The sequence below is a fragment of the Sarcophilus harrisii genome, chromosome X (assembly GCF_902635505.1).
Source record: "Sarcophilus harrisii chromosome X, mSarHar1.11, whole genome shotgun sequence".
NCBI lineage: Eukaryota > Metazoa > Chordata > Mammalia > Dasyuromorphia > Dasyuridae > Sarcophilus > Sarcophilus harrisii.
The window spans coordinates 79,416,072-79,484,658 of record NC_045432.1 but is presented as its reverse complement, the minus strand read 5'-3'; the positions used below and the strand labels follow the sequence as shown (position 1 = coordinate 79,484,658).

General features: G+C 51.7%; 4 protein-coding genes across 6 annotated transcripts in view; 1 reads left to right on the top strand and 3 right to left on the bottom strand.

Annotated features, from left to right (window-relative positions):
* The window catches only part of NHSL2 (NHS like 2), a 170,792-nt gene extending 162,686 nt beyond the window's left edge, over window positions 1-8,106 (bottom strand). The window contains exon 1 of the mRNA XM_031944618.1: window positions 7,512-8,106. Within this exon, the coding sequence (XP_031800478.1) occupies window positions 7,512-7,791 (280 nt within the window). The 5' untranslated portion in view covers window positions 7,792-8,106. The remainder of the gene's footprint in view (window positions 1-7,511) is intronic.
* A 12,840-nt stretch (window positions 8,107-20,946) lies between these two features.
* On the top strand, window positions 20,947-25,955 carry LOC105751098 (uncharacterized protein CXorf49). Of its 2 annotated transcripts, XM_031944525.1 has the most exons (7): window positions 20,947-21,067; window positions 21,633-22,700; window positions 23,206-23,359; window positions 23,717-23,778; window positions 24,272-24,317; window positions 24,756-24,797; window positions 24,917-25,955. In XM_031944525.1, the coding sequence occupies exons 1-7, from the start codon at window positions 21,065-21,067 to the stop codon at window positions 24,961-24,963; spliced, it is 1,422 nt and encodes a 473-aa protein (XP_031800385.1). In that variant the 5' UTR covers window positions 20,947-21,064; the 3' UTR covers window positions 24,964-25,955. The 2 variants fall into 2 exon arrangements, 1 of the variants encoding a protein (XP_031800385.1); XR_004230493.1 differs by having other exon boundaries at window positions 24,272-24,797; window positions 24,917-24,974.
* A 7,077-nt stretch (window positions 25,956-33,032) lies between these two features.
* Window positions 33,033-37,028, bottom strand: RPS4X (ribosomal protein S4 X-linked). The gene is made up of 7 exons (XM_031944501.1): window positions 36,740-37,028; window positions 36,402-36,479; window positions 34,998-35,178; window positions 34,763-34,860; window positions 34,073-34,244; window positions 33,498-33,655; window positions 33,033-33,194 (listed from the first exon to the last, which is right to left on the bottom strand). Exons 1-7 carry the CDS (start codon window positions 36,740-36,742, stop codon window positions 33,093-33,095), a joined length of 792 nt encoding a protein of 263 aa, XP_031800361.1. The 5' UTR covers window positions 36,743-37,028; the 3' UTR covers window positions 33,033-33,092.
* Window positions 37,029-37,942: 914 nt separating this feature from the next.
* Window positions 37,943-45,787, bottom strand: CITED1 (Cbp/p300 interacting transactivator with Glu/Asp rich carboxy-terminal domain 1). Of its 2 annotated transcripts, XR_004230496.1 has the most exons (3): window positions 42,767-45,787; window positions 39,048-39,126; window positions 38,572-38,621 (listed from the first exon to the last, which is right to left on the bottom strand). XR_004230496.1 is itself a non-coding variant. In XM_003775009.3 (2 exons), exon 2 carries the CDS (start codon window positions 38,489-38,491, stop codon window positions 38,078-38,080), a length of 414 nt encoding a protein of 137 aa, XP_003775057.1. In that variant the 5' UTR covers window positions 38,492-38,621; window positions 39,048-41,004; the 3' UTR covers window positions 37,943-38,077. The 2 variants fall into 2 exon arrangements, 1 of the variants encoding a protein (XP_003775057.1); XM_003775009.3 differs by lacking the exon at window positions 42,767-45,787 and having other exon boundaries at window positions 37,943-38,621; window positions 39,048-41,004.
* Window positions 45,788-68,587: the final 22,800 nt, after the last annotated feature.

Genomic DNA, 68,587 nt, shown 5'->3' with positions numbered 1-68,587 from the left:
CAAAGCATATTGATTCGGAAGAATAAATCATAGGACGATATCTAAAATGAATTAATAAAGAAGATCGGCACATAGCTACTGATATGTAGAGTCAATGGGAGAATCTTTAACAAGTGGGAGACAAAAGGGTAACAGGAGAGTTTCAGTATAGAATAAGGTAAGATATCTCAAGGGAGATCATCATTTTAGAAGTATAGTTGATCTCCCTTGAGATATATTACCTTATTCTACTATATTTCTAAAATGGCCTAGGTAAGGGACTTGAGAGTCAATGAAGTGTTCCCAGAAGACATGGACCCGCTCTGCTTCTGTGGCCAGAGAAGTCACCTCAATTGCTAGAATTTCAAATCATTTCATGAAGAAGAAAAAGTCTGAACTTGACTCTCTAAGCAACACAGACCCTCTGAAACGTGAGCAGAAGAGTGGCCGGGCTAAATTGGGCACATGGGGATTTTGTCTGGCTGGAAAACGAAGGGTGAACGTGAAAAGAGCTGATAAGAGGCAAGAGTTCATGTGGATAGAAAAAGAAACTAGGTGTGGATGGGAGAGAGGCTCTCCCCAACGATAAACACCATCAATGTGACTGCAAAGGAAGCTCTTGGATGAACTGAAGGCTTACGACATCTACGAGAGATGGACAAAGCACACCACTGAGGTCAAAGTGATCTTCCTGAAGTGCAGGGCCATGTCTATAAAGTTCTTTAGCTGACAATTAAAACCCTTTACAACCTGGCCACTTCCTATGGTTCAAGTCTTCTTATCCTTTAGTTCCCTTCACACATTCTACGGCCTCTCTGCTGTTCCTTGGATACACAACACTGCCTCTCCCAACTCAAAACCTTTTCTCTGTGTCCTCCACCTGTCTCCTGGTTTCCCCGATTTCCTCTCCAAATTAGCTCAAGTCCCACCTTCTGCAAGAGACCTTTGCCAATCACTCGCCATGTCTGCTATCTAGATCTTCTATTTCCTAGTTCTTTGCACGCTGTATTCCTATTAGAATGTGAGCTCATCAAGGGCAGAAATCGTGTTTTTGCTTTTCTGAGTGTCCCCCGTGTCTGGTACTTAATAAATACTTTTTGACTGACCAAATGAATGAGTAAATGAACGCTCCCAAATGTGACCAACGCTGACGACAGTGGCTTACTTTCCCAGTCAGGAAGAGGCAGGGAGAGGGGAAAGTAGTCTCTTATCCTCACTGCCAAGCTCTTCCCTATGACCTCTAACCTAACTCCATTTCTGGCCCACAACTATCAATAAACTCTTGATCCCCTATATACAGTTTCTACTGATAGAATATAGAAAATTCAACCATCATATCAAGTAAAAAGGAGAAAAACTGAGATAGGTGGATAGAGATTACGTCCACACTGCACCAGATTCAATCCCTTGCTGATTCCATTAATTTGGCAGACAAAATCACATTTATGAATGCGCTGACTTGGTCCTGATGTGGTCACAGCCTGAAAGAAGTCTTTCCAGGTCTGAGAGCAATGGTCCAGAGAATGCTGATACCTTCCCCCCCCCCCCCCCCCCCCGGTCGAATGGACAGGAAACCAACCAGCCCTAACTTCACTTTGCTTCTTTCCTTCCTATTTAGACACCCTGACGTTCGGAGGGTTTGAGTTACTCGTGTGTCTGAAGAGGAATGAGATTAAGTTTCTGGTTTCCCAAGTAGTCACTTTCCAGCAGACATTTTGGGACCCAAATTTCCAGGGAAGTTGTTCTCAACACATTAAAACACACCATGGAAGTGATCAGAGAGCTGATGGTTAAAAAAAACTTCTCCCTTCTCCCACTCCAGCAGCCCAGTGACCCTGAGGAAAAGCACAAAGCCAGGGCTTGCCTCTCCTAGGCCCACAAAGCTTCTTCTTCTCCCCCGGGCTTACTTGAGCAGGCCAAGCAAGGCCTCCTCCCTTCCTCCCCTAGGAAGGATTCTCCAGCTTCACTGGGTCAGGTTCAGACCCTGGGAAGCTGCGACCAATGGAAGCACATGGACTCATGGCAGGCTGCCCGCCGCCCGTTCTGTGATTGAAACATAAATAAACCAGCTGTCCTTCCTGGTTTGCAGCCAGAGGTGCCACAAAGCCAGAAAATAGAGAAAGAAACGGGGCCTGGAAACAAGGAGGGACTTTTTCCAGTCAGCCTTCATTGCCTGTAACCTTCCTCAAGAAAGAACGCAGCATCCTCCCCGAACCAAGGTTGCGATGTTCGGGTACGTCTCCCCTTCCGGTTCTATTAGACAATACAAGTGATCCACCCAAAGATCTCCTCGCTGGCAAAGGATTTCAGACATTAAGCTAACAGGCCTCCAACCCCCTTGTTTTCCAGAGGAGGAAACTGAGGCTCACTCAGAGGCAACATCATACAGGCATTTAAGCAACAGACTTAGGATTCAAATTCAGGACCTAAATCTCAGAGTGAGCAGAGTCCTTGGAAGCTTTTTCTATATCTATAGCACATCCAGATACCCTGAAGATGGGCGAGGACGGAGAACCCTCCGACCGGTAGCTCGCTCCACTGTCGCCAAGCATTGGCTCAGCAATGGGAAAACCAAGGAAGAGAGAGCGAAGACCTTCGCCTTTGTGTGCATCTCCACAGGACATCCCCGAATTCTTAGATCAGCTTGACACTTTAATAACTTCAGAAGCCGAAGTGCTCTGGACTTATAAAACACACTATTTGAAAGGTGAATTATTTATTTTTTTTTCATATTGATAAATTAAAATTCAACATTCCCATCGCCTTGTGCTAAATGTGATCCTCTCCTCAAATTGTCAAAAGAAAACTTTGCTCACTGAAAGTGTGCCAGCCCTTAAGATCATCCAAAGGGGAGGCTTTGATACACACAGCGTAGCCTCGGTCCGATCCCCGAGAAAAAGACTAATGGAGATAAATGAGGGGACCGAGGTGGCCAAGCAAGGTGGCCTCCTCCACTGCCGATCCACTGGCCCGAGAAAGGTCAGCCAGAAAATTCGATTTAAAATCGATGATCAAAGTTCACATAGCTAACAGAATTGCAAAAGGACTTAAAATAACTTTTAATGTCGGTTTCTTTAAATATGTAGTGGGCAGCTAGCTAGGTGGGGCAGTAGATAGAGTGCCAGGCCCGAAGGTAGGAAAATACTTCTTCCCGAGTTCAAATCCTGCTTTGGCACACATTTCCTAGCTATATGACCCTGGGCAAGTCACTTCACCCTGTTTGCCACAGCTTCTTCATAAAATGAGCTGGAAAAGGAAATGATAAAACACAAGCATTTTTGCAAAAAAAAAAAAAAAAACAAACTCAGAAGGAGTCAGAATGGGGATACTGAAAAGGGGACATGACTGAAAAATGACTAAACAACCCCAAGTGTATAGCACTTATCCTTCTGAAATTATGAAAATGTTAAACCACACTGGGACTTTGGGGACATCCTGTGTATGTATGTTGTTTCCTCTGATAGAATGGAAGCTCCTTGAGAGCAAGAACTTTCACTTTTAACTGTGTACTCCCAGTCCCTAGCACTGTGCAAGGCAAATAGCTGGTACTTAATAAGTGCTTGTTGATCAATAGGTAGGTCTAGTAGGTCCTTGGGTTTTGCACTTTTGTCATGAGATATTTAAAAACCGGATCTAGAACTGAGCCAACTCTTTCCTCCAAGGCAGAATCACGGTATCAATCATATGTGGATTGAATCTGCACAAGAGTGGTGGGATGTTCCATCATGGAGCAAGCTCTGAGACAGACAGCGAAGAGGGAGGCTACCTGACCATTTCTTTGGATGCCAAAGTGTAGACAGAGGTGTTCCCCCAGAGATCACCGTCCTTTCCCTGAACTGCCTTGTGCTTAACTCCTCTGTATTTATTCACTTTCTATTCCTGTGATATTCCTCTATGAATTTATTGTCTTTCCTAGTAGAAGGGAAGCTCACTGTGGGTAGGGACTGCTTCATTCTTTGTCCTTAGTCCCTAACATAATACCTGGTACACAAGAGGCATTTAATAAATGGTTGTTTGCTGAGTGAATGAGCAGGACCAGAAGATCATTATTTACTTCAACAACAATACTATATGAGGATCAATTCTGATGGACGTGGCCATCATCAACAATGAGATGAGCCAGATCAGTTCCAATAGAGCAGTAATGAATTGAACCAGCCACACCCAGGGAAAGAACTCTGGGAGATGACTAGGAACCACTACATAGAATTCCCAATCCCTCTAGTTTTGTCCCCCTGCATTTTTGATTGCCTTCACAGGCTAATGGTACACTCTTTCAGAGTCTGATTCTTTTTCTACAGCAAAACAACTGTTTGGACATGTATACTTATATTGTATTTGCCATATACTTTAACATATTTAACATGTATTGGTCTACCTGCCATCTGGGGAAGGGGGTGGGGGGAAGGAGGGAAAAAATTGGAACAAAAGGATTTGCAACTGTCAATGCTGAAAAATTACCTATGTATGTATTTGTAAATAAAAAGCTATTAAAATGCTTGTTGATCCATTCATGCTGACTCTAAGTTTGAGTCTTTCAGCTAAGCCAGGTCACCTCGCCAAAGCAGATCATGGCCTTGAATATGCCAAGTCACGCAGCCACCATCACCACCACAAAACCGGGATGGGGCCCAGATCGGGCACCCGCCACAACTAGCACTGGGAGAGATTTTGTAACCAAAGAATAGTGGAGATCCCGAGAGAGAGAAGATACCATTCGAGTGACAAAGAAAATCGGTGAAGACCCAAGTGGCTGAGAAATAACAAGTTCAGAAAGTATATCTTCATGAAATAGCCCTGATGGGTCTGCTGTCCAAAATACACAGGAGACAGCTGTCCACACCTTCTTGAAGCTGAGGAAACACCCCAACGTTCCATATCTGTGAATACAAAGTATACACCAGGCAAAAATAAAGTGGAGGATTCCTGGTAGCAGCCGGGGAGGATAAGGTTGGGGAGGTGGGGACACTTGAGCGGAGCTTTGAAGAAGGATTCTAAGAGGCTGAGGTGAGGAGAGAGCACTTCAGCCATGGCGGGGGGGGGGCACCCTATGCAAAGGCAAAGGGTGGGAGGTGGAATATCGTGTACAAGGAACAGCAAGTGAGCTGGGATGGTTGTAACACCGAGTGTGTAAAAGTGTGTAACAGCCCAGCAAGGAAGGCTTGGTGACCTCATTAGGTATATGCCCCAGAGAGGTCCAAAACTGAAAGGATCTGCATCGTCACTGATGTGTGTGTCAATACTTGTTGTTGCTGGAAACAAATTGGACATTTATCGACTGGAAGATACATTTTGGTAGATGAATTCAACTGAACTTCCTGTGCTGTTACAAATGGCAACTACGAAGACGCCAGGGCAACCTGGGAAGGACTGTGCATGAACTGCTGCAGAGTGAAGGGAACAGAAGCGAGAGGACAACTTCCAGGACGGCCACAGTGAAAGAAAGGAGACCAAACTAAGAGCCTTCGGAGTTCAGATCAAGCCAGAGACCAATGAGGACTCCATAAGAATGATGAAGAAGCATGGCGCCCTCCTCTCGGAAGAGAGAAAATGGACTAGCCAGGCAGACGGGGGCCACATCCTCAACTGGGTGGCCAATGAGTGTCTCAACTCTACTTCTCAGTTACTGGGGAGGTCTTCTAGTCAAAGTAGTGGGAAGTGATGGCAAATGGAAAGACAAGGGAAGGGAGAACAAGGGAAGGCCAAGGAGAGCGAGGGAAGGAAAAGCAAGGCAAGGGAAGGAAAGGCCATCAATATACAACATTAAAAAAAATATGCTGAAGAAAACCCAAAGAAACATGGGCACCAAATAAGGCACTTTCATTGCTTCCTTGATATACTTAATACACATTTTCAAAAACAATCTCTACGTCACAAAGTCAGCAGTTTCCTAAGCAATCCTCCTTTCTTTGTATTTATTGACGAGTATTCAGTTCACAACAAAATGGACTCTTTCAAAAGCTAAACTGAAACCAAAGTGGAAAGGCTTTTGCATCCGGACCAAAGGAGTTTATTTTGGAGGCAAGAGGGAGACAATGGAGTTTGGTGAGCAGGGGAACATGGAGGTCAGACCTCACAATGTGGAGAATGGATTGGAAAGCTTGGAGGCAGGAAAAATCAATCAGGAGCCTAGTGCAACAATCTAGAAGAGATGCAGTTAAGGAGCCGAAGGCACAGCGGCGGTCAAGTGCACTGGGGAGAAAGGGTGGAGGGCGAGGTATCACGGACACAGACTATGTAAGATCTGGCAACTGGTCCAATATGAGGGAGGCGCCGGAGGGAGGGATTGAGGATACCAGGTGGGTCACTGACTGCTGTACTTGACTGAACAGGGAAGTCAGGAAGAAGGACAGCTTCGGAGAGAAAGGCCCCGAGCCGTTTCCGAGACACTGGGGCCTATAGAAAATGGGAACTGTCCAACAACGATGTGGGCAAAGGGCGGCGGAGGTAGAACAAGGACACGGGGCCACCCGCGAACCTTCTTCCTTGTCCCGATTCTCCCTGGACCCCAAATTTGCCCGGGGGGGGCTCATCCCTGGCCCCCATTTCTGGTCTGCCTTGATCACTAGGGGTCTGGCTTTCTCCTTTTGTAAGGGATAAGAGTTCGCCTTCTGACTGTGAAGACGACTGCCTCCAGCACCCGGTTCAGCCAGTGAAAGTGCCGCGGGTCCTGAAATGCCCTGCTCAAGTCAATCCCCCGAAGGGAGCCGCTGCCCCGGGAGGGGGGAGAAGGAGGGCCGCTCGCAGCCCTCCCTTCGTCTTGTTCGGGCCTCTCGTCTAGGATGCTGCAGCAGGGACGCGTGCCCGGGCAACGGGGAGGACTCGGGGAGCTCGAGGGGCGCTGCCATTCTGGGCAAAGCGGCTGCGGGGGGGGCTGCCCTTCTTTGGGGGACTCGGATTCAGGGAGAGGGGTGCGCCGGCCCACGGGGTCCTTGCCGCTTCGGGGAGTTTCCCCCCCAAAGACTGGAGAGACCGACGAAAAGGGACCAACCCGGCTGGATTTTGTCCCGGGCATCGTGTCCCCAGAGCGCTGGCACAGGACGGGACGTTGAGGGCAAGAAAGCGGGGTCCCTGAGGAAGAAGAGCCTCCGGGTCTCCCATCCCCCCCCTCGTGCTCGCCGTGCCACAGAAAGGGAAACTGAGGTGTAGGGGCTGGGGAACCCAACTGCGTGTGCCGATCCCGAGAGCCGGGGGAAGAGGGAGGATTCGAAGCCATGTCCCCGGGGCTGGGGGAGGCGGCCTCACCGTCCAAACCTGAACGTCCGATCCGGTCCGACAGTAGCAGGCGGAACCCGAGAACCGCAAAGCAAAGCGGGGGTGGGGACCGTACGTGTGTGTGTGTGTGGGGGGGGGTCACGAGCTCCCCCGGGCCAGCCCACCGTGCGCCCTCCCCCCTCAGGGCACACAGCGCGCCCGTCCCGATGGAGACCCTGTCCCCCGCCGCGTCGGGCCGCGCGCTCGGGCCCGGGGCAGGGCTCCGGGCGGAGGAGGCCGCGAACCTCCGAGGGCTGGGCCGTCCGGGGCCCGCTTACCTGGCTCGGGGCCGGTGGCCTGGGCGGCGGAGCGCTGCAGACGGCGGTGCAGGCGGCCGGTGCGCTCTTGCAGGCGGCTCGTCCGGCGGCTCAAGGCCAGCAGGTGGCCCTCGAGCTCCTCGAGCAGGGCCAGGGAATGGCCGCACAGGTCGGCGAGCTGCCGGAGCAAGCTGAGGGTCGCCACGCCGCTCACGTCCCGCAGCTCGCTCAGCGGCAGGGGCAGCGCGGCCCGGGCCGGCCACAGGCGCGTCGGCACCACGCGCCGCTTGTAGAAGGGCATGGCTGGCCGCCGACGGTCGCGCCGCGCTCCGGGAGTTAAGGCAGGCGGATGCGCGGACGGAGCGCCGGGTGCCGGACCGGCGGGCAGCGCCGACGGGCAGCCGGACCTGGTGGCGCCGGCCTCCGCCCCCTAGCGGCCCGAGGCGCGGCTCTGGGCTAGCTGCGGGCTGGCCGCAGCCGCAGCATCCCGCACGCACGCCTCGCCGGTTGCGCTGGACGGCAGCGGGGGTCTCGAAGCTGTAGCTCCCGGTCCCGGACTAGCTCTGGCGCTGCCGCTGCCGCTGCCGTCCTACCAGCTGCTGCTCCTATTACTGCTGCTCCTCCCCCTTCAGCCCTGTCCCTCCCTCCCCCGCCCCTCCCTCTCGCTGGGCTCCTTCAGGATCCCTCCCTCCATACACACCCCTGCACCCCCGGCCCGCCTTCTTTTGCCTTCTTTTCCCAGGCAGAGGCAGAGATTCTCCGTTCTGGAGTTAGGAGAGGACGGGAGAGCAGGATAGGGCAGGAAGGGGAGGGGGAAACGGAAGGAGACAGAGGGGGGGGGGGGGGGGGAGACGGACACAGAGACACTGACGAGCACAGAGACGCACACCGACAGAGATCGGGGAGAGACAGAGACAGAAAGACAGACACAGAGGGAGACACAACTTTACACTGTAGAGACACAGAGAGAGACAGAGACAGACAGTCCGATCTAGCTGCGGCTTAGGGTAAACAGCGGAATTCCAGTCACTCACTAGATAAAAGTCTGTCTTCCTCCTCCTCCTCCTCTTCCTTCTCTCTTCCTCCTCCTCCTCCTCCTCCTCTTTCCTCCTCTTCCTCCTCTTCCTTCTTTCTTCCTCCTCCTCCTCCTTCCTCCTCCTCCGGGGGTGGGAGAGAAGGCAGGAGCCCCAGTTCCCCTGGGCAGAAGCTGGGGCTCCGGACTGGCTGGCCTCCTTAAAGGCTCCATCTACGCTTCCTGCCCTCTCCACCGCCCCCCCCCCCCATAACGGCCAAAGCAAACAAGCCAGGAGCCCCGAGCACCCTCCTGCCAGGGGCCGCTTGGTTCCGTGGGGGCAGCTGGCCCCGGGCCGTGTCGAAGGCCCAAGTCCCAGACCGCCAGAGACAAACATCCCGGATCTGGCTTTAGCCCCGACAGGGACCCTGAGAGGCGCCCGGGCTCCCGGCCTATAAGAACCTAATCGGAAGCGGCCCCCGGGCTGGGCGCGGGGCAGACGAGACCGAGTCCAGCTCCTTCACGGTACTGAGGGAGTTAAGCGACTCCCAAAGTCCCAGAACTCGTAAGGAGCCGACGAAAGGGGCTGCGGTAGCGGGCCAGTTCTACAAACGTCACGATCTCAGAGCTGCAGAGAGCGCCGGGGTCTCTCCCCTAAGTCTCACCGTGCAAAGGCGCAGATTTTGAACTCGGGTCTGACTGAAACGCACCCAGTCCCCGGCTCTAAGATTCCACGATTCTCTTAGTTGCCTCTTCCAGTGGGCGATGGTTCATGTGGATTCAGAGAAGGCGTCTCCGAACGTAGCCTATGACAGAAACCGACTTAAGTGCAGCCAGAGGGGGCTGAAGGCAGCTCCCACCGAGGAGATCCGATCGTTAATATTCATAGGACGAGAATCTCAGAACCTCAGAAGTCTGAGAACCTCAGAAATCGACCCATGCTGCAAATCAGGGCTTGAATGAGTGTGTCATTGATTTCTAGACTTAAGAAAATGATGGAAAAAATATTCATAATGCTGATTTCAACTTAAAAGTATATCTAGGAATGGACCTACCCCAGAAAGCCACTTGTTAAACATGTATTAACGCACCCTTGAGTACAGCCTTTAAAACACAACAAGGGATGAATATACTTTTTGGTGGGAGAGGGGCAAACCAGACCTGTGATTTTACCGGTGGAGGGACTGATTCTCTAAAGCCAACGGCCACCTTCTTGCCGGGGAGACTCTGAGCTTAGATTACCTGGCCAAGCTAATAAAGTCAGTCTACATATATGTGTAAATAGACTTAAATATGGGTCATTACTCTGCTAAAGTCAACTTTCCTATGACCGACATATGACTTTCAGAGACACTAGGAAGAGGAGCATCTCAAATAGCAAAGTACACAGCAGATGAGACGGGATCCACGTTAGAATCACATCCCAGGAGCCTAGAGTGACAAATTCATGGGCGTTCTGGCCCATCTCCTAACAGAGATCACCTGCAGTCCAAATCATAGGCTCCTTCCTAATATCTAACACATTTTGGCCGCCTCCCTCAGTCTGCTCCCACCTTGAGTTGTATTCATTGGAAGCCCCCTTTCCTAAGGAAAAGACTTGGATGTGTCAGTTTTCCTTTATCTTTCTCTTGTCTCTCTGAATTGTATTCCCTGGACCAGTCGCTTCCTCCCTTTGGTCAACAAAGGGCTCAAACTTTTTATCGGTTGTTCAGTTGGGTCCAACTGTAGCACCCCAGGACCTTCTCTCCTCCACTGGCTCCCGAAATCTGGCCGAGCTCATGCTCCTTGTTTCCATGACATCATCTTTGACCATCTTCTCCTTTTGCCTTTGATCTTTCCCACCATGGAGGTATTTTTCCAATGAGTCCTGTCTTCCCATGTGGTGACCAGAGTAGCGAAGCTTCAGCTTCAGTCTGTGACCTTCCAAGGGAACAGCCTGAATTCATTTCTCCAGGTTCTGACTGATTTGATCTCGTTGCTGTCCAAGGAACTCTCCAAAGTCTTTTCTTAGCTCCACAATTCAGGAGCAGGTCCAACTGTCCCAGAATCCATCGCTGCTGGAAAACCCATAGTTTGACCTTTGCTGGCAAAGTGAAGCCTCTGCTTTTCAGTCCTCCGGCCAGGTTTGCCAGAGCTTTCCTTCCGAGGAGTTTGCATCTTTTCATTTCATGGCTGCAGTTGCTGTCTGCAAGTGATCTTTGAGCCCAAGAAGATACAAGTGGACACTGCCTCCATTTCTTCCTCCTCTGTTTGCCAGGAAGTGATGGGACCAGTTGACAGGTCACTTCAAATGGACCGATAGAACTCAAGAGAGATGCTTGGGGGGTAAAGGCAATTCTAAGAAATGGCGGTCAAGGGTGATCAGGTGAGCCAAGAAAGAGGGTCACCCCCTTGCTATCTTCTTTGAATAAAGGGGATTCTCATGAATTCACTTTAACAAGATACAGGCAGGGATGAGACTCACCAATCCTGTCCTTCCCTTAAGAAAATGCCAGGCCAGAACGAGTCATCTATTTTTGGACATGGCTAGTGTGGACACTTTTAGCTTGATTTTGCAGATTTGTCACAAACCTTTTGCTTTTCTTCGCTAATTGATGGGTGTGTGGAAAAGGGGAGAAGGGTCTAACCGTTCTCCCCCCAAAGGAAGAGAGAACAGAAGGCAGGCTGGAAAGAATCACAGATAAGCAGGACAGCTGTGAAAGTTACGTGTTGAATTTTTAATACGGGGTGTCCCAAAAGTCTTAATGTGGGTTTTAAAAATGTAAATGATGATGGTCTAGCTAATGAAACTATATTATAAAGCAGCAGTCATCAAAACCACTTGGTACTGGCTAAGAAACAGAGTAGTTAATGAGTGGAATAGGTCAGATTCACAGGACAAAATAGTCAATGACTGTAGCAATCTAGTGTTCGACAAATCCAAAGACCCCAGCTTGAGGGGTAAGAAATCACTATCTGACAACAAATTCTGAGAAAATTGAAAATTAATATGGCAAGAAGTAGACACTGATCTGTAGCTAACGTCCTATACCAAGATAAGGTCAAAATGGGTTCATGATTTAGATATAAAGAGGGATATTATAAGTAAATTAGAAGAACAAAAGATAGCGTGTCCCTCAGATCTGTGAAGAAAAAGGAATTTGTGGCCAAAGAAGAACTGGAGTACATTATTGAATACAAAATGGATAATGTTGATTATATTGTTAAAAAGTAAAAGTAAAAGGTTTGCATAAACAAAACCAATGCAGACAAGATTAGAAGGGAAGCAATAAACTGGAGGAAAATGTTTACACTCAAGGATTCTGATAAAGACCTCTTTCTAAAACAAAGTTCTAAATTTCTAAATATGGAGAGAATTGACTCAGATTTTTAAGAATTCAAGCCAGTCTCCAATTGATAAATGGTCAGACGATAGGAACAATTTTCAGCTGAAGAAATTGAAACCATTTCTAGTCACATGAAAAGATGCTCCAAATCACTAGTGATCAGGGAAATGCAAATGAAGACAACTCTGAGGTATCACCACACACCTCTCAGATTGGCTAAGAAAGACGATGATAAATGTTGGCGAGGATGTGGGAAAACTGGGATATTAATATATTGGTAGAGTTGTGAGCGGATGCAACCATTCTGGAGAGCAATTTGGAACTATGCCCCAAAGGCTATCAAACTGTTTTGATCCAGCAGGGTTTCTATTGAGCTTGTGTCCCAGAGAGATCAGAAAGGAGGGAAAGGGACCCACATGGGCAAAAATGTCAGCCCTTTTTGTAGTGGCCAGAAACTGGAAACTGAGTGGCTGCCCATCCGTTGGGGAATGGCTGAATAAGTGATGGTATATGAATGTTATGGAATATTATTGTTCTGTAAGAAACGACCCAGGATGATTTCAGAGAAGCCTGGAGAGACTGACAGGAACTGATTTTAAGTGAAGCGAGCAGAACCAGGAGGTCATTATACATAGCAACATCAGGATTATACGATGATCCCTTCTGATGGACGTGGCCCTCTTCAACAAATGATTCAGGCCAGTTCCAATGGTCTGATGATGAAGAAAGCCATCTGCACCCAGAGGATTGTGGGAACTGAGTGTAGATCACAACATAGTATTTTCCTTCTTGTTGTTGTTTGCATTTTTTTTTCCTTTTTGATCTGATTTTCCTTGTGCAGAATGATATTTGTGGAAATATGTATAGAGGAATTGCACATGTTTAACATATATTGGATCACTTGCCGACTGAGGGAGAGGGTGGGAGGAAGGGAGAGAAAAAATTAGAATGCAGGATTTTGTAAGGGTAAATGCTGAAAATTATTCATGTATTTTGAAAACAAAAAGCTTTAATTTAAAAAATAGAAAAAAAAAAAGAAATGTGGAGAAAGAGACTAGAAGGCAAAACATAGGAGGAAGTGTAATATTTAGGAAGAGAGTCTATTAAAGACACGGCCTCATATGTTTATATGCAAAGCACAAAATGTGGGTAATAAACAGTAAGTTATAGAAACTAATGCACAGAAGAAAATTTGACCTCCTAGATATTGTTGAAATTTGGTAGGATGGGATTGATGATGAATTTGGCAATAGAAGGGTATGTTTTATTTAAAAGGAATACTGTATTTAAAAACTACAATACAATAATCTGAAAAGAATAAACAGATTGGAGAACATTTGGTAAGGATCCAAGGAAGGAGAATCAGAAAAGGTCCTGCTGTACAGAGATATGTGAATTATGTGGGAAAAACCAAAATGTCTATGTTTTCTACCTATACTAGACTGACTCAGAACAAGCTGGTTTCTCCATCTCTAGTTAATTCTCTCTCAGTTGATTACAGGATTCCTTGTCATACATCCATTTCATTGATTTCTTTTGTGTGCTTTTAATTACTTTTTATATGTCTTCTTTAATATCCTATTTAAAAGGATATTACCGAGCAGGACCAGGAGATCACTATACACTTCAACAACAATACTATATGAGGATCAATTCTGATGGACGTGGCCTCTTCAGCAATGAGATGAACCAAATCAGTTCCAATGGAGCAGGAATGGACTGAACCAGCTACACCCAGGGAAAGAACTCTGGGAGATAACTATGAACCACTACCTAGAATTCCCAATCCCTCTATTTTTGTCCACCTGCACTTTTGATTTCCTTCACAGGCTAAGTGTACACTATTTCAAAGGCCGACTCTTTTTGTACAGCAAAATAACTGTTAGGACATGGATACTTATTTTGTATTTAATTTATACTTTAACATATTTAACATGTATTGCTCAACCTGCCATCTTGGGGAAGGGGTGGGGGGAAGGAGGGGAAAAGTTGGAACAAAAGGTCTTGCAATTGTCAATGCTGTAAAATTACCCAGGCATATATCTTGTAAATAAAAAGCTATAAAAATGGATATTACCCTAAAGAAATATGAAAAAGTTGCTCCTCTTAAAGAGCACACTTCAGTGACTGTTAAAGATAGTACAGGAATTGTTGCTATGGAAAATTGAATATTTCAAGCCAACAATAAAACAACCTTAGTCACAGTGAATTGTAAACAAACAAACAAAAACAAACTATTTTTGTAAAAACAGGCTAATGAGTCCTCAGAAAATAAAGAGCTGCACAAGAAAAAAAAACAAAGAAAATCATCCATGTATATAGGTTGAAAATAAAAAGTTTTTTGTTTTTTTTTTTTAAAGAATGAAAACAATGTGGAGAGAGAAGGGCAGGTAAAACAGGAGGAAGTGTAACATTTAGGAAGAGAGTCTACTAAAGATATGGCCTCGTGTTTATATGCAAAGCACAAAATGTGGGTAATAAACAGAGTAACTGATAGAAGCTAATGCACAGAAGAAAATTTGATCTCATACTGCTTTTATTTTATATTTTAAAATATGTCTGTTTTGGAAATAAAAGGCTCTAATTAAAAAAAATTAAATTACTGTCTTTTGGTTGTTTCTTAAAATAACACTCAATCAACATCACTGATCAATACATGAACAAAGCCTGAAAACCAACCTGCTCAATGTAGAATATTGTGTATAGACATCTTAAACTCAACACGTCTAAGACTGAACTCATGATCTTTCCTCCCCACTTTCCCCCTCTTCCTAACTTACTCTCAAGGGCACCACCATCTTCCTAATCACTGTCCCAGTCACAACCTTGATGTCATAGTTGACTCTATTTTTGCCCCATATCCATGCCCCCTTCCCTCCTCCGCCACTGCCCTCACCCTGGTGTAGGCCCTCAAGCCTGCACTATGGCATTAAGCTGTTGAGGGGGATCTAGGGTGGGACGGTTCTGCCTCCCTTTGGGTTCTCCCCACTCCAGTCCATCCTCCATCCAGCCACCAAAGTGATCTTCCTAAAGTGCAGGTCTGACCATGTCATGCACCCCCCCTCCACTTTACTCCATAAACTCCCTATCACTTCCTGTTTCAAAGTCCTTCATGGTCTTCCCCCTCCTGCCTTTCCAGTCTTCTTACACTTCACTCCTGCAGATGTCCTCTTTCATCCAAAGATACTGGCCTCCTGTTTATTCCCACACGTGACTCTCCATCTCTCAGTTCTGGGCATTTTTACTAACTGTGCCCATATCTGGAAGGCTCCCCCTCCTCGTCTCCACCTCCTGGAGTCCCTGATCTCCCCAAGTCTCAGTGAAAATCCCACCTCCTAGCACCAGCCCTGAAGTCAGGTAGACCTGAGTTCAAATCTGGTCTCAGGCACTTAACACTTCCTAGCTGTGTGACCCTGGGCAAGTCACTTAACCCTAATTGGAAGAAGAAAGAAGAAGAAAGAAAGAAAGAAAGAAAGAAAGAAAGAAAGAAAGAAAGAAAGAAAGAAAGAAAGAAAGAAAGAAAGAAAGAAAGAAAGAAAGAAAGAAAGAAAGAAGGAAAGAAAGAAGGAAGGAAAGAAAGAAAGAAAAAGAACAAGAAGAAAGAAAGAAAGAAAGAAAGAAAGAAAAAGAACAAGAAGAAAGAAAGAAAGAAAGAAAGAAAAAGAACAAGAAGAAAGAAAGAAAGAAAGAAAGAAAGAAAGAAAGAAAGAAAGAAAGAAAGAAAGAAAGAAAAATCCCACCTTCTACATGATTCCCCTTAATTCTAGAAATTTCCCTCTGGGGATTATTTCCAATTTTATCGTGTCAATAATGTGTCTCTACCTACTTGTTTGCATATTACCTCCCTCATTAGACTTGGAGCACAATGAAAGCAGGGTTTGTTTTTTGCCTCTTTTTGTATCCCCAGTGCTTAGCACAGTGCCTGGCACATAGTAGGTACTTACCCAATGTTTGCCAACTGGCTGATTTCTTCCAAGGGGTGAGTAGGGAGGAGGTGCCTTTTCACATTTTTTCTTTAAAGTTATATTTGTATTCATATGGAAAAAGAAAAGGTCAAGAATTTCAAGGGAATTAATGAAAAAAAAATCAAATGAAGGTGGCTTAGCTGTACCAGATCTCAAATTGTATTATAGAGCAGCAGTTACCAAAACCATTTGGTATTGGCTAAGGAATAGATTAGTTGATCAGTGGAACAGGTTAGGTTCAAGGGACAAAACAGTCAACAACTATAGCAACCTAGTCTTTGACAAACCCAGAGATCCCAGCTTTTGGGAAAAGAACTTACTGTTTGACAAAAACTGCTGGGAAAATTGGAAACTAATATGGCAGAAACTAGGCATTGATCCACACTTAACACCGTACACCAAGATAAGGTCAAAATGGGTTCATGACCTAGGCATAAAGAATGAAGTTATTACTAAATTAGAGGAACACAAGATAGTTTACCTCTCAGACCTGTGGAAGGGGAAGGACTTTATGACCAAAGAAGAACTAGAGATCATTACTGATCACAAAATAGAAAATTGTGACTATGCCAAACTGAAAAGTTTTTGTACAAAAGTGCAGACAAGATGAGAAGGGAAGCAATAAACTGGGAAAATATTTTTACAGTCAAAGGTTCTGATCAAGGCCTCATTTCCAAAATATAGAGAGAATTAACTCGAATTTATAAGAAATCAAGCCATTCTCCAATTGAAAAATGGTCAAAGGATATGAACAGACAATTCTCAGATGAAGAAATTGAAACTATATCTAGTCATATGAAAAGATGCTCCAAGTCATTATTAATCAGAGAAATGCAAATTAAGACAACTCTAAGATACCACTACACACCTGTCAGATTGCCTAAGATGACAGGAAAAAATAATGATGATTGTTGGAGGGGATGCAGGAAAACTGGGACATTGATTCATTGTTGGTGGAGTTGTGAACAAATCCAACCATTCTGGAGAGTAGTTTGGAACTATGCTCAAAAAGTTATCAAACTGTGCATCCCCTTTGATCCAGCAGTGTTACTACTGGGATTATATCCCAAAGAGATTATGAAGAAGGGAAAGGGACCTGTATGTGCACGAATGTTTGTGGCAGCCCTTTTTGTAGTGGCTAAAAACTGGAAACTGAATGGATGCCCATCAGTTGGAGAATGGCTGAATAAATTGTGGTATATGAATATTATGGAATATTACTGTTCTGTAAGAAATGACCAACAGGATGATTTCAGAAAGGCCTGGAGAGACTTACACGAACTGATGCTGAGGGAAATGAGCAGGACCAGGAGATCATTATATACTTCAACAACAATACTAGATGATGACCAGTTCTGATGGACCAGGCCATCCTCAGCAACGAGATCAACCAAATCATTTCCAGTGGAGCAGTAATGAACTGAACCAGCTACGCCCAAGAGAAAGAACTCTGGGAGATGACTAAAAACCATTACATTGAATTCCCAATCCCTCTATTTATGCCCACCTGCATTTTGGATTTCCTTCACAAGCTAATTGCACAATATTTCAGAGTCTGATTCTTTTTGTACAGCAGAATAACGGTTTGGTCATGTAGACTTATTGTGTATCTAATTTATATTTTAATGTATTTAACATCTACTGGTCATCCTGCCATCTGGGGGTGGGGGGGGGGTAAGAGGTGAAAAATTGGAACAAGAGGTTTGGCAATTGTTAATGCTGTAAAGTTACCCATGCATATAACCTGTAAATAAAAGGCTATTAAATAAAAAATAATTAAAGTTATATTTGTTCCTTATAATCTTTTTGATTCCATTGTTGTTTGTTTCCATTAAAATTTTCTGTTTTACATAAGTTGGATTACTTGTCATCTTGGGGAGGGAGTGGGGGGGGGGATTTGGAACACTAGGTTGCGCAAGGATCACTGTTGAAAAATTACCCATGCATGGGTTTTAAAAACAAAAAGCCATAATAAAAATAATAATAAATTAAAAAAGAAAAAACTTGCTGTTTTCATCAGCCAAGTTCCTGTTTCTCATCCGTGGGCGTCCCCCAGTTGAGGACACATACACACATGGAGTAAAACTCTTTGTTACTAACAGGTCTGGTTAATGCAAACAAATTTTCCTGTAGCACATGTCCCAAAGAAATTGTGTCATTGTGTATCGTGAGTCTTTCACCTCAGGGGGTCGCATGCTACAGCGTTAGTCCTGCAGGATCCCGCTAATCATGCTGCTGATAAAAGTTCAGCTCAGTCATGTGCTTATACCTTAAGTTGCTCAGCCATTCCCTGATTTATAGGCACTCTCCCAGATTCCCACTCTTTGCCACCTCAAAAAGTATTAAAAATATAAAATATTAAAATTCATTTTGAACTCAGGTCCTCCAGACTCCGGGACCAGGGCCAGACTCCAGGACCAGGGCTTACCCACTGTACTACTTAGCTGGCCCCTCTAAGTGTGTAAATTCTCAGTTTGTTTTCCTTAGGACTAATCCCTTCCTTAATCTACCTTTCCTCCAATTCTCTCTTGTCACTTTACCTTGCTAATGAGTGAAATGGATTTTTGTACACTCTCTGTCTCTCTCTCTCTCTCTCTCTTTCTCTCTCTCTCTGTGTCTCTCTCTCTTTGTCTCTCTCCCTCTGTCTCTTTGTCTCTGTCTCTGTCTCTCTGTCTCTGTCTCTCTCTGTTTCTCTCTCTCTCTCTCTCTCTCTCTCTCTCTCTCTGTCTCTGTCTCTCTTTCTCTCTCTCTCTTTGTCTCTCTCCCTCTGTCTCTTTGTCTCTGTCTCTTTGTCTCTCTCTCTCTCTCTCTCTCTCTCTCTCTCTCTCTCTCTCTCTCTCCGTCCCCCTTCTTTTGACCAATTCACATGAGGGCAAGGTTCAAGCATTAACCACCACCATTGCCCTTTCTCCTTGTTTGTAGGTGAGCTAACTTTCCCTAACTCTCCTTTCCCTTCTTCTTCCTCCAACTCCCAGCATGTTCCTCTTCCTCTTTCCTTTCTTCTCTTAAGATCATCAAGACAGAACCGGATCACTCCCAGACCTCCCTGGATGCCTCAGAGCAGGTTTGAGCTGCACTGAAACTGTAGGGACACCTCGTAGGCTGGAAAAGCGAGCTCAGGATAAGAGGCCCAGCATTTTCTTGATGTCTCTTTCTTCTTGACTACAATGTCTGAGGAAATGCTCCTTTTATCTTATGTTTGTCAAAATATTAAACCAACTAAAAACCAAACAAATAAGAAAAGTGAGATTCCCGTGGATGCAAGTCAGAGGACTATGTACACACAGGAAAAGAGCTGCCCTGCGGGAGGAAGTCACCGTTGGCCAAAAGTTGGGCCAAAGTCTGGGGGAAAAGCGAGTGCCCTGATCAGAGCCCCCGAGCCAGCGCCCCCCAGGGACAAAGGAAGCTCAGCCGGCCACCCAACTTCTGGTGCTCTGGGGCCTTACCTGGGACCCCAAGTATGTTCAAGGTGATTATAAAAACGTCTTTGGTCTCATTTAAATCCACCCCAGAGGCAGTGTCCCTTGAACAGCAGATACTTTCAGGGAGGAACCTTGATTCCCTGAAGCTAAGCTTAGAAAGGTTTGTCCTATGATTGCAATCAATTCTTGTTTGCCCCATTATACATTCTTGCTGTCCACTGTCCATTGGACACCTTTCTCTTCTCCCCTTTTGGGAGACTCTAAATGTGAGCCAAGACCTAAGGAAGAAAACAAACATTTCTGAAGCACCTACTATGTGCCAGGCACTCCATTAAGCACCTTACAAATCTGTCAGTTGATGCTCGCCAGTCTAGTAGATAAGTGCTGCTCTCATCTGCATTTCACAATTGCAGAATTGGAGATTATATGTGACTTGCCCAAGGTCTCCCAGCTAGTGTTTGAGATAGAATTTAACTCGGGTCTTCCTGAGTCCAGGCCTGGTGCCCTATCCATTTTTGTCACCTAGATGCTCCAGGCACTTTGCTTTTAAGTATTTCTTCCCTGGGGATATGGAGTGGAGGTGTAAGGGGCGCTTAGTAGGGAGAGGAAGGATTATGCAAACTTCCTTCCCTCGCCACCTGCAGTTGCTATTATTTTTATAACTCAAGTGTGAGCCCCTTAGCATTGCAGTTACCAGAGAGGATTCTGGTTACTCTGAACTTCTCTTCAAGCAGACTTGCTTGTATCTTCTAACGAACCATTTCTGATAGACTAATTATAATTATAATCTAATTAGCTAATACCCCAAATGGCTTTTGTCTTCTGCAGAAGCCACTTCTCCTTTGGTCGCTTTCAAGAGGGAAAGACAGGAAGTCATGAGAAAGAAGTGGGCAGGGTGGAGTAGTGGACAGACCATTGCACAGGGAGTTGCCAGGACCCGAATTCAAATCCTGCTTCAGACCCTTTCTTGGTTGTGTGACACTGGGTAAGTCATTTAACCTGTCTTGCTTTCAGTTTTCCCCTCGGTAACATGGAGATAATAACAGGACCTTCTCCACAGGATTGTTTGGAGGATCATGTGAGATCATATTTGCAAAGTCCTTTGCAAAGCCTCAAGCCCTGGATGGCCGCTAGCTAAAACGGGTCTGGGCAACCCCATGCCAAGGGGCACAGGTGCATTGCGGCCATCATTCCCCTCCCCCCTCCCCCCCCATCTGTCACCGTCCAGATCCAAGCTTCTTAAACATTCCCCCAAGTAAACAAGTCCAAAGATCTCATAGTGCGAAAATTTGCTTTTATCTGTAATAAAGGGGAAAATTATATGCTCAGCAAAGAATTGTTTTAAAGCACGTTTCTTTATGGTTTCTTATCAGTAAATGCTGATTTGTACACGCATTGTATATACCCGGAGTCATGGAAAAACTTCGTGGAGAGAAGAGGGGTCACCGCCCTCTTTCTCCGCCCCCCCCCCTCCCCCCGCTTCCTCCCAGGCTTGCGTCCTCGCCCCTTCCCGGGAAAAGATCGGGGCGGGCCCTCGATCTACCCAGTCGCCCCAGCAGGCCACGCCCCTCGGCGTTGCCCGGACGCGATTCGGGGCCCCCGGGCGGCGGCCTCAGAGAACCCGGCGTTCCCATTGGCCGTCGCCTGCGTCGCTACGCCGCGCTCTCCGGATTGGCTGAGCCCTCGAGGGGCGGGCATACAAAGGAGGCGCCGATTGGGCGGCGGGGAAGCCCTATAGGGGTGCGGCACCGGTTTTGAAAGCGAGGCTGTTAGGACGCCTGGTGCAGTAGAGGTGCTGGGCTCGGAGTTCTTTTGCTCTTCCAACGCGGCGAGAGGCCAGCGGGTAGCCATGGTAACTTCTCTCCCGGGCCTAGCCCTCCGAACCTTCCTCAGAGCCAGGGGAGAGCCGTTCGGGGGCCCTAACCTTCCCTACTCAGGCGCCCGGGGCCTGGGTTCCAGTTTTCCCTCAGCCCGCCGAGCTGTGTGCGCCGGGCGTGGAGGAGGGGGGGGAGGGGGAGGGGGGGAGGGGGGCTTTCCCGCCCAAGGCGTTGAGTCCCTCAGAAGACACTAGGCCCGAGAGCAATTTTGGGGTGGGTGAGGAGCGGGGCAGTGCCGGGAGTGCCCCGAGCGCGCGCCCACTCTCCTTCCTGCTCCCTATCGCGTTCGGTATCCCGCTCCCCTTCTTGCTTCCGCTCCCTATCCTGCTCCGGCTCGGTAACATGCTCAGGATCCCACTTCCGCTCCCGCTTCCGCTCCCTAACACGCTCCTGTTCTTGACCCTGGTCAGGATCGGTGGGATGGCCTTTGGGTCTGTGCACTCTCCGGAGAAGGGAGGGGCCTGAGGGTGGACCTTCGGTGGGAGCCGCCTGCAGGATCCGCGATTGATCTCTACGCAAATGCTTTCTTTCCCTCTTCAGCAATCTCCCAACAACACTCTGGGCTACAGAGCTAGCTTTGCCGAGGAGGCTAAGATCATTTCGGAGCAGCTCCAAGGCCAACAGGGAGCAGATGTATCCACCATAGAGGCCGAGGTCCCACCTCCCGAGCTGGCTTCCTCTGATTCTTTCCTGCTCTCAGCAACTGTCATGGAGGGCCTGGAGCAGGGGCCCATTGACGAACCGGCCACGCCCCCTGCTCCAGAGCGGCAGGAGCCTAACCTAGCACTCCCCGGTGCCCAGAACCTTCTGCTTCTCGAGCAGCTGCCAGCTTCGCAGGAGGCGGCCAGTCCCATCGACCCAGTCAGATGGCAACTTAACGTGACCATGGAGCTCTGCAGCCTGTCCCCCGATGGCATCCAGGCCGCTAATCCCAGTCCTGTGACCCCTCAGCCAAGCACTGAGCTCAATCAAACCTGTGTGCTTAGTGCAGCTAGTCCTCGCCCCGAAACAGTCCAGGCAGAAGGCAGCCAGACCCCAGATGATGAAGCCAGTGGAGAAGGGCCCCTGTTGACCACCCAGGAGCTCCCTGACACACCCATAGATAAGACTTTCTTATTTAGCCAGGCTACCTTTGTGACCTCCACTCCACATGGAGCTTCAGGAGGGTTGAAGCTGCTCAAAGCAGCACCTGCTTTCTCCTTCCCAGACAGCCCCCCGATTCGGGAAACCCCCAGTTTAGTCAAGGTAGAGCAGCCCGGTTCCAGACGACACGGGGTTCTCCCAGCTGCGGGCAGCCCGCCCAAGGTCACCGCCAAAAGTGGTCCTTTGGGGAAGGTAGTCCAAGACAAGAGATCCCTGGGTGGGACCTCTTTACCTATTTCCAGGAGAGGGCATCAGGCCCTTCCTCTGCCCGGGCAGAAGAGATGGTCCGCTGTCCCCTACAAAGCCTCTGCCTTGCCCGTCCTGCTCAAGTCCAAAAGGGAACCCTTAGCACTTCCGGGACCTCGGCAGCCAAAAGGCAGGACCATGGAGACCACCAAGATGAAAGAAACAGAGCCAGCACCCAAAGCAGCGAACAACCCACCCTCAACCTCCAAGGTATCTCAGGTGAGTAAGCTGCCCCCTCCTGATGCACACGCTCTGTCCCGGACCGTTGTGGCTCCTAGGGTAAAGGTCAGCTTTTGACACGGTTACTGACAGCCTGACGAGTTACACGTTGAAAAGGGGTAGATGCTGGCCCTCTGAATGATGCCTCCCATTAGATCAGTGCTTCTCCCCTTCCCCTTCCCCAAACCGGTCACACTACAAGTTCACTGGGAAGGCTTGGGCCTTCAGGCTCAGTCCCGCTCTGCTGTCAAGTCATGGCCTTTGCCCTCCCTGGAAGAACATCAGATTCTCCACTTTCTGTCTGGCCCTGTGCCAATCACTTCTCCCTCCTGGGGTATCTGAGGCAAGAGCAGTGGATAAGGGGCTGAATCCTTCCTTGCCATGTGCCCTTACCCCATCTGTAGCCAATGATCCAGCTGTGAATAAAATCAGTTAAAACAATAGGGGTGTGTCTGTGTGTGTGTCTGTGTGTGTGTTTGTGTGTGTGTTTGTGTGTGTATTTCAGCTCCTGCGCAGCAAATCAGTACCCCCTCGGTTCTCCTTGCATCAGAGAGGCCCCACTACTCGAGACCCTAAGATCAAGGACCCCCAGGTACCTCGGAATTTGAAGCCCTTGGCTCCCAACCAGAGCACCCGATCCAGAGCTCCATCCAGGGCAGGTGAGTTTGGGAAAAGAGGATTCTACACAGAGGGCTTGGATACAGTCACCCCACAGGTTCTAGGCTCCCTTCCAGTACTTGCCAAGCCAGCTGAGCTTCCTTCAGTAACTAGGGCTATAAGCCCAGCAAGCTGGGCTCCACACGGCTACCTACTGGGCATGGAGAGCACAGAGAAGCCCAACCCCCTGCAGCTTGGGGCATACAGCCGGGCCTGTGCCCAGAGCCGCCTCTGGCTGCAGCCTGGCTAAGTCTCTTAGCCCCTCAAAGACGGTCAGAGCCAGAGCCCGACACGCCAGCAGGGGGCAACACTGATTCAGCAGCTGTGATCCTACCGGGTCTGGATCCCTTCTGTTTCAGATGATCAACCCTCCAGGCAGGAAAAGAAGTCCCAGTCTTCTCTAGGGCAGTCATGCCCTCAGGTAATTGTGAGCTGGCCTCCAAGCCAGTGGGTCCCTCCCTCTAGACCTAGATTTTTCCAGTAGCAGCTTTAACAGGGGAGGTAGGGGGCTAGCTGGGCCCTCTGGGAAAGAGAGAAGTCTCATACACAGCCACGGGGGACAGAGCGTGGGCTGAGAGGCCATGGTGGATGGAGCCGGGGACCCCGGACGAAGCAGCCCGCCCAAGCTTTTGTCTCCTCACCTGTAAGACGGGCACCATGGTAACTACTGTTATGAGAATGAAATAAGGTAATGGATGGAAAGTGTTTTCTAAACCTCTAAAGCAGCGCACACACACACACACACACACACACACACACATGCAGAAGCTTAGTGTTAGCTCTGTCACTTCTGTGCCCTTTTCCCAAAGGAGACAATCAGGACCCTTGTGGTCCTGGGCGGGGAGGGTGGTTGGTTTGGGTTGGAGGGTGGCTAAAGTATTTTAACCTCTTTTCTGTGGTATCTTTTGGGACAGTGCCTTGTACTGCAGAAACAAGTGGAGGATCTCAAAAGCCAGCTAGGTATGGGGGGGAGAGTGGGGCAGGGACAGGCACCCACGGGCAGGGTTGCCCGGTCGTCCTTGGCAGCCAATCCCTGGGCACCCTTTTTGGCAGAAGGCCAATATCCTAGAGTTGGGAGGCAGGTCGACCCTGCCCTCATGCATGGCGGGGGAAGGAGGGAGAAGTTAGGGCCTTGTTTCTGTGTAGCTGGAAGGAGGCCGAGTCACATGGAGAATATGATGGGAAGAGGCCCTAAGTGAGGAGACCACAGTAGGGGCCAGAGTCGAGGCCGAGGGCAGACCTGCCGCTGCTTGCTCTCCTTCACGATTCTTCCCAGCTTTCTTTAGCTTTCTGAGCCCCAGGAAAGCTTGAGTAGGGGAGGAGGGCATTGGGCAGATACACAAAGGCTGGGGGGTGGGTCCTGCTTTCCAGGGCCTCACAAATACCCTTCTATTCCAGCTGCCTTGCAATGCCTCAGTGGGGAGCTCCAGGGACATCGAGGTTTGTAGCCAGGGGCAGGGACAGAGGTTGGCTGGGGGCTGGAGCAGGATGGGAGATGTGGAGACTCCCTTTGCTCACTTATTTCTTTTCTTCCTCTCTTGGTTCTGTTTGACTGACAGGCTCGGTTCAGGATTCACCCACAGCAAACACAGGGGGCACCACCTGAATGCCAGCCCACCCCCCCCCCTTTTCCCCGACTCCAGGGCCCTCTTATCCCAAGAAGGGCCCTATTATGGAGTTTTTCCAGGTTCTTGTTTCCCTTAACTCCACCCTGACCCTGTTCCCCACCCTAGACCATTGGCGCTAATAAGCGCAGGGGTGGGGAATCTACCAGTTCTGTTTGGAGGGTTGGCTGAGGCCGGGTTTTATTGAGAGGCCTCATCACTGTGGATGATAGCTCACTGACCTCCAGCCACTCTGCCGAGTGGCTGTTCCCCATCCTCACTCGGGACCCCACTACCCCACTTTAGGTGGATTGTCAGGAAGAAATGCCGGGAGAGAGCCGTGTTCAAATCTCCCATCTGAGGGGATTTTAAATGATCACGGCCAGCCAGAGAACTGGAGGGGACTTTCCAGGCCGTCCAGTCTGATGGGACACACACCACACAGATACTAAATTATCTGTTGGGATCTCACAGTTGAAAGCTGAGGGCCAAAAGAGAAATTTGGAAGCCACTGTAATAAGGCCAGCAAGAATGAGAAAGGCCTAGAGTAGTGGCAGCTTGAGTGGGGAAAATGTGGGCAGGTCACAAAATGCAGCCAGCCAGAATTTTACTTGTTGGGGGGTGGGGGGTACATCGTTTATGGAGTTTGAGATATTAGGACTAAGCGAGGACATATGACTGAAGCTCCTGGGGATAGGGCAGCTCCCCAAGAGCTCAAGACTCCCTCTGACTCGTTGGAGGGCCCCCTGATCTGCGTGAGGGCAGGGGAGTAACCGGTGCTTCTGTCTTGTCAAACGCAGGCAGCTGCATTGAGGTTTTAGAGAGGTTCAGGCAAGAGAAAAACACCCTTTTAGAAGGTCGAGAAACACTAATGGGATGGATGGTGATTACTGTGGTTCAATTTAAATCTACACCTTCAGAGCAGAAAAATCTTCTATATGATCCTCTCTGCATATGAAAATGTCCATGTTACTTATGTTTTAAGAATAAAGAAGTGTTTAAAAAAAAGCCTCCTGCATATGTTTGTACTTTGGGACCATTAGCCTAATTCAGCCTGGGGCCCGGTGGAACCCCTGGCCCCCCCTCCCAAGTGGCAGCCCTGTTGTGTTCCCTAACCTCGTCCCACCAGCCAGCCTGTCCCAAGCTCCCATTGTGGGCGCTCTCCCAGTCGGTCCTCTGGATCCAAAACCATTTTGATTAATGCTAGAAAACCTTTCTTCTCAGTTGTGAGGGCAGGTTCTCCAGGATGGGGGCAGATATATTGGGAAATGAAATGATGGGGAAAAATGAGAGCAGTAATTGTTTTCAATCAGCTAAGAACATGTCCTGGGGCTTCTCGTCCCCCTGCACCTTTGGTAACCTCATCTGACTCCCAGGTCTAATCCACAGCCCCATCTCTCTAGCCATGGAGGGAATATTCTACACCGGACATCTGTGGGCATTTCAACCTCAACATATTAAAAAACCAACTCCCCCCCCCCCCCAAGAAAAAAAACCCAAACCAAAACCAAAAAAAAAAAAAAAAACACTTCTTGTCTCATTGCCTGATTTCTCTAACGGGAACCAGCATCCTCTCACCCAGGCTTGGGACTGTGGGGTCATTTGCTGCTCCCTATTCCCACCCATGTTTAGTTGATTCTGGTAAATGGATGAGAAAGTGTTTTTAAAGTATGGGTGTGTGTGTGTGTGGGGGGGGGGAGCCTGGGGAAAAGGCTGGGGACAGACCAAGGGGAGCAAGCTGGTGCTCACCTTCAGGGAGCTGCCATTTGAATTGGAGAAGATCCCACCTAAAGGGAACTGGAGTGGTCTGGAAGGGCCTAGGCCCTGGCAAGAGCTCCCCTGGCAGAAACTATTCCAGGGTCCGGATCCAAGGTTCTGAGGGAGGGGGATGAGGAGGGGGCAGGCATGGGTGAGCAGGAGAGCTCTAGGAAGCGAGAGGGATGGGGGGGGGCAAACTCACAGTGAGGATGAGGAAGAGAGCTGGGAGGGTATGGGAGTCTGGCATTCCCCTGCCCCCCCTCCACACACACAGTGGGCAAGCCTGGGCCTGGCTTCCTGACACGGGAGGCATTTGTCGGGGGAGTCTGGTGGCTCACTGGGTGGCCATGCAGAGCTGCCATGTCTGCTGGGAGTCAGAGTGACTGTGGCTTCCAGGGCTGGCCAACAAGAGGCACGGGGCGTGTCCTTAAGGCAACTGAAGATAGGGCCCAGTGCCCCACCTAACACCTCTCACACCCTTCCTTTCTCCCTCCCACTCTTCCTCCTCCTTCCCTTCCATTTTTCTTCCTTTCCTTCCTCTCTTCCCTCTCTCCCTCCCCCTCAGCAGTCTCTGGGACAGCCCTGATGGTTGAGGTCGATGGTCTTCTGTACAGAGGTCACCTTATGGATGTAACAGCTAGAGCTCTGGGCCTTCCCATTTGACTTCAGACCCTTCCTACTGTGCGATCATGGCCAAGTCACTTCAGCTGTTTGCCTCGGTTTCCTCAAATGCAAAATGTGACTAATAGTGGCTGTGAGAGTGCGGTGAGAGAATCTTAATACTTAGCACAGTCTGGCCCCTCGGGAGCACCCTATAGATGGGAACACGGAGGGGCATCAGGCGGGCAGGCCAGTGCTCCAAGAATCAGACAGCATTTATTAAGCGCCCACTAGGCGCCGGCCCCTGTGTCCAGCACTGGGGAGACAGAAATTGGTTCAAGCCCCTCCCCTCAGGAAGCTCCCAAGCCAATGGAGGAGACAACCCGGATACAGATCTACGCAAAGCAAGCCCGGTGAGGGACAAACAGAAACAAAGAGCAGAGGGGAGGCCCCGGAAGGGAGAGGGACTGCCGGCAGCTTCCTGCAAGTGATGGGACCCAGAGGAAGCCGGGGAGCTCAGCAGTCATGGCGGAAGAGGGCGGACAGCCACCCCACAGCCTGGAGACGGAGGCCTCGTTCAGGGAACAGCCAGGTGAGGCCGGCGCCGCTGGGTTGACTAATCTAGCTGGAAGGTGCCCAGGGTCCGAACCAGGGGCCGGGCGGGATCAAAGGAAGGGGATGTATCCAAGGGCTGCCCCAGAGGTGCAACACACAGGCCTTGGAGGTTGCGGGTGAGGGCAAGGAGTCTGGGATGACGCCTAGGAGGCGAGGCTAGGGGGCAGGGAGGCTGAGGGTGGCCTCCACGACGATGGAGAAAGGGCGGGGCAGAGGGAAAGAGAATGAGTTTTGGACGGATCGAGTTGAAAACGTCCACTGGCCGTTCAGTTTGAGGCGTCCAGGAAGCAGTTGGAGGGGTGGGGCGGGGATCCCGGGGCACACTGGGAAGGTCCTCAGCACAGACAGGGTCCTTAAATCCAAGGAAGCCCAGGAGACCGGCCAGGTATAGAGAGAGAAGCCCCTGTGCTTAGAGGATGGGATCTGGAGGAGGACCCAGCAAAGGAGACCAAGGAGGAGAACCGGGACAGAGACAGAACGGTGTCCCATCAGCCTAGAGGGAAGAGGGATCCAGGAAGAGGGCGAGCCAGTGGCAAGAGCTGCTGAAAGGGAGGACTAAGAAAAGGACTCCGGAGCTGGCGGGATCACGGAGGGCTTTGGCGAGAGCGTTTCCGTGGAACGCTGGTGAGGTTGGACTGAGAAAGCGGAGGACCCTCCTGAAGGCGGCCTTTTGGAGCAGGGTAGGGGACCCAGAGGCCCAGGTGGGCGGATCTCCTTGGGATCAGCTCCTCAGTCTGTGCTGTCAGATCATTCCAGCCCCGCCCTCCCCGAGTGGCCAAGACCTGACTTTGAATCTGCCTTTAAATCCCTCCTAGTTATGGGATCCTGGACAAGTCACCCTGTGCCTCAGTTTCTTGTCTGTAAAATTGGGATAATAATAGCATGGATCTCCTCGGATTTTTGTGAGAATCAACATTTCATAATGTGCTTAGCAAATCTGGAAGTCCCACATGCACACCAGAGCCATTGCTCCCATCGTATACAGACACTGGCTTGGGGGGTGGGGATGGGGCGTCCTGTGGGACACTTGCCTGCCAGCCTTCCCCTCATTGAGGAGCCACATCATCGAAGGTCCTTTGTACCATTGGGAGTCGAGAGGCCGAGTCTGCCTCCAGCCACCCACTGAACCCCAATCAGGCAAGAAACGTCAGCCAGCGGAGACTTTAGTCCAACCCTCAATCCCAAGAGCAGCCACAGAGGCCTCGAGCGGCTCCCCAGAGGACCTCGCCTTTGGGCAGGGCCCAGCTTTCAGGCCTCGACCCCGTTTCCCCAGGCCTGACCTCTGGCTTCAGTCTGTGGAGTCATCCTCAGCTCCGTGGGCTCCCTCACCCCCATATCTCAGCTGTGACCAGATCTGCCCTCTGCCAGGGCCCCCAGTCTGGCACAGACCCTCGTCATCTCACAGCTAGACCACTGCAAAAGCTGCTGCCTCAGTCTCCCCCCACATCAGGACCATCCTCCAGCAAGCCATCGGAGCCATCTTCCCTCCGGTTATCTCCCTCTGCTGGAAAACTAGCTCCACTACATTTCTCCTTGGATTTCCTGATGGCTCCCTTTGCCATGATCTTTGTTATGGGAGAGAGCTGGGCCGCGCCCTTCCCTTCTACTCCATGGGCCATGGTCATCCATCTCCCGCGTTCCAAGGCTAGAGATGCTGCCCGGGGCGGGGGGCAAAGTGCTGGACCTGTGGGCTCTCCCCTGCCCTCCCCCCGGCCCCTGGCTGCCCTCCAGTCCCGACCGGACCCTCACCTGGAGGAGGCCCTTCCCCGTGGCCCTCCGTGCCAGCCCCTGCCTGGCACGCAGCTAAGCTAGCGAGTCCCCGAGGCCACGTTCGATTGCGGCCAAACTTGTCGGCCCCATTTTGCTTAAGCGTGAGCCCCGGCCTCCTGGTCTGTACAATCCGGAGTATAATAGCGTCCAGCTCCCAGCGTTGTTTAAAAAGGAAATTTGATTCTCTTTATCGGGCACTTAGCAGGGTATCGACACTCAATAAATTAAGGCCTGCTCCTTCCCTCCACGCCTGGGCTATGGGATACCCCGGGGACCTGTGATTATGGCTCTTTCACCAGCGCCCATGAAGGCCACATCGTGGCGTCCTTAGATCTTACTCAGCCATCCAAGGTACCAAGATCATCCACTGTATCCCCGGCCACAGCCGAGCACCCGGACCCCGGTCCTGCCACGACTTGGAGGGAATGAGGCTGGCGACCTGGTGCGGCTCTGGCTCACTTCCATTCACCTGTGACTCGAGCCACAACCTGTCACTGAGGGATGACCTGAGCTCACACGAAGCCAGAGGACGAACCGAGTTCCCACAAAGCTATTTGCAGCCCGGGGAGGATTTGCTCAACTGTAACCGGCCAGGAAGGGGCCCGACCACATCAAGAACCCAGCTCCAAACCTTGCACTTGTCCCGCTCTGTCACACTAGGAACAACAGCGTGATGTTCCCTTGAAAAAGTGACCCCAACATTGATGCATTATTGGTGGAGTTGTGAGTGAATCCAACCATTCTGGAGAATAGTTTGGAAGTATGCTCAAAAAGTTATCAAACTGTGCATCCCCTTTGATCCAGCAGTGTTACTACTGGGCTTATAGCCCAGAGAGATCCCAAAGAAGGGAAAGCCCCCTTATTTCTAGGACAACAGGACTCGAACCTATACCAAAGAACTCAAAATCCTTTGTGCTCCCATTACACCACATCCTAGTAAGGTCAGCTAAATAAGCTATCGGGCCCATACCCCGAAAATGTTGGTTCACACCCTTCCCATACTAATGTCTCCCTATGTACTCATCATTTTAACCCTAAGCCTCTTTATTGGAAAGGTATGTGCACGAATGTTTGGGGCAGCCCTCTTTGTAGTGGCCAGAAACTGGAAACTGAGTGGCTGCCCATCCATTGGAGAATGGCTGAATAAATTGTGGTATATAGATATTTATAGAATATTATTGTTCTGTAAGAAATGACCAACAGGAGGATTTCAGAAAGGCCTGGAGAGACTGACACGAACTGATGCTGAGAAATGAGCAGGACCAGGAGATCATTCTATACTTCAACAACAATACTATATGACGATCAGTTCTGATGGACCTGGCCATCCTCAGCAACGAGATCAACCAAATCATTTCCAATGGAGCAGGAATGAACTGAACCAGCGACGCCCAGAAAAAGAACTCTGGGAGATGACTAAGAACCATTACATTGAATTCCCAATCCCTCTATTTTTGCCCACCTGCATTTTGGATTTCCTTCACAGGCTAATTGTACAATATTTCAGAGTCTGATTCTTTTTGTACAGCAAAATAACGGTTTGGTCATGTTAAAAAAAAAAAAAAAGAAAAAAGAAAACTGACCCCAGACAAGTCCCTCTTCCCCCCTCAGTGATTCAGGTGTGGCCCATCATCACCGCCATTGCCTTTCTCTCCACTCCCGCCTGGGCTAACCTTTCTCAGTGCGTGGGGAGAGCCTCCTTGAGGACCGTCCAGGCATCTGACTGGAGGAAAATGAGCCCAGAGCCGGGGACTTCCCGAGCACCCTCCCCACAATCCAGGAACCGGCTCTCGGGAGGATCCATCCGGCAGCCAGGCCTCATCTGGGTCAAATTACTCCTGGGCTCCCAATCAAGGCCCAGCTGATGCCAATCTCCAAAGGAGTTTTTGGAAGGCCCTTTACCTGACAAGTCCTCTTCCAATCGGCTTCCCCGGCCCTCAGCCAGAGGGGAAGTCCCTAGGTGCGGCAGCCGAAGCCCCGCCTCAAGTTCAATCTGGCTCCGGATCAGTTGGGCCCAAGTGTTATACTTCCATGCCCAGGCTGCCGTGAGCACCCAATGGTCCTGTTTGGAAACAGCGTTAACCAAGGGCCTGGCACATGGTGGATCCAGGACGCTTGTTCCCATTCTCTTTGCAGCAACGCAGTCCATAGCAGAGCATAACTTTGTGTGTGTGGGGGGACTTCCTGGCACCCCTGGGCACCGGGAAAAGGGGGATAGTGGAAGACTCAAGGAGGCCCAGATGAGGAAGGCAGACAAAGGGAGATGTTCCAAAGGCTAGGGGGGAGGAAGGGAAGAGGACACGTTTATTGGCCCCAGGGGACCCCCCAGGGAAGCCCAAGGATTGGCCACAGTAAGGTTGGCTGATGATCAAAATGAAAAATGGGGGTCCTCAAAGAGGGCCCCTTGGGAGGCTTTTCCAGGAAAAGCCTTCTTTCTTTCCATACTGATGTTGACTTCCCGGAGACAGGGTATTGCTCAGTCTACCTTTTGACCAGTAGACTGCCAATTAATGCCATTTCCCAGCTACTTGGCCCGTGGTCTCGAGCAGGCCCTGGTGGTGAACCACACTCCCGGCTATCTGATTGGCCATCCTCCCGGTGCCTTTATTAATGAGCATCCTTTATGGCGGGCCTATGTTAACTCCAGAAACCTAGCCGGTCCCTGGAATAAATATAATCCTCTGAGAGGAATAAACAATGTTGTCTCTGACGGAGCTCCTGCAATAGAGCATCCCTGTAGCCAAGAAGGGCTGCTCCGTCTCAAGGGTCATGGGTCAAGTGGGAATATTTAGCACGGGGCCTTCTTTGTTCTCAGCCTATAAAAACCCTTTACAGTTAAGAGCCGGAGCTCAGGAGGACTGCTGTCTGGATAGCCGGGACTCGGGTTCTCCTCCAAGGGGCGCTCATGTGTTACATGACATTTGTGGTCTGTTTCTTATGCTTAGTGATCACCGCATCTCTTAAGGGCACATTGCTTTTATGCTAATTTTCCTCTTAAAGTCAAGGTTCTGAGCAGGAATAAGCTTGTCCCCACCCTCTTGAAGACTATGGCGAATTCTGAACCCAGATTAATCCCACAGCAGTACAGAAGCAGCAGCGGGAACTACACCATTCGGGCTCCAGACCACGCAAGAAAAATCAGCCTCTGCCTCACTCCGCACGCACGCACGCCTCCAATCTGGCCCCGTCCCCAGAGCCTGAATCGGCCGGCTCCCATCCGGTGAGACAAGGAGCGCTTCCCTCCCAACCCAGAGGGGCCGCTCACCCCTGGCTGCCAGCTCCTCTGGCGTCCTAGAGGAAGGGAGCAAAAGTGAAAACAGACAGGGAGAAACACCTTGTGAAGTCTTTATTTGGTCAGGAAAGACACACGGTAACGTGCCGATGTCGTTCACCCGTTGCACTGTTTGGCCGCCAACCTCTTGTCTCTCTCTTCGGCAATGGTGAGGCGGATGCCCTTGCCTCGGGGCAGAGATATCCAAGGCTTGTTACCCTGGAGGGGAATGGGACCGGGCAGGGATCAGCAAACACCGCGTACCTCCCAAAGCCCGAGCCCAGATTGGAGCCGTCTGGAAGGTATCCCCAGAAGCCGAGTCGGCCCTCAGAGCCCAAAGAGAAGGGCTACACAGCAGTGGCCACCAACTCACCCCCCCCAGTGGTTCACCAACTGAACCCTGTCTCCTGGAGGACCGGCCCCTCTCTGGCCAAGAACCCCCGGGCAGCACTCCGGTCTCTCAGTGCAGGTCCCCGGCCTTTCTCTCACTAAGCTACAGAAAAAAGGACAAGCTGGACTCACTTTGCCAATAATGAAAATGTTGGAAAGCCTGGTGGCGAAGCTGTTGCCGTTGGCATCCTTCACGTGGACCACATCAAAGGAGCCTGGATGTTTCTCCCTGTTGGTGACCACCCCAATCCGACCCAAGTTGGCTCCACCAGTGACCATGCAGAGATTCCCTGGGCAGAAAGGACAATGGGAGCTTCATGGGTGAGGGTGATCAGAACCTGGGATCATGGGGCAGGAAGGAGGCACATTTCAAGGGGGAATCTAGGCCTTTGGGGAAGGCCCAAAAAGGGCCTTGGGGAAGGTCCAGAAGGCCTCTGGACACCAGAGGCTGTTGAAGGTTGGGGACAGGAAATGGACCAATCTGAAGTCGGGACTTTTTCAAGTTACCCACCCTGCCCAACACCTCACAACACCTCCCCCTTGAGGCTTTGGGATCCCCATTTCCTTGGCTGTTGCCTCAATCTGCATTACAGTCCATTGCCTGGCAACCCTCCCCGCTTTGGATGTCCAAGGATGTCCCCCCCGTCGATGCCACGACCCCCCAAAGAGCTGGGTGCCAAGCTCCGATACACACGGTGTCCCCGTACCGGTATCAAACTTGATGAAGTCTGTGATCTTGCCAGTCTCCAGATCGATCTGAATGGTATCATTGACTCTGATGAGTGGATCCGGATAGCGGATGGTGCGGGCATCATGGGTCACCAGATGGGGGATGCCCTTGGTACCCACAAAGGTCTTTCTCACTTTGCACAGCTTATACTGCGGACGCAGGAAGAACCGTCAGTCATGGGAAGCCAAGCTGCGTGTTGACGACAGACTCGGCGCCTCATTGGGAAGGAGCGTGGCCAGGCCCTCCCAGTTTGGTCTACGAGGCCGAGAACAGGAGACAGAGGGAGGGCCCCCGGCCTTAAGGCGATGGGGACTAACCTCCAGGAATTAACATGCCTCTTCCAAATCAGAGTATGTTATGCTCCGCCCTCCCCCTGCCGCCGCCTCCTCTTCCACTACTTGCAACCCAGGGCCCCCTTTATTTAGAAATCACTCAAGGCTTAAATCTATAAGCAATCCCTGCCCCTACCCAAGGGCCACAGGTACTCAATTGGAACCTGATCTCCAGCTCTGGCTCCCCATGTTGGCCATCTCCTTGCACCCCCCCCCCCCCCGGCCCCCAACTCTACTACAAATTATCTCACTTCTAAATCACAGACAGGAAATCTGCCTTCCCCATTGGGGGGGGGGGGGGGGGAGGCGGGTGCTTGTGAGTGTCTCCCATTCACCTTTGCCTCCTCGGCTGTGATGCGATGAACGGCAAAGCGACCCTTGGTGTCATAAATCAGACGGAAATACTCGCCGGTCTTCTCGATGCTGATGACATCTGATTTCAACCGGTGGTGACAATTAGAGGGGGGACGGGGAACCCTCTCCCACAAACAGGAAGCCTCACGAGCAAGAGAGGGGACCCATTCGGGGGAGCCCGGGCTGCGCTCCCCCCTCTGGTTTCCATCTACTCACCCATGAAGCCAACGGGATAGGTGGTGTCCGTGCGGACCTTGCCGTCAATCTTGATAAATCTCTGCATGCAGATTTTCTTAACTTCGTCTCCGGTCAGGGCATACTTGAGACGGTTGCGGAGGAAGATGATGAGAGGAAGGCACTCTCTCAGCTTGTGGGGGCCTGTGGATGGTCTGGGAGCCTGCGGAGTAAATGTCACATTTTAGCTCCCATGGTGAACACAGGATGTCTCACAAAGTCGTTGTCTTTTTTTTTTTTTTCTTTTTTTGAGGCAATTGGGGTTAAGTGACTTGCCCTGGGTCACACAGCTAGTTAAATGTCTGAGATCAAATTTGAATTCAGGTCCTTCTGAGTCCCACCAAGTTTTAATGAAGTATTAAGCTACCATGGCTTAAAATGGCACTAAGACTTTGGGGGCTCCCTGTCTACATCACATACATGGGGCGGGCTTGGGGGAAGTAAAGGTTTGAACCAAGCCTTCCTGGCACCAAAGTTAGCCTCTAGCACACTGCTAACAAGCCCATGAACCCGGCTCCCCAAAGTGGAGATGAAGGAGGCTCCCGATTCAAATCGTGCTTTCCCCCTTGTCATCCTTGCCACTCCCACCCCCACCCAGCTGGCGCCAAGGAGAACTGCAAAGAAAGTTGTGAGCTGGTGAAATGGCAAGTGTGAGGGCGTGGAAGGAGCAAAGCTAAGGCAGGAAAAAAGGAGCAAAACAGCCCCCTGACCCAAATCTCCTTGTCTGACGTCAGGTTACTCTTCATCACGTTGGGAACAAAGAGCTTTCTGTTCCAAAATTGCTCGTGGGAGGTGGGCGGCCACCAAGATCCGAGGAGGATCCGGGACTAGGGTCCACACTAGGGATGGCTGGGGCTCCTCAGCCAGGGAGATTGCACAGCGTCATTTCCCCCATTTCCTTGGGCGCCCCTAAGGAGCTACAACTGCCCTGGACTCTCAGGGCCCCCACACGCTTCCATGTCTAATAAAGAACTTGTCAGTTGCAGGGGATCCAAGATGCCGCCTTGTTCCATTTTGCTCTTGGGGGGGGGGGGTGGCAGGGGAAGACGGCCCCCAACAAAACCCAGTGGAAGCCCTGCAGGAAGGGGCTTCGCTCAGGGGGCGGAACAAGACAGCAAGGGGGGGGAGGTGCAGGTCGGAAGATGGAGGATGGAGCATTTTAGGGCAGGCTCGTCCAAGGAACCCGGATGTTAACCTTCAGACACGCTTTTAGCTTTGCCTTTATGGCTACCCCAAGAACGTTGGAGCCAGAGATCAAGCGACCCGGCCAGGGTCGCTGCCGCCCCTCCCTCCTCCATCCGTGACCTCCTCCGGCAGGGCTGTCACTTAACGGTTCGGGCAGGGCCCGTCCTCGGCCCCGCGACCCAGTGCCCGAGGTTTACTCACAAACACGCCGGTCAGCTTGTCCAGCATCCAGTGCTTGGGGGCGGCCACGCGCTTCAGGTGTTTCTTGGGTCCACGAGCCTGCGGACAGACCGCAGGGGTTCAGGAGACTCCCGGATCCCGAGGGAGGCTCCCCCGCCCCCCCCACCCCCGCCCCCGGGGGCCCCGAAGCGGGGATATCCGGCAGGTAGTGCGGGACGCCCCGTGTCTCCGAGCGGCCCCGAGCGGCTTTCATCCTTAGGCCCCGCCGCCCCTCCCCTGCCCGGCCGCTCTGAGGGTCCGCCGGCCCGGGGGATGGAGGACGATTGGAGCCGGGCCGATGGCGGAGAAGGGAGACCCACCATAGCTGCGACGAGCCGGGGAAAAGGACCCGCCGCTTCCGGTGAACCAAGGAAATAGGCGAGGGCTGGGGCATTCCAAGGCCCGCCCTTTCCGGCGAGCGGCGGGGCTGAGCCCACTCCTCTGCCGCCCCCTGCTGTTCGGAGGCCGCCAGGCACCTGGCGGCGCGCGAACTGGGCGGGGCTACGGGAAGGGGCGGGGGCTCCTCCTGGGTAGCTTTTAGGACGGTCCGGGCCCCCAAGCCCCGCCCTCTTGCCCTCGAGAGGGAAAAGTGCCGGCCTAAGGTGAGGAGATGGGCGCCCTCAGGACGAGGCCTGTGAGGCGCAGGCGCTGACAGCCGTCTGTTCGAGGCAGGCCCCCCCCTCCCCCACCCCCGTGCCCCACCATACGTGGCCCTCCCCGCCCCCACCCCGGCCACTGGCTTCTCTGTGGTAGGCCCCCCCACGGGCTCTGCCCCAAGGGAGAAAGCCTCAGGGGCGTTAGAGCCCAGGCTGCCTTGGCTTGGGCCCCTTCTTCCTGGGCTCTCGCAGCATCCGTGGCTTCGGAGGGATTCGAACTCGGGGCGCTGCAGGGAGTGGCCGCCGATGGGAAGGCAGAGGGCTGGAAGAGGTAGGAGGAGGGGCAGGAGCTCTGCTCCCGCAGCCGCAGCCGGCCTTCTTATGGGGCTGGGCCCAAGCTTAGCGCCAGCCCCAGTCCCCTTTGGTCTCATAAACAACCCTCTGGCTGGGAGGTTCTAGGATGGGAGGCTACAGGCAATGGGGGGGGGGGGGAATTCCACATTGAAGGCTGGAAGGGAACTTGGAAGTCCTCAAATCCACCCCCTCATCCAGAGATGCTGGGGAAACTGAGGCTCAGAGAGCAGGGGACTCGGTCGCTGGGTCTCAAAAGCAGAAAGTATCTGAGGCAGGCTTTGCACGTGGGTCTTGGGGGGGCCCAGATCAGGTGCCGAGTGTGTTGTGCTGAATCTTCAGGCTGATCCCCAGCCTGGTTCCGGAGACTTAGCTGACCACAGGGGCCCTTCCCGAGCACAGGGCTGTCTGCTGCCCAAAGTGGGATGTGTCCCGCCCCCTCCCCCCCCCCACCCCACCCCCGGCCATCCACATCCCAGGGCCTTGCCTTCCTCCCCCCAGCCCCAATCCGGGACTCCCCTTCGAGGGTACGAAGACGCCGAAAGAACCGGCCGGCCGGAGCTCTGGCCCAACAGCTGTGACACTGGAAAAATCGTTTTATTGATAATGAGCACAGGAGCTTGTCAAAAGCTAGCTAAGCTGGGGCCCATCTCCATCCCGCTACCCACAATGGGTGCGGCTGCCCCTCTGCCCCCTGGGATGCCCAGGACTTTAGCTGGGGGGCAGGTCGGTGGACAAGTCAAGGTCATCTTGGTCCAGCCAGAGCTCGGGTAGCTCACCAGCTTGGTCCAAGCCCAGCTCCATCACCAGGGACATGAGCAACTCCTCGTCTATGGGGTCAAAATCGAAGAGGTTGTTGAAGGCCTCGATAGAGGCCGTCTCTGACTCCACGGGCTCGTCGCCCTCCATCGGCCACGAGGGCAAGGCCATTTCCTCGTCTTGGGGCTCGGTGCTAGGCACCCCCTGGTACTGACTGTTAAGCTTCTGCAGCTGCATGCTGGCCACCAATGGGCCCTGTGTGCGCAGGCTGAAGGGGGTTACCGCAGGGGAAGGGGACTCTGCGGGTGGCAGTGGGATCCCCGAAGGGGTCACACGGGTTCCTTCGGGACTTTTGTTCCCGTTCATTTCTGTTGGAGAAGTAGAGGCGTCTAGCCGTGTAACTTTTATACTCAGTTTGGACTGTGGACAGTTCTGTCCCCCTTTTATACTCAGTTTTGGACAGACCAGAGAGAGCTCATCTCTTGGAACCAGAACCCTAGGAGACAGAGAAAAAAAGTCGAGGACACACCTAGTCTAGCCTCCCTTCACTCACATCCTAGCAGGCTCGGGACTCCACGTCTACACTGAGCCCCGTGGGAGCCCTTTTCCGGGGAGACAACTTCCACTCGGGCCCCACTTTCATCGCCTTGGCCGCGACGGGAGCGGGCACGGCCCGAGCAACCGCCGGCCGCCTCGTCCGCTCGCCCCACGCGGACTCCCAGAGCTAGCTGCGCTCCCCACCGGGGGACTCGCGGTCCACCCCCACCCCGCGTCTCGCCATCGGCTGCTTCCGCCCGTCTGGGACCGTCCACTAAACACTCGAAGTCTTCCCAGGACGTTCACCGTAGCGATCGTCTTCACCGGACGGTGACCCGAGGAAGAGGCCTTCCTGTTTCGGGGGAGTAAACGGGCCTTGACATACCTGTTTCATGGAGTCATGTAGCCCAGTGCCCTCATCAGCGAGTGGTGGGCTACGGGAGGGGCAGCCTGGCAGTGGTCTCCTGCAAAGAGAAACTAGTCCCATGAAAGGAATTTTCAAAGTGCGATGCTCCGACTATTCCTCGAGCACCTACTGTGTGTCAGGCACTCTGCGAGAGCCAGAGGGAGCGCCTGTCCTATGGGGGCAAAGCAACGCGCGGCCAGAGAGACCCCAAGTCTGGCTCCAGAGGGGTTTCTGCAGGACAGGGACGGGGAGGGCACTGGGAAGGGCAAGGAGGAGTTTCCCGGGACCCCGGCTCAGACCGAGCTTCGAAGGGAGGTTGAGATTGGGTGGATCAAAGTGAGGGAAGAAGGCATTCCGGGCACGGGGGAGGCTCTGCAAAGGTGTGGAGGCAAGGAGACGGAACGTCCCGCGTGGGGAACGGCAAACGGGGCAGCGGTGCTGGAGCGCAGAGTGACGGGATAAGAGAACGAGAAAGGATTGGCAAAGGAATGCCGGGCGGAGGCTGGCAAGTCAACAAAGCGATGATTAGCGGGCAGCGTGCTGAGGCCCCGGGTTACAAAGAAAAGCAAAAGCTGGAAAAAATAGAGAGGAAGGAAGGCGCTAGCATTAGGGGGCTCAGGGCAGTCTTCCAGGAGGAGGGGTTTTAGCTGGGGCTTTTAGGAGGCCAGGAAAGTCAGTAGTCGGAGCAGAGAGGGAGAGCATTCCAGGCCTGGGGGCACAGCCGGGGGAAGGCCCAGGGCCAAGAGATGGAGGGGCTTGGAGGTGGACCAGCCAGGAGGCCAGGCTCACCGGTGTGGAGTGAGAGGCAGCGGTGACGACCTGAGACAACAGATCGGCCGGAGGGTGAGAGTGAGGAATCCATTTAAGGAATCCATGCTTATGAGGCTGAGGCTGGCAGGATGGCGTGGCCCTCAACAGTAATGGGGAAGTGGTGGGTTATAGGGAAAGAAAAGGCTCACGTTGCTTAAGATGTCCACTGGACATCCAGTTTGACGTGTCCAGTTGGCAATGGAAGAAGCGAGACTGGAGGTCACCAGAGAGACTGGGACTGGAGAAGTCAATTTAAGAAGACCATTAAGTCCATGGGAGCAGAGGGGATCCCCAAGTGAAGCAGGAGCCAGGACAGAGCCCCGAGGGTACCCAAGACCAGCGGGGATGACCTGAGGACGATCCAACAAAGGAGTCTGAGAAGGCGTGCTCAGAGAGGGAGGAGCAGGCAGGGGTGGAGGGTCCCCAAAAACCTAGAGAGAAAAGGCTCTCTGGGACAGGAGGGTGATTGACAGTGTCCAAAGATGCAGAAATGTCAAGGAGGACTAAGAAAAAGCACGTTGGCTTTGGCGACTGGGAGATAGATGCTCGGTCATTTCGGAGAGAGCAGTTTGGGTGGGGTGATGGCGTCGGGTATCAGCCCACAGGAAGTCAGGAAGAAGCGGAGGCGCCGTGTTATGGATGCCCTTCTCAAGCAGGTTAGCCGTAAACGGGAGGAGAGATGGATCAAGTGAGGAGGGTCCAGCCAGGAAGCAGTGTAGACAGGGATGGAGGCCATCTCGTCACGTGAGATGGGGCTGAAGGAGAAGACACCTTAACGAGGGGAGATGAGCAAGAGGGGAGAAGAGGGTGAACGTGCTCCACTTTTTCGGTAAAATAGGAGCAGGTTCTCAGCTGAAGAGGTGGGAGAAGCTGTGGGAGATCTGAAGGAAGAAGAAACCCTTCCGGAAGGCCGCTGTGGAGAATGGGAGAGAGTCAGTAAGGGAGCTGGTGGAAGACTGCCTTGCCCCGGTGAGGGCCCATCTGGGGTCCTGACCCTCCCAGCAGCCTCCCTGCCCCAGTGAAGGAAAAGGCCCTTACTGAGGACCCTATTATTTGCCCAGCCAAGCTGTCCCTCCCCCTCCCCAGCTCCGGTGGTGACGGGACCTGCCAACTGCCCTGCAGCTGCCAAAGTACCCCCCCACCCCCACTCCCGCCCCGGCCTCCTCTGCAGCCGTGAAACAAAGTTCTCACTGCCAAGGCCTTGGTTCAGTATCAGAAATAGATATGGTTTTATCAATGGCTAAAGATGCACGGCCAGCGTCTGCTCCTGCCCCCTCCAGGCCCCCGGCCTTTTCTGGCTGCCCGGCAGCTGAGCCATGGTCTGCACCCCCACAGGATGAGCGGGCACAGAGCAGGGCCGGGCCCCCCAACCCGACAGAGGGCCCGAACCGGAGGCAATTCTTCCTTGCTGCTCTTTCCCTTTAGTCGGTCCTTGGGGATCTGATGCCTGACTTGGAGAGAGTAGAGAGCGGAGGAATGGGGGAAGGTGATCCAAGCTTTCCGCTCGCCCGCCGCAACAGACCCTCCCCCGCTCCCCACAACTGCTAGCTGAATTGTCCCCACAAGCCATCCTGTCTAAGGACGTTGGCCCAGGCTAGCCCTCATGTCTGGGACACACTGCTTCCTCGCCTCCACCTTTCTAGCTTCAAGAGTTTTTGTATTTCCTCAAAGTTCACTTTGGGTGCCCCCTCTTCCTTGAAGCCCTCCTAGATTTCTCCAGGTGGTGGACTCTCTCCCTCCTCCAGTGCCCTGGCATTTTATTTATCCACACAGTTGTTCTAGACCCTGCACAGCTTCCCCCCCTCCCCTTGGAGTCTAGAAGACCTAGCTAGGTTCCAATCTTACCTCTGGGAATTCCTAGCTTTGGGACTAAGTACCTCAGTTCTTCAGAGCCTCAGTTTCCTCCTCTGTAAAAAACAGACAACAACTCCTAGGGCTGCTAGGAGGCTCCGCTGAGGTTGCGAATGGAAAACCGTTCTCTCATGCTACGCATCGAGACAAAGATGCTTTGAGAGAAAAGCTCTGTTCGTGGGGTAATGAGACGAGCCTGAGGTCAGGAAGACTCTGCCAGTGGATCGGTCTTACTGAACTGTAGAGCCTGAGGATTGAGGACTGAGCTGGACCAAGTGCAGAGAGAGAGACTCCGCACAGGGGGGACCACAAGGGGATGCATTTTAGGGCCCCGGGCGGCCCATCGGCTAAATAGCAATCCCGATGAGGGGCTGGAGGGTGGGGCTCTGGGGAGAGCTGCCCAGAGGACAACGGCCCGGTCCCTGCTCTGACTGACGTTCAGCGTCAGAGCTCTAGAGCCAAGAAGGCCCTCTGAGGTCATCGGGTCCACCTCCCTCGTTTGACGAAGAGGGAAATGGAGGTGAAAGGGGCACACCCCATCGAGGCTCTGGGGTGGGGTTAGAACACAGATTAAATCCATCCTGGTGTTTTCACTTCAAACGGCTCCCAGTGGCTGTCGCACCCTGTTCAAATCAGACCTGGTGGTCTTCAGGGAAGGCAATCTTGAAGGCTTGGGGAAAAAGGTGGGCCTTGGGGTTTGGGTCCACTTGTTTCCCAGAAGCACAGTCTTATACAGATCCTCCCCCTTTCCCCTGATCTGGCTGTTCCCCCAATCACTGCTCCAACCCAGCTCTGCTTCTAGCTTCCCTGGGCAGAATCCGGGATTTGCAACGAAGGCCGTTGGTCCAGTGAGATCATGTTCTTCCCTTCCTCCCTCCAAGCCCCCGCCCCCTCCCCCTTATTCCCAGTTGGCTCCAAGATAATCCTCCTTCGATTTTAGGGATCAGGGAAGAGCCAACCCCCTCCACCTCCCGGCACCCAAATCTCCTTGAAGTCATCCATCCCCCTGCCTCTCCAAGGAAAGGGCCTCTGCTTACCCAGGGGCGTGCGCTCATCAAATATCCACAAAGTCCACCGTGGGAAGGGAGCGCCACAGGACGGCACTCTGAGCAGTGAGCGGCTTGGGAGGACTCTGACCAACTGACGCAGAGTGAAGGGAGCAGCGCCACCGGCAGTGGCCGGCGGGGGAAAGGGAAGCCACGTGGCCAGACTCCCAAACTTGACCAAGTACGTACGTGCCCAGTGAAGATAAAGAAGTGGGAGTCCCTGACCCAGTTCTTCCTCTGGGACTTCTTTGTTATAAGAGACGGTTGGGAACAGATACAATGTCACAGATATCAACGAAAGAACAGCAAGAAAACTAAAAACAAGGCCACTGCCGTGTCCCCAGGAGGCCATGGGGGAGGACTCTGGATTCAAGAAATGACACCACGTAACCCAAATGAATCGTTCACATTGCCACTTGAAGGTTTGCAAAGCCTTTTACAGACTCCAACTAGCTCTCTAAGCATTTTGTAGGTGGGGAAACCGAGGCCCAAGGGGGCAAAGTGACCTTCTTGTACAAGGGGGAAGGGATCGGACTAGCTGGCCTCCAGATCTCGGCTTCCGGCACAATCTGTCAAATGAACCAGCCCTGGGCATTCGTCCCCACTTAGGGCAATGGGTGTATTTTGCTGAGCCAGAGGAGGGCTTGGCTGCTGCGGGAAGGACGCTAGTCGGCCCCTTCGGCAGGCTCACCTCTTTCCCCGCCTCTGGGCCAGGCACAAGAACGGCCTGCCTTTTCAGCCTTGAATTAGAAGCCCTGCCCGGGCCTTGTTTGGGGCACAGGCCAACAGCAGCGACAAGCTGCTCAAATAAGGGAACCTGACCTCCTTGCCATGTGGTGGGTGGAATAAAAGGAGATGATGTCATGGCCCGGGCGGCTGAAGGCGGGGGATCGACCTCCAAAGCCACCTGGTCCCAGCGGCCCTCTCCAAATTTACAGCGTCTCTGGCTCCAATGAGCAAAGGGAATCCCACCTTTGTGCAAACCCGCACCCGCACCCGCAAAGCCAGCCGGCTTCTCGGAGGCCCGGGCGCTCCGATAACCGTGGGCAGCACGACACCCTGCAGGTCAGCAATCAGCCCATGAGTCCCTGCACGCGTGTACCGGGCCCCAAGCTAGCTGGGGGGAATACGAGGAGGGCAGGCTCCCAGGCCCACCTCTGCCACCTATGTTTCTGTGCCTGCCTAGGTCACTCTAGAAGATCCCGAACAGTTGCTAGTCTAAATCTGGAGAACTCGGTTTCTGTACCTCCACCATCCCAGACAGACAGTCACTACATTGCAGGAAGGAAAATAGCAGGAGAGAGACACCCAGAAAGCCACAGAAAAGAGGCAGCAACAAGCCCCGGAGCCTCCGAGGTCTACACACAAGTTCACAAAGGGTGGGGCGGAGGCAAAGCGATATTGAGATCCTCGCACGTGAAAGGCGATTTGACCTCAGATATCTAGCACTCCCAGCTGGTTAGAATGGGCCCGGGGACTTGGGGTGACTCAAGAATGGCTCCGGAATTAGTGTGAATAATGACAAAGGGGAAAGAAGAGGCAAGGGGAGAGTCCCGCTCTGTGAAGGAAGCAAGGACCGCAGGGACTGGAATGAAAGGTCGTGGCAGCCGAGAGAGAAGCGCCCCCATATCCAGGCCACCAGACCCGAGAGGAAATCCACGAGGAGCCAAGGAAACGGAGAAGGAGCTGGGGAAGGAGATGTGATGTGAAATCCAAGCTCAGAACCGTTCTGCTCCAAGCCCCCCCTTCTAGGATGGGGGAAGATGAGGCCCATGGAGAGAAGCGGGCAGTCCATGCCAGAGGGGAGGCTTTGACTCCAAGTGAAACCCATTGGGCTCTTCCAGCTAATCTGGCTCTCTCCTCTCCCTTCTTCCCTCATTTTCCCAGCTTCTCTTTTTTTTTTTTTCTCTCTAGCAATTGTTTTGACTTGTCAATGATAAATCAATCCTTGAAAAGGTGTAGAAACCAACAGAGGCAATTCTCTTCTAGACTCTGGGGTGGGAATGATGAAGCAGCTTGGGAGAAGGACCCCTTATGTCTTTGAACTTGTACCGGAGAAGGGGGCGGGGTGCATATAGATCACACTGGAAGAGTTCAAAGGGCAGATTTCAAAGAGTTCGGAAGATGAGGAGGCCAGATCTCTCGGCCTCCAGTTCAACGGGGGAAGTCGGCCCGGGAGGAGTGCAAAGCTCTGCGGAATGAAAGCAAATCCAAGGAAGAGGAAAGGAACTTTAAAGAGCCCCATAGAACCCGGAAGGGGGGCAGGCAACGGCGAAGCTTGGAGGGCAAAACCGTGGCCCAGTTCCGGAAGGATCACGTCAGGTGGGCCAAGGCCCTTGAAGAGGTTGAGGCCGGTAAGGAAAAGCCAAGTCATAAAAGGAGAAAAAAATGAGGAAGGAAGGAGAGGCTTTTTGTGAGGAGGGGGGCATGTGAGGGTGGGGCATGTGGAGGAGGGAGCCCTGGCACCCCAGACCAGGCTCGATGATGACGCCCTTCTTCTGCTTCTGCTTTCTCTGCCAAGGAGAATGTTCTTTGTACTGGAAAGGACAGAACAAGCAGGGCTAGCAGGCAGTTGGCATCTCAGATAAGGAGGGAGATAGTAGGAGAGCACCAGGGAAAAGAGGGGCAATGAATCACTCTGAAAACAAACAGAAGGGAGCGGAAGGGGGAATGAGGGGAAGCAGGGCGCCGTGAGGACCCGGTTTGGTTGGGTTCGGTCCGGACTCATCGTAGCATCACCAAGCCGCGGGAGTGAAGAGAGGGGTCTCCGCAGCTGGGCACAGAGGGTCTGAATACGAGTGGGCGGTCCCTTTGGGAAGGCCCGCGCCAGGTGTGCTAGAGCTCGGGAGCACAGGGTCCCGGCCCGTCCAGAACTCGGATCCATTTGTCACACTTCACTTCCCATGGGCATGTGTGGGCTCTTTCACAAAGCAGCGTTCTGTGTCATGAACCTCCAGATCGTCAGCAGACTCCAAGAACCAAAAAGAATCTTAAGGGAGCCTCTCCCCTCCATTTGTTCCCAAGTTCTGAATGTAAGAATCCCCCGGGAAATTTTTTCCCCTTTTTTCCTGAGGTTCATTCTTCCCCGACATGTGGGGATTTGGGCTATTGAAGAAGGGCCCTGATAATAAAGTGATAAATAGGTGGTTTTTGGGCAACGAGGCTATTTTTTTTGTTTTCATTGGTCTAGATTTAAATTGAGCTCAAAATTTGAGGGAAGCTCAGGTTCTTCAATGGACAAGGGGGGAAAGGAGGAACCCGAGTTTCCAGCCCCGCTGAGAGAATGGTCCTTAAGAGGTTAACCCTTTAAGAGGGGGGAGAGTCCCGGGCCCTCTGGGTTTCAGGCCCTGGTTGGTTTTCAGGGCCTTGGAAGGCCCCGGGATGTTGGAGGAAACACCGCCCAAGTGCCCTGAGGGAGAGCCCAAAGAAGAGCGGGGGCCGACTATAAGAAAGGGAACCTGAGATCCACAGAGCGAAATTTGAAAGGAGGGAGTTGCCTGGCCCCGGGGCAGCGGGTTTTGAGGGCAAGAGAGGGTAGGGATGGACCTTATTTGGGACACCTGGGAACCCGGGGGTGGCCTTACAAAGTGGGCCTGAGTTTCTGCCGGAGGATCAAGGATTAAGGGGGATCTGAAACAGATTGTTTTGGGGGGGTCTTGTTTTAAGGCCATGGGGAGGGGAAAGCCTTGTTTAATTTCCCCAAAGGGCCAAGGAGGATGGGGGCAAGGAAATTTGGGGCAGGACAGGCCCGGGAGGGGGGGGGGGAAAATGAGCAAACCTTTCCAACCGGAGTGCCCCGATCCTGTCGATGGGGGTGGCGGTCATGTAAAGTGCTTGAACGGGGCCTGAGGGCCTAGGGGCTGAGCCGTGACTCCCGGTTTGTAGGATCTGTGCCCCCTTCCCAAGTCTGGTGACCTGGGGGGGTCTGTTAAATGGGGGGGGCCCCTGATTACGATGAGGGGCCGAGGGCCCAAGGCCCACTGCACGCTTCTAACGCCCAGAAGGCATCTGGCCCTCCACGAAGCCTTCCTTTCCAAGATATTTCCAAAATAAGTGGCTCTGATAGCTGCCCCCCAAGCCCCTGGGGCGTTTGGCCATGGCCCTCGCTGGCTGCCATTGAGTACAAGCAGAGGAGAAGCAGCGGCAGGGAGAGAGGGAAGCAGAGGAGGGGCAGGAGGCTTGCCCTGGGCAGAAATTCTTCATCCCAAGCGAGGAGGGAGGGGAGGGGAGGCAAAGGGGGATGGGAAGGCAAGGGAGCAGGGAGGGAGGGAGGGAGGGATGGGTAAGGGGGGCGAGGAGGGATGGGAGGGAAGGCAAAGGGGGCGAGGGGGCAGACTTGGCTCCCAAGCCCCGTTTAAGCTGTGGAAGCCGCGGTGTCCGCGAGGCTCGGGGTCCCCGCGGGAAGATGAAACCCTCACAGGGCCGCGGCTCCGAGCCAGGAAGCTCTGGATTCGAGTCCGGAAGCCCTGGACTCCGGCCGGGCTCTGGTCCCAAAAGGGCCGGAGAGCCCCGGGCCGCTCGGTCGGCTCTCGAGGCAACGCGCGCAGACTCTGCCTTCTAGGTCAGAGGAAGGGCCCCTGCAGGGATTACCGACCGGGGGACGCCCCCCCCGCCGCCCCCTCCCCCGGGAAGAGATGGAGTGAAGGTTTTCCCTGGAGGGTTTTAAAAAGGTGGTTTAGAAATAAGGTTAGCGAGCGATTAGCGGTGTGGGAGCCTAGAAGAGGAAATTTTTCTGGAGGCAGGGGTTGGGAAGTTTTTTAGGTTACCCGGTTCCCCCTTTCCTTTCCTTTTCCCCCTTTTTCCCCTTTGCCCGGGGAAACCCCGGTTAGAGTGTTTGTTTGGGAGTTGGGGGAGTTGTTGGCCAGAGGGAGCCCGCGAAGGGGGGGGGGGGGCGTTAGGTTTTGGTTTTCTTTGCTCAGGCCAATGAGGAAACAGACCACCCACCCTTTCCCTCCACTTTCCCGCTTTTTCTGCCCCTTAAAGGCGAGGGGGATGGGGGAGGGGGGACGAGAAGGGACGAGTTTGGAGTTCCTGGGGGGAGGGGGGGGGGGGGGAGGTGGGTTTGGGTTAGAGAAAGGGAAGCTGGACCATTTTAAAAGAGATGATTTAGTGACAAGAAATGATGAGAGAGAAGGGGCTGAATGGGTGGTGGTTCTTGGCTGCTGGGGGGGGGGCAGGTTTGGCCCGGTCGCCGGGTGCCCGTGCGCTTTGGGTGGAGAGAGATGGAAAGGGGGATGAGGGGGGGGGGCGTGGGGCGTTGAGCCCACCCTGGGCAAACTGGTGGAAGAATGGGAAAGCCCGGTTTTGATTTTGGGGCAGTGTGTTCTGAAATTGAAATGCCGATGCGAGCGAAGTTGAAATGAATTTGGTTGAGTTTGGGGGGGGGAGAGGAGTAAAAAATAAATAAAGGGGTTTGAGAGGACCTGGGAGAGGGGGAGTTTGGAGGGGTGCGGGGACAGCTTTGGAGATGAGAGGGGGAGGTTTTTAAGGTGGATTGGTGGGCCCTTTTTCGGAAGGGTGTTTGGGTGGGGGTTTGGGGGTTCGTTTTCTTTCCCCCTTTTAGTTTCTGGAGGGAATAGTTTGCTGGGGTTTTCGGGTCGTTCCTGGAGTAGGTGTGTTGGGGGAGGAATTTGGAATTTTTGCTGCGCGGTTGTTTTGGAAGAGGAAATTGAGATTTGGGGAGGGGAATTTGGGTGGGTGGAAGTTTTCCTTGGAAGTTTGCTGGGGGTGTTTGAGGTGGTTTTTTTCGGGGAGTGCTTTTTGGGCCTGGAGGTGGAGTGAATTTGGGCGACTTTTGGGGGGGTTTTGAGAAGGAAGTTTTAGGGGATTTACTTTTACCCTTTGGGCGAGGTAGTTTTATAAGTTTCGTTTGATGGGGTTTTGCGGGGTTTCTACTTGCGGGGGGAGAAAGGGGAAGGGGAGTCGGGTTTTCCAGCAGTTTGGTGAGTGAGGAGGTTTCCCTTTTGCCCGGGGTTGTGTTTCGGGGAAGTGGGGGAGGTTGGGAAGAGGTTTTAGGGAGGGGGAGTTTTCGTTTCTGTTGGGAGGGTTTTGGGTTGCTTGTGGGGGTTTTGGGGGAGGGTGGCATTTTCTGGTTTTGAGTTTTGGGTTGAGGGGATGTTTGTTGTTTTGGTTTTCTTTGGTTTTGTTTTTTGTCTTGCCTTTTGTTTTGAGTTTGAACAGTGGGTTTTTGTTTGGCGCTGGGGAGGGGGGGGGTGGGGGGCGGGGGGTGGGTGGGGGGCTGGGGGCTGGGGAGGGGGGAGTGGGGGGCCCGGGCCCTCATTGTGGCTTTTCCCTCCCGGGCCCGCCCGGTCCCGGGGGCGGGAGGGGGAGGGGGGGGGGGGGGGGGGTTCCGGGGGGGGCCCTTGCCGGGGCCCCGGGGGGGGGGTTTGCCCTTTCCTTGTTTTCCCCCTTTCCCCGGGCCCCGTTCTCCCCCTTCCCGGAGGGGTTCCCTTATGGGTGGGGGGGGGTTTTGGGGGTTTTGCTGGGGCCGGAAAGGGGAGGTAGGTTGGGGGGGGGGGGGGGGGGGGGGGCTAGGGGGTTTTCGGGGCGGCCCGGGGGGGGGGCCCCCTTTTGGGTTTGTTTTTTTGGGGGGTTTTCTTGGGGGTTTTTTCCCGGGGTTTTTTGGGGGGGGTTTTTGGGGTTTTGGGGTGGGTTTGGGGTTTGTTTTTTTTCTTGGGGGCTTTTTTTTCCCCCTTTTTGGTTTTTTTCTTTTTTCTTTTTTTTTTTTCTTTTTTTTTTTTTTGGTTTTTTTTTTTTTTTTTTCTTTTTCTTTTCTTTTCTTTTTTTTTTTTTCTTTTTTTTTTTTTTCTTTTTTTTTTTTTTTTCTTTTTTTTTTTTTTTTTTTTCTTTTTTTTTTTTTTTTTTTTCTTTTTTTTTTTTTTTTGGGGGGCTTTTTTTTGTTTTTTTTTTTTTTTTTTTGTTTTGGGGTGGGTTTTTTTTTTGGGTTTGGGTTTGGGGGGGGTTTTTTTTTGGGGGGGTGGGGTTTTTTGGTGGGGGTTTTGGGGTTTGGGGGGTTTTTTGGGGGGGGGAGGTTGGGGGGTTTGGGGGGGGGTTTGTTTGGGTTTTGGGTTTTTGGTTGGGTTTTGGGGATGGGAAGGGGTTTTTTTGGGTTTTTTTTTGTTTTTAAAATGGGGTTTTTGGGGGATTGGGGGTTTTGGGGGGGTTTTTTGGGGGGGTTTTTTTTTAAATTTGGGGAAGGTTTTTTTGTTTGGGAAATTTGGATTTGGTTTTTAATGTTTTTAAATTGGGGTTTTGGTTTGGGTGGGGGTTTTTTTGGGGTTAAAAAGGGGAGGGGAAGGGTTTTTTTTAAAGGGTTTAGGTTTATGTTTTTTTGGGGTTTTTGGGTTTTGGGTTTTGGGGGGGGTTTTTTAATTTTCAGGGTTTTTGGAAGGGTTTTTTTTTTTTTGGGGGGGATGGGGGTTTTCTTTTGGGGGGAGGGGGGGGCCCCTTTTTCTTTTGGGGGTTTTGGGGGGGGGGGAAGGGAGATTTTTGGGGGAGGGGGTTTTTTTGTTTGTGGATGGGGGGATGGGGGGTTTTTAAATTTGGGGAAAGGGTTTCAGGGTGGGTTTTTTTGTTTTTGGGGTTTTGGGTCTTGGCCGGGGGGGGGGGGGTTTGAGGGGAAAGGGAAAACTTTAAAAGGGGGCGAGGGGGGGGAAGGGTGGGGGGAAACGAGGGTGAAAGGGTTTGGGGGGAAAAGGGGGGAAAAGAAAGGGTTTTAAAGTGTTTTTTTAGGGGTGGGGTTTTTCTAAAATTTGGGTTTTTGGAAAGGGGGGGGTTTTAGGGGGGGGGTTTTGGGTTTTTTCTTTGGTTTTCTTTAAAACCCGGGGGGGATTTTTGAGGGGGGGGGCCCGGGGGGGGCCCTTTTTTGGTTTTTCCTGGGGTTTGGTTTGGGGGGGGTAGGGTTTTTGGGGGTTTCCCCTTTGCTAAAAGTGGGGGGTTTTTTGGGGGGGGTTTGTGGGGCCAAATTTCCGGGGTTTTTGGGGGGTGGGGGAATTTGGGGAGGGTTTTGGGGATATGGGGTTGGTTTTTGTTTGGGGTTTGGGGAAAGTAGTTTTTCCTGGGAAAGGGGCCTTTTGGGAAAAGGGTGGGGGATTTTTTGGAGGGTTGGGGGAAAGAAGGGTGTTGGATTTTTTTGGGGGGTTTGGAGGGGGTTTGGGTTTTTTGGGAGGGTTTTTCCCCTTTTTTTGGGGGATTTCTTTTTTGGGTTTGGGGAGGGGGGAGGTGTGGGACTTGGGTTTGGGCCCTTTTGGGGGTTTTTTTTTGGGGGTCTTGGGGAAAGGGGGGTTGGGGGTTTTGGGGTTGAAATTTTTTGGGGGGGGCTTTTTTTTTTTTTGGGGTTTTCGAAGGGGTTTTTTGGGTTTATGTTTAGGGTTTTGGGGGGGTTTTTTTTGGGTTTTGGGGTTTTGGTTTTTTGGGGTTCAGGTTTAAAGGTTTTTTGGGTTTCTTTTTTTTTTTTTTTTTTGGGGGTTAATTTTTGGGGGGGTTCTTAGGGGAAAAGGGGGAGGGCTTGGGAGAAATTTCTTTTGGTTTGGGTTTTTTTTCTTTTTTTTAAAAAGGGGGGGTTTGGGGTTTTTTGAGGGGTTTTTTGGGGGGGGAAATTTTTGGGGTGGGGGCCCCCGGGGGTTTTGGGGTTTTTTTTTTAGGGGTTTTTTTTATTTTGGAAAGGGGAAAAGGGTTTTTTTAAATTTTTAGGGGTTTCCCCGGGGGCTTTTTTTAAAAATAGGGGAGGGGGGGGGGGATAAGGGGAGAAGTGGGGGGGGGAAAAGGGGGGGAGGGGAGGGGGGGGGAAGGGGAGGGGGGGATTTTTTCCTTGATCAGAAGGGTTTGGGTTTGGGGCCCCCGGGGGGGTTTCTTTTAGGGGGAGAGGGGCGGGCCCCCCCCCCGGCGTGGGGGGGCCGGAAGGGGGGGGAACCCGGGGGAGGGGGAGGGGGAGGGTAAGGCCCTGGCCCGGGGGAAAGGAAAAAAAGGGGCCCCGGGGCCCCGGGCCCCATTTTTTTCCCGTTTTTTTGGGGGTTTGAAAATTGCAATTTTGGTTTTTTAGGGGGGCAAACCCCGGGGAAAAGGGGGGGTTTTTTTTTTAAAAGGGGAAAAATTTTGATTGAAGAGGTGGGGTGGGGGAGGGGTTTGGGGTTTTTTCCAAAATTTTTTTACTAGGTGGGGGATGTGGGGGCCCCTTTGGAGTTGGGGGGTGGGGTTTCCCCCTGGGAAGGGGGCCGGGGGGGTTTTCCCCGGGGGGGGTTCCTTTTTTGTTTAATTTTTCCAGTCCCCCCCCCCCTTTGGATTTTTTTTTAAAATGGGGGGTTTTTCAAATTTTTTGGGGTTAATTTTTTTCCCCGGGTTTAATTTTTTGGGGTTTTTTTTTTTTGGGGGTTTTTTCCTTTTTTTTTTTTTAAAATTTTTTTTTTGGGGTTATTTGGGTTGGACCCTTTTTGGGGCCCCTTTTTTTTTGGGGTTTCCCCGGGGGGCCCTGGGGCCCTTTTTTTTTTAAAATTTCGGGGTTAAGTTAGGAAACGAGTGGTAATTGGGGGTTTTGCTTTGGGAAAGGCCCCCCCCGGATGCCTTCGCGGTTTGGGGGTTTTGGGGGTTTGGGCCCAAGGGGGGTTGGGGGGGTGGGGGTTTATAAGCCCCCGGTTTGGTGTTGGTGGTGGGGGGGGTGGGGGTTTAGGTGTTTTCCCCCGGAACCATTTGTGGATGGGGGTTTTTTGGTTGGGTTCTGGGGAAAAGTTCTGGGAAAGGGGGGGTTTTTTGGATAGAATTTTGGAGGGATGGGGCTTCCCCGGGGGAAAATTTTGGTGAGTTTGGGGGGGATGGTGGGTGTAGGGGGTTTTTCCCCCCCTTTCCCCCGCGGGAGTTCAGAGTGGTTGGGGGGTTTCAGTTTGGGAGGGTTTTTGTGGGGGGGAAAAATTTGGGTTTGGGGGGGGGCTCCCCCAAATTTTTTTTCCCCTTTCCCGGGGGAGGGAGGGGAAGGGGGGGGGGAAAAAAGGCAAGGGTAAGGGGAACCCCCTTTGGGGGGGGTTTAAGGGAAGCCCCCGGGGGGGGGGGGGGGGGGAAGTTTAGGTAAAGTAAAATTCAAAGGGGGAAACTCGGGGGATGGGGGGGAAAGGAAGGGCCCGAGGAACCGGGGTTTTTAAGGGCGGGGGGGTTCCAGGGGGGGGGGCGGCCCCCCCCGGGCCTCCCCTCCGGGGCCCAGGGTGAGCTTTTTGGGGGTTTCTCCCCTCCCTCCCGTTTCCCGGGGGTCCCTCCCTGGTTGGGGTGGGATTTCCCCCAACCCCCCTGGGAAGAAAATTTAGTTGTCCCCCTTGAAATGGACCTTGGGTTTAGGGGTCCCAATATTCCCTTTTTAAAGGGGGGGGGGGGGAATTCCCTTCCCTCCTCCCTCCTTCCTTGGAGACAAAGCCCTTGAAGAAACTTTTCCCCAAAAAAGTTTGAAAAATTTGTTTGACCTGGGGGAAAAACCCCTGAGGGTTGGCCCCAACCCAAAAACCCTAAATGCCTTTCCTTCCCCACCCCCCCCTTCCCCCCCTGTAGTGGGCCAAAGATTTGGGGCCTCCCTGGTTTGGCCCAAAGCCCGGTTTTTAGTTTGACCCCTTTGGGGCTAAAATTTATCTTTTGGGGGGGGGAATTGGGAGGCAGGAAGGGCCCCCAAGTTTACCCGGGGGTTTAAAAATCATGGAAGGGAAAAAGGTGGCCTTTTGGGTTGGGAAAAGCCTGGGGAGCCTTGAGAAAATTAAAAGGGGGGGCCCCCCAGGGGGGGCCTTCCCCGGGCCCTGGCCCTGGGCCCGACCTTTTGGGAGCCCAAAGAGCCGGGAAGGCAAAAACCAAAAAAAGGGGGGCCCAAGGGTGGGGCCCGGGGGGCCCCTTGAAGGGAGGGAAATAAGGGGGCCCAAAAAAACCAAAAGGGGGGCCCCCCTTTAAAATTTTCCCGGGGGGGGGGGGAAAGGGGAAAAAGCCCGGGGGGTAAAAAAAGGGGGGATGGGGATGGGGGAAAGGGGAAGGGAAACTGGGGTACCTTTTGGGGAAACCCGAATTTGGGGGGGAGCCAAATTTAAACCTTTGGGCCGGTTTTTCCCCAACAAGGACCCTAAGTAGAGAAGGATGCCGGGACTCCCACAGGCCTGGCTTCTCACCCACGGACCTAGGCGGGTCATGGTCCCGGGCCTCCGGGACCCTTAAACCAGAAGTGGCAGCACGCTGTTTAGCAGCACAGCCACAGAAGCCCGGGACTAAGGCCAAAAGACGGCCCCAAGAGGTGGGGGGGGGGCATTCTGGGTGGGAGGTACAGCCCGTGTAGCAGCGGACAGGTAAGAGAGAACATTCCATGTGCAAGGATTGGGCACGTAACTGGGCTGGGCCGCTCCCAACAACAACAACCACCTAAATCTCCAGGCCGTGAGTGGATACAAGAAGGACAGGCTGTACAAAAGGCTCACTGAGGTTCCAGCGGGGTGGGGGGGGGGTGTCAAGACTTTTCAATGCCATGGAGCCAATCTTGTGTCTAATTTGTGAAAGGTTGGTGATAAGGCGGGGACTGGGGCCTGATGTGCTTTGGGAAGATTACTTGGGCAGCCACGCTGTGGAGGGGCCAAATTACAGAAGGTCTTGGGTGCCAGGTAGAGGATCTGGGCCAGCGTTCCACAGACTCGACCAGAGTTGTGTACGCCAAAGAGTCCGAGCTGCGGACAAAAGGGATCAACACCAATTCCCATCTCTGCAGTGCTGGGAGGTTTGCCCAGTGTTGGGACTCCCCATACCTCTACAGAGTAGGGAGTAGGCCCATTTTCCAGACAGGTGACCCGAGCGAGGAGGGGAGGAGCAACACAGAAAGCAAGATTCGCACCCTGGCCTCCTGCTGGACCAATCCTTCTTCCTCTGGGAATTGAAGGAGGGAGAAGGGAGGAAAGAAAAGCTCGTGTAATAAGTCCAAGAAGCGAAACGGAGGGTTTATGCCAGGAGTGGAGGGGAAAGAAAAGCTAAGGCAAAGCCGGGAGGGTCACGATTTGACAAATGATCGGATATGAGGGGAGGAGCATCTACCATCCCAGCTGCCTCGGGCCGGTCCCTTCTCCTTTGGGCCTCCTTCCACAGCTGGAGCAGAAGGGACTTGGACTAGAATCTGGTTGAGGTCCTTCCCTCCTAGTGTTTGCAGTAGGGGATTCTGTGACTATGTCCTTGGGGAATGACACCGTTTCCCCGTCTCGTGGGCCAGGAAGAGAGAGATCTGGGGTCAGGCTCAAGCTTCCCTGTCCCTCGAACCAGGAGGTTGGACTAGATGCTTTCCAAGGGACCTCTGACCTTCTGTGAATCTAGATCCAGTTCCGAGGGGACAAGCACGAGACAGGGGGCTCCTTTTGGCCATCACTAAAGTATGGCTGCGCCAGAGCAATGGAGGACCCCTGTTCATATGTCATTGCCAAGTACAGCTCCCTGTTTCTCTGGCTCTCCCTTTGCATTTGTCTCTGTCTGTCTCTTTGTCTCTCTTCCTCCATAGGCAAACCTGTTTCTTCCCACATATTTTGAGTCCCTAATAAAAGTCCTCGGGCCCGGAAGATGACTTTGCTCGTTATTTTGCCATCAGAAGCCCCAGATAAGAGTCAACAGGGCGAGATATTTGTCTCCTGGAACTGCTACTTGTGAAATAGCTAAGGATTTTTTTATCTTCCAACAGTTGCAAGAGAACTTTCTATTTCCCATTTTTGGAAACAATTAAAAACAAAGAAATCAAAACTATTTACATTCAAGGTTAGAGTTTGCCTTTGATTGGAGCCTCCCAGACTCTGTTCAGGCACTTACTTTGCCACAAGGTAACAGTCTTCCTCATTCAAGGGTACAAGAGGAGTGGGGGGAACAGGAGCAAAAAACACATCTGCCTTAGACTGAGTCAGTGGGGCGTGATCTGTCCCGGAGAAGGGAAAAGCCAGATCTTGAGGTCAAGGCCGTGTCCCAGGCGTGTCAGGGTCTCCAGCTCGGCTGTCTTCAACCAGCTGACCTGCAGGGAATATTCCATGGCTTTAGTGATTCTTTGCACAGGATGATGGGAGTGGAAAACTGCTGGATAAACCCATGCGGGTCACTGAGATCTGCAATATGGGGAGGAAGGGAGGGGTCACCCCCCCCACCCCGGCGGGACTTGGGGGGGGATTTATATGAGAATGAGAAGCCATGGACAAGAGTGGCCCGTGATCAGCAGTCATGCTAAGTGCATGCATGTGCATGAACACATACATGTATGTGCAAACATGTGTGTGCGCGCGTGACCGTGTGTGTGTGTCCAAGTGCACATGTGTAGGTGAGACGCACAATCTGCCTGGCTGAAGCCAACGTGCACACACGAAATCCCGGGGTGGTTGGAATCTCTGCCCGAACTCCTCACCAGTTCCCCTCTAACCTCTCCCCTTTCTTACTCTCCCCCCCCCCCGCCCCGTACCTACTCCGTCCAAAAGCCCGGTGCCAGATCCGGTGGCCACATCTGGGTTGTCCCTAAGGGTAATTACCCTTTGCCATATCCCTGGGAATCATAATACTGAGACAACAGAAGGGCGGCAGGACCAGCCTCTGAGTTCCTCGGATCATCCTTTTCATCCCGACTCCCAAGAGGAGCATGGGATCTGCACACGTGTGCCGGGGGCTTCTGGCCGTCGCTGTCTCCTTAGCTTGGGATTGCCTTTTCCTCTACTCTCCTTCCTTTTTAGGGGCTTCAAATGACTGAGGGCTTGCCGCTGGTGGGGAGGGAATAGAGGGGCAGGGCTCAGCCTCCCAGCTGTGGGGGAAGGACTCCGTTCCAACGATGGCAATCTTACCCGGCTTTCAGAAGGCATCCCGGGCAGAGTCCCAGGTCCACAGCACTCCGGGAGGGCCGGCTCCGAGTTGAGGCAGGGCGGGTATGGCCCCTGAGCGTCCCTGGCCTTGGGGCAGCACCATTTCTCGAGGAGCTACTTGGAGACCTGGGTGGCAGGATCCTACAGAGGCTGCTGGAAAGTCAGTTAGGGAGGAAGTATTAGGAGCAGCTGCTGCTCGAGCCAGCCCCTAATGAAGAAAACTGGACAGAGAGGATCGTTTTCAAACATTTGATTGAAAAAAAGAAAAGGACGTAACAGATTTGAAAAACACACATGATTTCTTTTCCTTTCTGGACTGGAGCGGCCGCCCCCACCAGCATTCCTCAATTCCCCAGGCCTGCCTCAGTGGCCCAGCCGCTCACTAACCGACTGACTGAACTCATCAGTGACAAGGGCCACACGTTGCCTCTCCCGCCCCTAAATGGACTTTGCTTTAAAAAAAAATCAGTGCTATTCACTCTCGACTCCATCTAAAAGATTTTTAACCACAAAAAGTACTTTTACCCTTTGAAAAAAAATAGAACAATTTTGTCTCAATGGCATCGTCTTCTCTCCTCCCACACCAGCCCTCTATTTCTGCCTTTGGGGGTGACTGGCCATCGGTCCAACTTGGCTAAAGCCCAGGCTATGGAAAGGGGAGTTGGAGCAAGGTTAGAACAGTAAGTTTGGGCTAGGTTAGGAAAGGCCTTGAATGCCAGGCTGGAGAGGAAGGCCTTAATATAAGTACAGAAATTAGGGTATTTGGGGAGTAAGTGCCTAACCCAGGAAGCCAGCTGCCATTTGGAGTGTTGGGGGGAAGCTTTCTAGGAGTCACTTCTTCCACAAGTCCCCCTCGTAGCCAGAATTTCCTCCCCGCCTTCCCAGGAACACAGCGTTGGGATTACCGGAAATCTTCCTGGGCCATCAGAATCGGGGCTCACTGTTCTATGAAATATAACCTTCCCTGGGAAGGAGAGAGAACGGCCTTCAGACTGAGGTGGTCACTCGAAAGCGTCTTCTTTGAGTCTGGGGGTGCAAAGCCAGAGATGGGGGTTTCCGCAGCGGCGAGGCAAAGGGTGACATCGAGCCAGTCTCCTTTGGGGAGAGAAGGATGTAAACCCCTCCAGAGCAGGCATCTGGGAGATTAAAGATTGGTTCCTGGTCCCTTCCTGAAGTTCTCTTCCTGTCCTTGGTTGGCTAAGGAGGAAATTGGGAATATACCAAGCCCTAAAACCAAAGTCAGCTCTGTTCCCAAAGGCCCCTCTCTCACCAATCTCTCTCTCTCTGTCTCTCTCTCAACTTTATTTATTTATTTTAATAAATATTTTTTGGTTTTTATTTTATTTTTGAAATAAGAGCTTTTTATTTTTCTAATACATGCAAAGATACTTTTCAACACTCACCCTTGCAAAACCTTGGGTTCCCAAAATTTCTCCCTTCTTTCTCCCACCTTCCGTCCCCTAGACGGCAAATAATCCAATGTAGGTTAAACATGTGCCAGTCTTCCTTCTATATTTCCACAGTTATCACACTATACAAGAAAAATCAGATCACCAAGGTGGGGAAAAAGAGCAAGAAAACAAACTGCAAACAACAAAAGAGTGAGAATGCTACATTGTGATGGACACTCGGTGTCCTGGATGCAGATGGCTCTCTCCGTCCGTAGTCTGTTGGGATCAGCCCGAATCACCTGCCTGTTAAACTACCTCCATCAGAACTGATCATCACACAATCGAGTTGTTGCTGTCTCCCCAAACTCTCAGCCCCTACAAGTAGTGATGATAGCAGCGCTCCCGTGCTTCCCTGGGGTGTGGGGAGAGAGCTAGAATTCTTGGGCTAGAGTCCAAGTTGAGACTCCAAGCCGGAGCCCCTGAGCTAAGGGAGGGAAGTCTCCTGGGCACATGAGCTCCAAGGCGAAGAAGCTTTGGCTCCCAGAAACACAAAATTTTCAAATACCTCTGACTTTTGCTCTTCCTGTAATCCCACCAGGAGCTGAGAGTTTGCTGGCTTGGGGGCTGAGGTCTGCTTGGAGGGAGTCCCCACACCCATCAAACCTCAGCTCTGAGGACTCCAGGCTGTGTCACAGCCAGAGGTGTTTGAAGGTTTACGAAGAGCATTGGCCACAGGGAGCTCCCCAAAATAGGATGTGCAAATGCAGCATCCCCATTTCATGTGCCGGTCCAGCTCGGAGCAGGTTAATCCCTTACTCTCTGGAACCTGACCTGGTGCCCCAATTTCCACGCTACTGAGTCCTTCATCCCCAGCCTGGCACTCAAGGCCTTTTCTTACCTAGCCTAAATTTACCATTCCAGCCTAACTTCGATTCCTCTTTATATACTGTGGGTTGTGGCCGAGCTGGACCGAACGATGAGCCTGCCCAGGGATGGCTGTTGCTTGCCTTCCTTCCTACACTTCCCACTGCCCAGAATGCTCTCCTCTCCACGTGGATAAGTCACAATCTAAGCCATCCTTCAAAGCCCAGCTGGCGAAAAGGCCGCCTGCTTTCTTGCCAGCTTCCTCAGTCTTGGTTGGAATCTCACCCAAGGCACTGAAGACATTCTGTATTGACTCCTCACTGTTTGTAGTTTGGGTGTTTGAGGTCCTAGGGCTGGAAGGCCTTGCTAAGGTCATTTGACCGGGGAGGAAATCCATGGCCAGAGGAGAGAGGGGAGGGAATTGCTCAGAGTGTGTGTGTGTGTGTGTAAGAGAGAGACAGAGACTGAGAGAGACAAAGAGAGGAAGGAAGAGAAGAGGGGGCAGGGAGAGAGACAGAAAGGAGATGGAGACCAAATACATATAGAAAGACTGAGGCAGAGAAAGGAAGAAGAAGGAGGAGGAGGAGAAAGAAAAGAGGAGAAGGAAGAAGAGGAGAAAAAGAAGAATGGAGGAGGAGGAAGAGGAAGAAGAGGAGGAGGAGGAGAAAGAAAAGAGGAGAAGGAAGAAGAGGAGAAAAAGAAGAATGGAGGAGGAGGAAGAGGAAGAGGAGGAGGAGGAGGAGGAGAAGAAGAAGAAGAAGAAGAATGGAGGAGGAAGAGGAGGAAGAAGAGAGGAGAAAGAGGAGAAGAAAAGAAGAAGAAAAATGGAAGAGGAAGAGGAGGAGGAAGAGAGGAGGAGAAGAAGAAGAATGGAGGAGGAAGAGAGGAGGAGAAGGAAGAAGTTGAATGAACTTCAGCTGACTGAACTCAATTCAGATCAGCAAGGGGGAAGGAATGGCACAAACACAAGGTGTTCATGGCAAGGAGGAAGCATGCAGCCTTCCTCAGGTTTCACAGGCTCCTTTTGGGAAACGAACAAAACCCAACATACAACAATCTCCATTAACAGTTACGATTGATCTGGGTTGGGAATGTGTGCGTGATGGCAAAATTCATGCCGTAAGTGAGGTTCAGGGCTTTCCTGCTACATCCAGCTTCCTGCTACGTCTATCTCTATCACTCTGTCTCTGTCTGAGACTGAGAAGTCTCTGTCTCTCCTGGAGGAAAAGGCAGTAGCAGGTAGCAGCTGTCTGAAAGATTAAGAGGCTCATTTCCAGAGAAGGAAACTGGGGCTCAAAGAGGTAGCTCAAAGAGTGGGCTACCCTCCCGCTGCAACCCAATCTGCCTTCTTTTGCATGGTAGCACCACCCAAGTCCACTGAGAACGTGCCCAAGGCCAGTGGTATGTTGGACCTGCCAGACATACAGCTCACTGATTCCTGGATAATTCGATGGAAATTTGCTAATGCATTCAACTGCAGGTGAATACGCCGCTCCACTTCTCTCCATATCCTTGTTTCATATCCTGGACACATATAATAGGGCCACCTATTTAGAGCTTCATACATAGAAAGATCACTCCTGTGATCACACGGCTCCAGTCCCAAGTCCTCACCTACATGAGAGGAATCGACCTCGTTGCCATCGATGATTTTGACGCAGACCTCGAAGGGCGCCCTGCCCAGCCCTTCCGCCTTCCGATAACTGCAGCCAACATTCCAGGCCCATTTTAGGGTTGATTACAAAGCCCTTTCGTGTACGTGGCTTCATCCTTTTTTTCCTTGAAGTTTCATGACACCTCGCTTATGAGCTTCACAGATGTGATCTCATTTGATACTGCCATCTTGTCTCCATTGTATCAATGAGGAAAGTGGGCTTCAGGGAAATGCTTTAGGAGACCTGATGGTCAGTGGCCCTTCTATTACAGCACGTGTTAGGAACCTTCTGTATAGTTCACACGGAATTTCGGTGGGAAGACCCAGAATGCCTCTAGTCCAGGCTCCTCTCTCCGGCAACATCCCTGCCGAGTAGTCATGTCGCTTCTGCCTGGGACCTTCAGGGAGGAAGGCTTATCATCCTCATGGGGGCAATCCATTACACTTGGGGAACTTCCTGCTCATTCCTTTGGCTTAAACTGAAATCGATTCCCCGTAACTCATTCGTGTCGTTTCTAGTTTTACACCTTTGGGACCAAGCAGAAATAGCTTAATCAGCCTTTCCTCTAATAGGGAGCTGGAGCAGCTAGGTGGCCCAGTGGATAGCGCACCAGGGGATAGTGGAGTCATTAATTCCCTTGAAATTCTTGACCTTTTGTTTTTCCATATGAACTTTGTTGTTATTTTTTCTAGGTCATTAAAATAGTTTTTTGGGAGTCTGATTGGTATAGCGCTAAATAAATAGATTAGTTTAGGTAATATTGTCATCTTTATTATATTTGCTCGCCCTATCCAAGAGCATTTAATATTTTTCCAATTGGTTAGATCAGACTTAATTTGTGTGAAAAGTGGTCTGTAATTTTGCTCATATACTTTCTGATTTTCTGGATAGTGGAGTCAAGAAAACCTGAGTTCAAATTCCTCAGACACTATGTGACCCTGGTCCAGTCACTGACTATCTGCTTTGTTTCTTATTGTTTTTTCAGCTATAAAACAGGGATCATAATAGCACCTACCTCCCAGGGCGGTTATGAGCATCAAATGTGACAATAATAGGAGAGCTATTAGCACAGAGCCTGGCCCATAGTAGGCACTCTAGAAATGTTGGCTGCTGTTAATATTATTTATTTATTTTGCTGAGGCAATTGGGTTTAAGTGACTTGCTCAGGGTCACACAGCCAGGAAGTGTTAAGTGTCTGAGACCAGATTTGAACTCGGGTCCTCCTGACTTCAGGGGCCCTGCTTTATCCACTGCGCCCCCTAGCTGCTCCCATGCTATTAGAAGGATTAATGGTCCTTCAACCACCTGGGCATCTCCAGTTTGTGAATCAGCTGGGCTCTCTGCAGTCACGTACATGGATAGACATCTGGGACCCAAAGGAACTTTTACGGATGACGGAACTTAAGAGCTGGAAGAGAGTCACTGAAACCAGTCCAAGCACCTTCTCCACAGTATCTCTGGCAAGTGGTCACCCAGTGGTGGAGGGCTCTCCCATTGCCTTATCCTGGAGGCTGACTCTGCCGCACTAAACAACCCGAGAGTGGCGAGGTCGACCCCTTCCCGAACCTCTTCTAGCTCTGCTGGGATGGAGTGGAAGCAGGGAAGAGGGGAGAGGGGCGAGTCCATCCTTCACGCACTCAACAAAGAGCCGGGCCTGCTCCTCCGGAGATGGGGGCCGGAAACCTGCCTCCGAATGGGACTCTTCTTCGCTCCACGGACTTTTGTTTTTTCATTTGAAGTGCATTTATTAAATAATGACTTGAAAGTTGCAAAAATGATAAGAGAAACAAAAGCCTTCGCCCCCCCCCCACCCCCGCCCCCTCTTCCAGGCTGGTTCCTCCATACAGTGTCACCGTAGGCTGGCCATTCCTCCTTCGGAGGCCTTCAAAGCCTATTATTTAGGTCTCGATGATTGTTTTTCTGGCCCCGCAGAAAATCAATTCATTTTCTTTTCTCTTATTCAGGTCCTCAATTATGCTCCACGGGCGCATTTAATCACTCTGATGTTTGCATTCTCTGGCACTTGGGCCCCACTCCTGCCAAGTGGCGGGCAGGCCAAGCTGCACGGCACAATAGGCTCGAGATTCTAAGTCGCCTAAGAACTTTGCATGGAATTTCCCCCCAAAATCGTCTCAGGGATGGAGGTAAAGACTCGGAAAGGGGAAGATGATGCGGCTCCCTTTTCTCTCCAAGCATCCGCCAGACCACGAGGCGGCAATGGAAGGAGTCCGTTAGGGGGCGGGAAGACCTGGGCTCCATTGTCTGGGCATCAGGAGCTAGGTCGTGGCACTCTCAAGTGCCCACTGACCTGTCAGGGCAGCTGGGCTCTGTCTATGGGAACGAGAGCCTCATTCCCATGCCTGGGAATCGGTGACCGAGCACCTTCCTCAGGGTTGGCGATGGGGACCCGATGGGTCCGAAAGCAGAGAGAGAAGAGGAAGGCTGCCATCCACTCCCTGAGGTGGCTACGTGGCTCACCCTCATCTGGGCCGTGCCAAAGGCTCCTCCCTTCCACCGGAAAGCCCTGCGTGAGCCCCTCTGGGGCGCTACCGCCACGCAAGGCCCTAGACTGGGAGAGATGGAGGATGGGCCCAGTAGGTTGGGTGGAAGGAGGTAAGGGTTTGAAAAGGAAGATTTGAGAAATGGCCAGAAGCTGGGCTTCTGGGCCTTCTCCCGGAGAATGGTTCTGTACGACTACTATGTTGAAGGGGGCGGGGCTGCTCTCTCAGAAGTCAGAGGCAGGGCTCCCGTGGCCCACCGGTGTAGCCAAGGCAGCCGGGAAAGTTTGGACCAGGAGCCAAAGGGAACAAGGGATTTTAGTTTCTGCAGGTACGGGGGAATGGGCGGGGGGGGGGGATTGTTCCGATGCCCCGCCGAGATCTCGCGCCACGTGTGCTTCTTCTAGTGCTAATTAACAACTCCATGTACAAAATGTAGGCTGGTCTCCTTGCTAGATGAAAAAGTCAAAGGGCTGGCCCTCTGCACAATAGCCAGGATTTAAATTGAAAACGGAGGGGGGGGGGGGGAGGGCAGAGAAAACTGCCCACATACAACTGCTAAGCCAGACACCACAGAGAGTGGTAGGTGGGAGGACATAATAAGCACAATCACGGGCATTTCTATAGTGCTTTACGGTGGGCAAAGCACTTTACATACATTATGTGGCTTGAGATCTCGGAAGAGTTAACATTCATTGTCTTTGTGCACGTTTGCCGAGTCCGGGTAACACAGAATCCGACCCGCTAGGGACTGCTGGGATAGTCAGGGGGATCATGAGGGACAATGGAAGGGGCTCTGGGACCAGAACCTCGCTCAAAAGGCACAGGAGAGACCGCAGAAAGGACGGCAGAGTGGGATTGTCTGTGGAGGAGATGTAGTACTGGGGGGGGGGGATCCCATGAGGAGCCTTTGGGTGAGGGTCCCTGGCAGGGGCAGTCAGCACAGCCCCGGCTGGGCTTTGAATCTCCAGTCCCAATGTGGACTGACGCTTGTCAGCTGGGGAGCCCTGGGCAAGCCATTTCTTCTCTGGGAAGTCTCAGTTGCTCCATCCAGAAAATGGGAATATTATTAGTACTCATCTCATCCAGGAGTATTAGGGAGGATCGAGTGAAAAGCGCTTTATAAAACTTACAAGCACCATGGACCTGTCAGCTGTTTATGAAAGCGGCAGCCACAAGAGATCCCACGGGGAGAGTGAATCATGGCAGGAGGAAATACCCCCAAGAGCTCCAAGTCCACAAAGCTTGAAGCAGTCAGGGGACACTAGTGATGGGGGTCTTCACTTGGTGGAAAGGATGGGAATTCATCCATCGTCTTACTGGCTGATGGTGGAAGAAGCGGCAAGGGGAATTCTCTTATGAATCTCATTCTGGGTGACTGGAAACTTATTGTGTTCAGTGACTTGCTCAGAGTCATACATCTAGTAAGCACCTGAGACTGGCTCTAACTCAGGAAGATGAGTCTTCCTGACTCCAGGCCTGGAACTCCGTCTCCTATGCCATGTAACTAGCTGCTATTAATGCTTAGAATAAGAAAAAGACATCTTCTATTAAGCTTACAGTGTGGCTTGACTCCATTACCATTAATATACGTCCCTGACGTTGTCTTTCATAACAATTCTTATATATAGATCATCATTAATAATATATTGCATTTGACTTGGAACCAATGTACACTCCTCATTGTCTTATGGGCCGAGGTGGGCTAATGAATGTTTAACAACTGGCTTCTGGAGGAAAAATGTGTGTGTGCTACACTTTTAAATCGAATCTGTATTATTAACATTTTCTCCATCAGTTTCTTAAGTCTAGACAATCGATAAAACAACAGATAAAAGAAAAGATAATGGAAACGGATTGCTCGGGCAGAAATGACAGGGATCAAGCAGGCCATCGTGGAGCAACAATTGGAGGTGGAGCCTCAGGTCTGAAGAGAGCCGATGCCCAAAAGTTCAGAGGAAGATCTGGCAAGCCATCGGTTGGCAAGCATTGAGGAAGTGCTCGCTATAGGTAAACGCTGGGCTGAGCACAGAGTAAAAAATAATAGACTTCTTGCCCCCAAGAAGGGTTTCTGCCACAAGTTCTTGGCACTGTCCAGTGGCTCACCAATCCAAAGAGAGGGAAAGTAACATCGAAGAAGGCTTGAGCAGCTGCTTTATGGCTACCGCCGAGGATTCTGGGACCTTTATTTCCAACAGACTTGCAGCAGAAACCTTCCTTAGGAGTTGTCTCTCCTGTGAGAAAGGGAGTTCACTGGGACTAGGATACTTTTCGATTTGTATCTATTTATCTCCAGGGGTCTGGCACTTAGTAAACACTTAATAAATGCTTTATTCATTCATTTATTCAAAACGCTCCCAGTCTAACGGAGGAGATGAGTAAGATCCCCTGATTCTGAAGGAGGAGTTCACTAGAGGGGGAGGGGAAGAACACATTTTGTGATGACCAAAGCAAGAATGATCGGATGAAGATGAAAATGCGAGTCATCTGAGCAGAGAGAGGTGATCCCACAGGGACCATTTTAAATCTTTTCAAGAACTATTGAATAGGAAAGCAAGGGCTGCGGCCTGAGGGTGATCCCCAAAGAGTAGCTTTGGGGTAAGAGAAAGTACTGGGAATGGTAATGAGCTGAGAGTGTGCTGTTTCCCACCCCTAGATAGGACGGGGTTGGAACTTGTCTTGGATTGTGGCCCAGTGGGTTCCATAGCAACTGACGACTCTGCCTCAGAGGTGAGTTCTCAGAATCAGAGAATCAGAGAAAGACAGAGTCCTTGAAGGTCACATCTAGTCCAATCCCCAAAGTGTGAATGCCCTCTCACAACGATCTCCAGGGACGGAGAATTTCACCATCTCAGGAATGAGAAATCCATGGGAAGGTTCTCCTTATATCAAGTTAAAATCTGTCCAAGCTATAGACGTTTCCACCTGTTGCTTTCACACACACATAGACACACTCACGTGCACTGTCTGTGGGTAAACATGCAGGTATTTTGCAGGTATGTGTGTGAGTGTGGATGTGTGTATTATGTGTGTGAGGGCTTGTGTGAGAGAGTGTGTATGGCTGGATTGTGAAGGTGGGAGTGTGTGAGTGAATTTGTGAGTGTGTTTACATGTTGGGGTGTGTCTAAGTCTTTGAAAGTATATATGTCTATTCTAAGCATGTATCTATTTGTTTTCGTGTTCTTATGTGTACACAGTGAGTGTATATGCATTTTTGAGTGTGAGTATATGTATGTGTATATGTATATGTGTATAAATGTGTGTTTGAATGTGTGTGTGTGTGGGTGTGGGTGTGTGTGTGTGTGTGTGTGAAGGGGATTTTTTTTTTCCTGAGGCAATTGGGGTTAAACCTGCCCAGGATCACACAGCTAGGAAGTCTTAAGTGTCTGAGGTCAGATTTGAACTCAGGTCCTCCTGACTTCAGGGCTGGTGCTCTATCCACTGTGCCCCCGAGCTGCCCCAAGAAGGGGATTTTTGATCTGCTGTACACAACTGAGATCTCAGAGCAGACCGAAGACCATGTGTTCGATTGGACAATTAGTGATGGAAATAAAAGCGCCTAAGTGTCTAAATGGGACCACGGGGGCCCGAGCAGAAAGGGAGCGACTCAGAAAGTGTCTAAGGGGCCTTTGGTAGCTGGCCCTGCCTTCTACAGTACTTTCTCCACTTCTCCTTTCAGCCAGAGAGTCAGATTTGTACTTGCTTTAAACCTTCTGACAACAGGAGCAGGGCCAAAGTGGTGCGCATGGGCCACCTTGGGAAATGTGGAGGCCGGGCCAAGCCTCTGTTTGGGAGCGTCATCCTGTTTGGGTGCAGGCTGCACAACTGGCCCGCTACGGTCCCTCCGAGTGAGCTTTGCCGTGTTTAGTTCAATAATTCCTGCCCCCCTTCCCCACCCCGCTCCTTTAGACTTAAAAGAGCCCAAGGTGTGGAGAGGAAAGAGCAAATCCAACTTCAGAAAACTCTGCTCTTTCATCTGATTTCAGTAAACAGGGAACCAGTGCTTAGTTAAGCAGAAAGAGGCTTCGAAGTGTCCTTCAGAAGTTCTTGAACTGGGCTAAACAATACCCTCACCCTACAGGGGTGATCGTGGCTGGGGAGGGAGGGGGTGGGAGAATTCTGCATAGAAAGACTTTTATTGTTTCCTGAGAAATGAGAGAAAGGGCTCCCCCCCTGCCCTCGCCCGATTGTCCCCTTGAGGGCACAGGGCTAGAAAACTAAGGAGGAACTCGGATCTCCCCCTCAGCAAATTGGCCAAGATGACAAAGGAAAGTGACAGTCTCCATTGGAGGGTTTGTGGAAAGCCCAGGAAAGGGAGAGTCTCCATTGGAGGGTTTGTGGAAAGCCTAGGAAAGGGAGAGTCTCCATTGGAGGGTTTGTGGAAAGACAATGAAAGTGACAGTCCACGTTGGAAGGTTTGTGGAAAGACTATGAAAGGGACAGTCTATGTTGGAGGGTTTGTGCAAAGACTGAAACTGAGTCTATATTGGAGGGTTTGTGCAAAGACTGAAACTGAGTCTATGTTGGAGGGTTTGTGGAAAGACTGAAACTGACAATCTATCGAGGGTTTGTGCAAAGACTGAAACTGACAGTCTATGTTGGAGGGTTTGTGCAAAGACTATTGGTGCATAATCAGTGACTTGAGTCAACTACTTCTGGAAGATAATTTAGAAAAAAAATATTCAGAAAGTGGTGAAGATGTCCAGCTTCTCTGACCCAAAGATTCCACTTTGGGGCATATATTCTAAGAAAGTCAATGAAAAAAATAAAGCCCCCCCATGCAGCAAAATAGTGTCCCCTAAAGGCTTTTGGGAACCCCACATTTATAACACCGTTTTCGGTTGTCAAAAAGAACTGGACAGCATGCGCATCAGTTGAGGAACGGCTCAACAAACTATGATTCATGAGGGAACAGAAAATTACTGGCCTCTGAGAAATGAGGAACGTGAGGAAGGCAGAGAAGTGGGTGTTCCTCCTTTCTAGTGGTCCCGGAGGCTCCCTGGAGGCTAGTGGTCCAGTCTTCTCCGGACCCCATCCCCACACTATTGAGCACTATCGAGCATCTACTCATGGGGCATTTGGGCTTGCTCATTCATGATTTCACGTGCAATCATCTAGGCTTCTTCTTGAGGACAAGGGTCCAAATCTTCAACTTCTCTTGTAGCTCCCATCACACTTAGCAAAGGTCTAAGTACCTTCTGATTTGGATGGGAATCCTTCAGTTCATCTAATGGCAGATCTCTTATTTGACAGAGAAGGAAACTGAGGCCCAGAGAGGACCGGACCCTTGCCTGACCAAGGTCACCACCCATCGGGCCTCACCCATTACTCTTTACATCCCACCATACCCTCTAATGGGTCTTCCAGAGTTCCAGGATCCCCAGGGAGAATGCTCCAGTTTTCTGCCATGTTTTCAGGACCGAGTGTCCCTTCCGGCTCTAAAAAGCCCTGATTCTACAGTGCATCCATAATGGGAATGCCAGAAAACAAAGACAAATAGAGAAACCAGGTTGGTGGTTCTTTCCTTTTCTTTCAGGATCCAAGAAGGAGAGAAGGGCCTCGGCAGTGGGGCAGCCCCCCGAGGAACCGG

Coding starts and splice junctions, on each gene's coding strand:
- LOC105751098 (XM_031944525.1), top strand. Junction 23,360..23,716: donor CAGAGCTCCATCCAGGGCAG/GTGAGTTTGGGA, acceptor CTTCTGTTTCAG/ATGATCAACCCTCCAGGCAG. Junction 24,318..24,755: donor GGATCTCAAAAGCCAGCTAG/GTATGGGGGGGA, acceptor CTTCTATTCCAG/CTGCCTTGCAATGCCTCAGT.
- RPS4X (XM_031944501.1), bottom strand. Junction 35,179..36,401: donor ACAAGCTGACCGGCGTGTTT/GTGAGTAAACCT, acceptor TTTACTCCGCAG/GCTCCCAGACCATCCACAGG. Junction 34,861..34,997: donor CTATCCCGTTGGCTTCATGG/GTGAGTAGATGG, acceptor GGTTGAAATCAG/ATGTCATCAGCATCGAGAAG.
- CITED1 (XM_003775009.3), bottom strand. CDS start 38,491: ATGAACGGGAACAAAAGTCCCGAAGGAACCCGTGTGACCCCTTCGGGG.